At 48.4% G+C, this 72,089-nt stretch overlaps 1 protein-coding gene across 2 annotated transcripts; it reads right to left on the reverse strand.

Moving 5' to 3' along the window:
• Positions 1 to 6,878: 6,878 nt before the first annotated feature.
• slc6a17 (solute carrier family 6 member 17) lies at positions 6,879 to 53,764 on the reverse strand. 2 transcript variants are annotated; one of them, XM_068007878.1, is made up of 11 exons: positions 53,479 to 53,764; positions 45,162 to 45,319; positions 34,054 to 34,180; positions 32,891 to 33,072; positions 32,206 to 32,316; positions 30,482 to 30,723; positions 27,654 to 27,846; positions 16,647 to 16,830; positions 13,631 to 13,790; positions 11,243 to 11,405; positions 6,879 to 7,334 (listed from the first exon to the last, which is right to left on the reverse strand). In XM_068007878.1, the coding sequence occupies exons 1-11, from the start codon at positions 53,762 to 53,764 to the stop codon at positions 6,969 to 6,971; spliced, it is 2,172 nt and encodes a 723-aa protein (XP_067863979.1). In that variant the 3' UTR covers positions 6,879 to 6,968. The 2 variants fall into 2 exon arrangements, with proteins under 2 accessions (XP_067863979.1, XP_067863978.1); XM_068007877.1 differs by having other exon boundaries at positions 16,647 to 16,839.
• Between the last annotated feature and the right edge of the window lie 18,325 nt (positions 53,765 to 72,089).

The following is a 72,089-nucleotide window of genomic DNA, read 5'->3' on the forward strand; positions in this document are numbered from 1 at the left end:
TGACTGGTCACTAGTCACTGGTCACTGCTCACTGGTCAGTAGTCACTGGTCATTGCTCAGTGGTCAGTGGTGACTGGTCACTGTTGACTGCCATGGGCACTGGTCACTGTTTATAGGTTCCTTACCGGGGCAGATATTGTATCATATAGAAGGTAAATGTTGTTATAGAAAACACTTGGTCCGTGTGATCTCCTCGACTGGTTTCCATCGCCGAGAGGGTCGGAAAGGAATTTTCCGGAGTATTTTTTTTCCCATATTGGCCCTGGGTTTTCTCTTTTTTTGCCTCTCCTAGGAGATTACGTGGCTGCGGGCGGGAGCGGGGGGAGGGGGGGGGGAAGAGGGGTGGGGGGGAAGGGGGGAGGTCGGAGTGGGGTTGGGGGGAGGTCAAAGGGGAGGTGGGGGGAGGTCGGAGGGGATGGTGGGGGAGGAGGTTGGGTGGCAGGTATGAGGGGTGGGGGGAGGAGGTCGGGGGAGGAGGAGGTCGGGGGAGGGGTGAAGAAGTGTCTAGTTAGGATTGTCCAGCAATCATTGTGTGGGGTGAGGGCTTGATGGAGCAGCTGGTCTGTTCCTGCCTGTCAATTTCGTATACGAACATAGGAACATAGGAACAGGAGTAGGCCATTCAGCCCCTCGTGCCTGCTCCGCCATTTGATAAGATCATGGCTGATCTGTGATCTAACTCCATACACCTGCCTTTGGCCCATATCCCTTAATACCTTTGGTTGCCAAAAAGCTATCTATCTCAGATTTAAATTTAGCAATTGAGCTAGTATCAATTGCCGTTTGCAGAAGAGAGTTCCAAACTTCTACCACCCTTTGTGTGTAGAAATGTTTTCTAATCTCACTCCTGAAAGGTCTGGCTCTAATTTTTAGACTGTGCCCCCTACTCCTAGAATCCCCAACCAGCAGAAATAGTTTCTCTCTATCCACCCTATCTGTTCCCCTTAATATCTTATAAACTTCGATCAGATCACCCCTTAACCTTCTAAACTCCAGAGAATACAACCCCAATTTGTGTAATCTCTCCTCGTAACTTAACCCTTGAAGTCCGGGTATCATTCTAGTAAACCTACGCTGCACTCCCTCCAAGGCCAATATGTCCTTCCGAAGGTGCGGTGCCCAGAACTGCTCACAGTACTCCAGGTGCGGTCTAACCAGGGTTTTGTATAGCTGCAGCATAACTTCTGCCCCCTTGTACACTCGTCCTCGAGATATAAAGGCCAACATTCCATTTGCCTTCTTGATTATTTTCTGCACCTGTTCATGACACTTGAATGATCTATGTACCTGAACCCCTAAGTCCCTTTGGACATCCACTGTTTTTAACTTTTTACCATTTAGAAAGTACCCTGTTCTATCCTTTTTTGATCCAAAGTGGATGACCTCACATTTGTCTACATTGAATTCCATTTGCCACAGTTTTGCCCATTCATCTAATCTATCAATATCGCTTTGTAATTTTATGTTTTCATCTACACTGCTTACAATGCCACCAATCTTTGTGTCATCGGCAAACTCAGATATGAGACTTTCTATGCCTTCATCTAAGTCGTTAATAAATATTGTGAATGATTGAGGCCCCAAGACAGAACCCTGCGGGACTCCACTAGTCACATCCTGCCAATGTGAGTACCTTCCCATTATCCCTACTCTCTGTCGCCTTTCGCTCAGCCAACTTCTTAACCAAGTCCATACTTTTCCCTCGATTCCATGGGCTTCTATCTTAGCTAACAGTCTCTTATGTGGGACCTTATAAAATGCCTTCTGGAAGTCCATAGAAATAACATCCATTGACATTCCCCTGTCCACTACTTTAGTCACCTCTTCAAAAAATTCAATCAGGTTTGTCAGGCACGACCTACCTTTCACAAATCCATGCTGGCTCTCTCTGATTAACTGAAAATTCTCGAGGTGTTCAGTCACCCTATCCTTAATTATAGACTCCAGCATTTTCCCCACAACAGATGTTAGGCTAACTGGTCTATAATTCCCTGGTTTCCCTCTCTCTCCTTTCTTAAAAAGCGGAATGACATGTGCAATTTTCCAATCTAGAGGGACAATTCCTGAATCTAGAGAACTTTGAAAGATTATAGTTAGGGCATCTGCAATGTGCTCACCTACTTCCTTTAAAACCCTGGGATGGAGACCATCTGGTCCTGGGGATTTGTCACTCTTTAGTGCTATTGTCTCTGGTCAGTGATCACTGGTAAATAGTAAGTAGTAAGTGGTAAGTGGTCACTGGTCACTCTGAGTTCTTTCCCCAGTGGCCATTCCTGTTGTGTGAGCTATACAGTGAGGGTCGAGTATCCCACTGTCAGACCCACAGATGAGCCGGGTCCTGGCAGCTCTGAACCCACAAGTGTTCAGTGCCACCAGGAGTCACATTGTAGAAACAGGAAGCGGGAACTCTCTCTGACCCGAGGATTCTAAGGCCAATTGTGGTGCTTTTACCTGACTGAAATCAGCTGGTTAATCACAGACTGGGCATCTCAGTCCCTGTCGTTTACCACAGTCCTGTTAACCAGGGCCACTGAGTTTTACATCAGTGCCGTGTACCACCTGTAGATGCCCCCAGCATCAGACACTGAACAGTACAGTCATTAAATACCCACCAGACCCACCTCGGGACTGTAACATGGTACTGCAAGGAAGTTTCCCCTTTTCTCCCCACAGTTTCTAACTTTTAACAGATGCTAATAAGTTGTTTTAAGTGCAGGAAGCAGATTCAAAAGTAACTCTCAAAAGCAAATTGTATAAATACTTGAAAAGGAGAAATTTGCAGGGCTATTGGGGAAGAGCAGGGGAGTAGGGCTAATTGGATAGCTCTTTCAAAGAGCCGGCACAGGCACAATGGGCCGAATGGCCTCCTTCTGTGCAGTATGATTCTATCTCTGGATTCATTGCTGCACCTCTAGGAATAATAAAGTGCAATGAAGGGTAATATCTGATCTATCTGATTGTACAACTTTATATGAAGTCAACACTTTAAAGCTGAAATCTATATATCTCTGAAAACACCGGGATCCTCCCTACATTAAATCCAAAGAAATCGCAAAGGTATGTTTCCACTGTGCTTACCATCATGTGCTATACATTAACTGGGCTCCACAGAAAGTCTAGAATAATCCCCTCCCCCAAATAAACACACTCACATACACACTCACACACACACTCACACACACACTCACACACACACTACTTTACCTAAAGTACCAACAACAGACAGGAACTTTACTACTGATGTCTAATCCAATGTTAATCACTGAACACTGTACAAAGTGCAACGATTACTCCCTTCAGAAGCAGCTGTCAATAGTTGTAGATTTTACAAGCCTTAATACTGTAATTTGCAAACCAATACTGATTGGTCAGTGACAGGGAGAATAGCTGCCATCAACAAGCAAGTTAATCGTTAAATAGCATTGAGAAAGTTTTGCAAGTTGTGTGAGGGGGTGGTTTGTTGGCACTGCATGTCGATGCACCAAACACTGTGGCACAGACATGGGCATTAGTTTCTCTGCACTCAGCCACGGTCCCTCCGACTGGCACAGTCTGAACCCCCAGCAGTCCCCCTGGTGAAGGAAGGGATGAAACTCAATTGGAACATTTCTTTCGGAGATGATCTCAGGTCCTGTAACTTGAGATGGGAATGGATTCTGTGCTTGTCCCCATGATTGGAGATTAATGCCTAGTGTGCAAGAACCTAAAAGATTGAGGCCAAAAATGACTCACAAAATCTAGCCAAGGAGAATTACATCTTGTCCCCCCAATTTTCCTCACCTTCTCCTAAAGACTCTAACGCTTGTTCTGGTACATTCCTTTAGCACTTGCCCAAGGAGCCAATCTTCATGTGTCAGCCTAGACATTGAGTGACAGCGTGTTATTTGACTGTGGAGGACGTCACAGTTGTGTCTAATCAGCATGAGCAGGTGCAGGAGTCATTGGAAGCAATCAGGAGTGTCATCCCTGGCTATTTCCCTGCTCCCTGAGAGCTGTCATCCCAACTCTTACTGCGGTTGTCAGTTAATGAAGAGTGGACTAGGAATCCAACTTGCTCATTCTACGTTGCCTGGTGAATATTCCACCAATAAAGCTTCTACCCAAAGGCTATGGGGGACAGGGGAATTACATTCTTTGTAACAGAAAGTAAATTAATCTAGATTGTTCTACAGAGGAGAGGTGAATCAGAGGGCAGTGAATCGAGGCTGACTGATTCAGCTATAAGTCTCAGAAGAAACTCCTACTCTGTGGGGATTGGGGAAAATCGAGGCAAAGAGAACAGAATCAAATGGAAAACGTACAGGAAGCTTAGAAGCAGCTCCAGTTTTAGACTTTTGGACCCTCTGTTCCTGCGATAAAGGGATAAGAGTCTGAGGTTTTTCTGTTCATTCTCTTGGGCGTTGCTGGTAAGGCCAGCATTTATTGCCCGTCCCTAGTGGCCCTGAGGTGGTGATACAACTGAGTGGTTTGCTAGGCTCCTTCAGAGGGTAGTTGGTGTGGGACTGGAGTCACAAACAGGCCCAGACCAGGTAAAAACAGCAGGTTTCCTTCCCTAAAGGAAATTAGTGAAACAGTTGGGTTTCTACTACAATCTGACGGCTTCATGGTCACTTTTACTAACACCAGATCTTTAATAAAACTGAATTCAAATTCTCAAAATGCCCATGGTGGGATTTAAATTCACATTCTCTGGATTCCTAGTCCAGTAACAGAACCACTACACCAACACACCATTTCTGCCTTGACAGACATTCAGTGTTGGCCTCCCTTGGTAGCGCAGCTGTGACCCTGTGAACGGGCCATATTGGATCACCAGGCAGGAAGCAATGTGTGGAGAGAGTTTGACGAGGTTATTGGCCCAGTCTTGGGGAAGTGTATGGGCCAGATTGTCAGATCATCGTGGTAGCAATGGGGAATTACAGGGGCAAAAGGTCAGGTGCTCGGGGGGACAGTAATTATTATGGAAAATGCAATTTGTATCAAGTATTAGGAAAGATGTCAAGGCTTTAGAGAGGGTGCAGAAGAGATTTACTAGAATGGTACCAGGGATGAGGGACTTCAGTTATGTAGAGACACTGGAGAAGCTGGTGGTGTTCTCCTTAGAACAGAGAAGGTTAAGGGGAGATTTGATAGAGGTGTTCAAAATCATGAATGGTTTTGACAGAGTAAATAAGGAGAAACTGTTTCCAGTGGCAGAAGGGTCGGTAACCAGAGGTCACAGATTTAAGGTGATCGGCAAAAGAGCCAGAGGCAACATGAGGAAACATTTTTTTACGCAGCGAGTTGTTATGATCTGGAATGCGCTGCCTGAAAGGGCGGTGGAAGCAGATTCAATAATAACTTTCAAAAGGGAATTGGATAAATACTTGAAGGGAAAAAAATTACAGGGCTATGGGGAAATAGCAGGGGAATGGGATTAACTGGATAGCTCTTTCAAAGAGCAGGCACAATGGGCCAAATAGCCTCCTCCTGCGCTGTACCTACAGTGAGACTATGTCCTTACCAACGAGAGTTGTCTGAGACCCATTACAACCCATGAATGAATGTGCCAACCTGCTCCCTTCCTTTGTGCTTTGGTTGAGGGTCACTGCCTGTAGATCCAAGCATGATAGTCTGATATGTAGGAATGAATCCCCTAGAGTAGGGTACATTGTGCTTAGAGGGGACATGTCCCTCAAACCTTGTCTCACTTGCACAGAGATGGCATCAGTCCACACCATGTGCTAGCCCAGAGTTGATACAAGTCAATAAAAAGCCTGGTATCAGGGAAGCAAAAGGGCCATGAATACAGCCTCGATATTAGAACATGAAAACAAACAGAAGTTCAGAATGGATGCAACATCTGTATCAACACAGGGCCAACACATACAACATCTGTACTGACACAGAGCCAATACATGCAGATATCTGTACTGACAAAGGGCTAGTACATGCAACATCTGTACTAACACAGGGCTAGTACATGAAACATCTGTAGCGACAAAGGGCTCGGACATGCAACATCTGTACTGGCACAGGGCCAGTACATGCAACATCTGTACTGACAAAGGGCTAGTACATGTAACATCTGTACTGACACAGGGCCAGTATGTGCAACATCTGTACTGACACATGGCCAGTACATGCAATGTCTATGTTGATATAGGGGCAGTATATGAAATTTATGTGCAGATACAGGCCTAGTATATAAAGTATTGCACTAAATCAGGGCTAGTATACATGTGCTAATAAAGTGCAGTGTATATGATATTTGTGCTGATACAGGCCCAGTATGTGCATTTTCTGTGCAGTATTTACATTGTCGGTACTAATATGAAGCAGTATATTGGTATTTGTGCTGATTCAGGGGCAGGATATACAGCATTTATGCTGAATGAGGGCTAGGATACGTAATATGTGTTGATACAGGTTCTGTACATGCAGTGTAAGTGCAGATAAAAGGTCAGTATATACAGATACAAGGCTGGTATAGGTGTTATCTGTGCTGATACAGGATGGAATATGTGGTATTTGTGCTAATACGGGGTTGCATATGTGTTATCTGTGCTGATACAGGGGTGGTATATGCAGTGTCTGTGCTGATACAGGGGTGGTATATGCATGTCTGTGCTGATACAGGGTAGTATATGCAGTGTTTGTGCTGATATAGGGCCGGATCTAGTACAGTGCATTCCCATTGGTTGCATTGTACATGCAGTGCCTGTACCGATACAGCTCCAGTTTCAGACCCAGTGCCTGCACTGGTACAGCTGCAGTAATGGATGCCTCTATCATTCACCCATTCTCTTTATACAATTTGGATTGTTACCAGTAAAGATCAATGTCAAATTGACCTGATTTCAATCGATGGCTTTGCAAGTTATAGATTGTTTACCCCAATCAGAACCGTCGGTTAATCGTTGCACCTCTTACTGTTTCACTTTATATTACAACTGCATGTTGTGCCAACTCCTCTCTTCCAGTCCACCTTACAGTTCAGATTCCGGAGTGGCTGCTGATAGGTAGCCAATGCCATATCGCCCATTAGCAGCAGTCATTTCCATAGGCGAGGTGCTATCGGGCCCATTATAGGTGCGGTGCGAGGGCATTGGGGAAGGAGTCTCACTGGGGGCCTTGCTGAGGATGAAGCGGGTCTCATCATGGTCATCCAAGTTGGACATATCTTTCATCATTCGACCTCTTTTGTACGAAACTGATAAAGTGTTGGAGCCATCTGACACGAGGTGAAACTGACGGACAATGAAGACAATTGGAATGGGCAGGATTCCCACCACGATCAAAGTTATGGTCAATCCCAGGGCCCAGCTTGGGAATATCAGGAATTTCTCCATAGCCTGGACAAAAAAAAAGAATTCTCCATTACACCGACCAATGCAATTTGCAAACGAAAAGGCAATTGGGTTATCTCATTAATCTGGGCCAGGAGATGGCACATAAGTAACATAACTGACAGGTGATGACCCATAGACCTCGCTGACCTCCAACAGCTCACTGACCCCCAACAACTCGCTGACCCCTAGACCTCGCTGACCTCTGACAGCTCACTGACCCCCAACAACTCGCTGAACCCCAACAACTCGCTGACCCCTAGGCCTCACTGACCTCCGACAGCTCGCTGACCCCCAACAGATCGCTGACCCCAAGACCTCACTGACCTCCGACAGCTCGCTGACCCCCAACAGATCGCTGACCCCTAGAACTCACTGACCTCTGACAGCTCGCTGACCCCGAAACCTCGATGACCTCCGACAGCTTGTTGACCCCTCGACCTCGCTGACCTCCAGCAGCTTGCTGACCCCTAGACCTCGCTGACCCCAGACAGCTCGCTGACCCCTCGACCTCGCTGACACCTAGACCTCGCTGACCTCCAACAGCTTACTGACCCCTAGAGCTCACTGACCTCCGACAACTCGCTGACCCCTAGGCTTCACTGACCTCTGACACCTCACTGACCCCCGACAGCTAGATGACCCCTAGAGCTCGCGTACCCCCAACAGCTTGCTGACCCCTAGACCTCGCTGACCTCTGACAGCTTGCAGACCCCTAGACCTCACTGACCCCGAGACCTTGCTGACCCCTGGAAACCTCCTGCTGATTACCACCTATCGCCCTCCCTCAGCTGATGAATCAGTCCTCCTCCATATTGAACACCACGTGGAGGAAGCACTGAGGGGAGCAAAGGCACAAAATGTACTCTGGGTGGGGGACTTCAATGTACATCACCAACAGTTGCTCGGTAGCAACACTACTGACCGAGCTGGCCGAGTCCAGAAGGACATAACTGCCAGACTGGGCCTGCGGCAGGTGGTGAGCGAACCAACACGAGGGAAAAACTTACTTGACCTCGTCCTCAACAATCTACCTGTCGCAAATGCATCTGTCCATGACAGTATTGGTAGGAGTGACCACCGCACAGTCCTCATGGGGACCAAATCCCGTCTTCGCACTGAGGACACCATCCAACATGTTGTGTGGCACTACCACCGTGCTAAATGGGATAGATTCAGACCAGATCCAGCAGCTCAAAACTGGGCATCCATGAGGCGCTGTGGGCCATCAGCAGCAGCAGAATTGTATTCCAGCACAATCTGTAACCTCGTGGCCCGGCATATTCCTCATTCTCCCATTACCAACAAGCCAGGGGATCAACCCTGGTTCAATGAGGAGTGTAGAAGAGCATGCCAGGAGCAGCACCAGGCGTACCTAAAAATGAGGTGCCAACCTGGTGAAGCTACAACTCAGGACTACATGCATGCTAAACAGCAGAAGCAACATGCTATAGACAGAGCTAAGCGATTCCACAACCAACGGATCAGATCAAAGCTCTGCAGTCCTGCCACATCCAGTCATGAATAGTGGTGAACAATTAAACAACTAACGGGAGGAGGTGGCTCTGTAAACATCCCCATCCTCAATGATGGCGGAGTCCAGCATGTGAGTGCAAAAGACAAGGCTGAAGCGTTTGCAACCATCTTCAGCCAGAAGTGCCGAGTGGATGATCCATCTCGGCCTCCTCCCGATATCCCCACCATCACAGAAGCCAGTCTTCAGCCAATTCGATTCACTCCACGTGATATCAACAAACGGCTGAGTGCATTGGATACAGCAAAGGCTATGGGCCCTAACTACATCCCGACTGTAGTGCTGAAGACTTGTGCTCCAGAACTAGCTGCGCCTCTAGCCAAGCTGTTCCAGTACAGCTACAACACTGGCATCTACCCGACAATGTGGAAAATTGCCCATGTATGTCCTGTCCACAAAAAGCAGGACAAATCCAATCCGGCCAATTACCACCCCATCAGTCTACTCTCAATCATCAGCAAAGTGATGGAAGGTGTCGTCGCCAGTGCTATCAAGCGGCACTTACTCACTAATAACCTGCTCACCGATGCTCAGTTTGGGTTCCCCCAGGACCACTCGGCTCCAGACCTCATTACAGCCTTGGTCCAAACATGGACAAAAGAGCTGAATTCCAGAGGTGAGGTGAGAGTGACTGCCCTTGACATCAAGGCAGCATTTGACCGAGTGTGGCACCAAGGAGCCCTAGTAAAATTGAAGTCAATGGGAATCAGGGGGAAAACTCTTCAGTGGCTGAAGTCATAGCTAGCACAAAGGAAGATGGTAGTGGTTGTTGGAGGCCAATCATCTCAGCCCCAGGGCATTGCTGCAGGAGTTCCTCAGGGCAGTGTGCTAGGCCCAACCATCTTCAGCTGCTTCATCAATGACCTTCCCTCCATCATAAGATCAGAAATGGGGATGTTCGCTGATGATTGCACAGTGTTCAGTTCCATTCGCAACCCCTCAAATAATGAAGCAGTCCGAGCCCGCATGCAGCAAGACCTGGACAACAACCAGGCTTGGGCTCATAAGTGGCAAGTAACATTCGTGCCAGACAAGTGCCAGGCAATGACCATCTCCAACAAGAGAGAGTCTAACCACCTCCCCTTGACATTCAACGGCATTACCATTGCCGAATCCCCCACCATCAACATCCTGGGGGTCACCATTGACCAGAAACTTAACTGGACCAGCCATATAAATACTGTGGCTACAAGAGCAGGTCAGAGGCTGGGTATTCTGCGGCGAGTGACTCACCTCCTGACTCCCCAAAGCCTTTCCACCATCTACAAGGCACAAGTCAGGAGTGTGATGGAATACTCTCCACTTGCCTGGATGAGTGCAGCTCCAACAACACTCAAGAAGCTCGACACCATTCAGGACAAAGCAGCCCGCTTGATTGGCACCCCATCCACCACCCTAAACATTCACTCCCTTCACCACCGGCGCACAGTGGCTGCAGTGTGTACCATCCACAGGATGCACTGCAGCAACTCGCCAAGGCTTCTTCGACAGCACCTCCCAAACCTGCGACCTCTACCACCTAGAAGGACAAGAGCAGCAGGTACATGGGAACAACACCACCTGCACGTTCCCCTCCAAGTCACACACCATCCCAACTTGGAAATATATCGCTGTTCCTTCATCGTTGCTGGGTCAAAATCCTGGAACTCCCTTCCTAACAGCACTGTGGGAGAACCGTCACCACACGGACTGCAGCGGTTCAAGAAGGCGGCTCACCACCACCTTCTCAAGGGCAATTAGGGATGGGCAATAAATGCCGGCCTCGCCAGCGACACCCACATCCCATGAACGAATAATAAAAAATAACCTCCAGCAGTTCGCTGACCCCTAGACCTTGCTGACCTCTGACAGCTTGCTGACCCCTGGGCCTCGCTGACCTCCGACAGCTCGCTGACACCTAGACCTCGCTGACCTCCGACAGCTCACTGACCCCTAGAGCTCGCTGACCTCCGACAGCTCGCTGACCCCTAGACCTCGCTGACCTCCGACAGCTCACTGACCCCTAGAGCTCGCTGACCTCCGACAGCTCACTGACCCCTAGACCTCGCTGACCTCCGACAGCTCGCTGAACCCTCGACCTCGCTGACCTCCGACAGCTCGCTGAACCCTAGATCTCGCTGACCTCCGACAGCTCACTGAACCCTCGACCTCACTGACCTCCGACAGCTCGCTGAACCCTCGACCTCACTAACGTGATCCTCGACCCTTTCTTACCCACACATTCCGCCAGCTCTTTGGAAAGTTGATCACAAAGTCCATGCCTTCCCTCACCTGGAGTCTGTTCTGCAGATTTACTACACTGTGGAAAATAATCCCTTCTCATCTCAATTCTTGATTGAGACCCATCCATCTGATCGTCGTGTCCCCACTTGCTGCTTACCTCCTCCATTATCCAGGCACTGTATCCAGGAGGAGTGATGCCCATCTGGATAATACTGGTGACCATCAACACGGCCATCGCCAGTGGAGAGATGTACTTCCAGGTGTAATAGTAATATCGGTAAGGAGTAAAGCCCAGCATTTCTGTCAACTCCTGCATGAATCTGGAAAAGAGCATAAATACTTTGCTTTTACCCAGTGCACAACTCTCTCAATATTTAGGTCCCTGCATTTCTCCCTCTTCCACTGCTGATGCAGCAATTTGAATGTGCAAAATTTAACCATGTTCCCTCAACATCAGTTAAATGTTGCATCAATGTTGAAATTAAGTAACTGGCTGGATTCAAGTGTGCAGTCTGCAAGCTGGAAGTTGTGAGCTGCTGTATGTAAGTTTAGAAGGTCGAGGGATGATCTAATCGAGGTATTTAAAATGATAAAAGATTTGATAAGGTAGATACAGAGAAACTATATCATCTGGTGGGGGAATTCAGGAAAAGGAGGCATAATCTTAAAATTAGAGCAATGAAATCAGGAAGCATTTTTTCACACAAAGGGTAGAGGAAATTTGGAACTCTTCCCCCCCCCCCCCACAAAAAAATGCTGTTGAGGCTGGGGGTCAATTAAAATTTTCAGGACTGAGGTCGATAGATTTTTGTAGGTAAGGGTATCGAGGGATATGGAGCGAAGGTGGGCGGATGGAATTAATGTACAGATCAGCCATTGTCCAGCTAAATGGCGGAACAGGCTCGAGGGGATGAATGGCCTCCTCCTGTTCCTATGTAATCATATATCTCATTGGTTATTAAGAGCCTCAAATAGAATAAAGCAAGAACAAACATTGGTTTCACAAAGTCAACTTCAGTGAGGAAACGAGACAAGGGAGTCATTTCCTGTTCTTCCAGGTTGAACCACACAATGCTAGAAGCAAAGAACAATAGTTTACAGCACAGAAGGCCCAGCAGGTCTGTGCCGCTTCATTCCGAGAGCAATCCCAAACTAATCCCACTGCCCCACTCTCTCCCCATAGCCCTGTATCAATCCCAAACTAATCCCACTGCCCCACTCTCTCCCCATAGCCCTGTATCAATCCCAAACTAATCCCACTGCCCCACTCTCTCCCCATAGCCCTGTATCAATCCCAAACTAATCCCACTGCCCCACTCTCTCCCCATAGCCCTGTATCAATCCCAAACTAATCCCACTGCCCCACTCTCTCCCCATAGCCCTGTATCAATCCCAAACTAATCCCACTGCCCCACTCTCTCCCCATAGCCCTGTATTAATCCCAAACTAATCCCACTGCCCCACTCTCTCCCCATAGCCCTGTATTAATCCTGCACTAATCCCACTGTCCCACTCTCTCCCCATAGCCCTGTATCAATCCCAAACTAATCCCACTGCCCCACTCTCTCCCCATAGCCCTGTATCAATCCCAAACCATTCCCACTGCCCCACTCTCTCCCCATAGCCCTGTATCAATCCCAAACTAATCCCACTGCCATGCTATCTCCCCAGACTCCTGTATCTTCTCCCATTGGTCTCTGCCTCAACCAATGCCTATTTTTAAAAGGATTGATAAATCAAAATATTTCACCAAGTGGGTCAGACACTGGCCTTTGACCTCTGGGACTGGCTGGAGCACTGGGTCAGACACTGACCTTTCACCTCTGGGACTGGCTGGAGCACTGGGTCAGAAACTGACCTTTCACCTCCGAGTTGAAAAGCAGCCCAGTCTTATGGGATGAAGTATATATCTGATGGCTGTAACGGTGAAACAATCCCACTGTGCTTTGCAGTTCACACAAAATGCAATTCAAAAGTTACTGGATTTGCACAAACTCAGAAATGATAAAGTTCCTCACAACCAATCGATGGTGATCATCACCATTCTTACATTTATGGGTACAAGAAGCCATTATGTCTGAGCATAAAATCTAAACGGACACTCCCAGTGCAGTACTGAGGGAGTGCTGCACTGTCAGAGGTGCCGCCTTTTGGATGAGATGTTAAACCGAGGCTCTAGCTGCCCTCTCAGCTGGATGTTAAAGATTCCATGGCACTGTTTCGAAGAGGAGCCGGGGAGGTCTCTCTGGTTTCCTGGCCAATACTTATCCTTCCATCAACACTATCAAAAACAGATTATCTGGTCATTCATCTCACTGCTTGTGGGATTTCACGGTTTACAAATTGATTGTCACTGTGAGCTATAAACCAACAGTAACTGCTCTTCAAAAGTATTTCATTGGCCATGAGGCGATTTGGGACATCCCAAGGTCGAATAAGGCACTTTATAAATGCAAGTTTTTCATCAGCAGAAGGCCACACGCTATAATGTGCTCACATTGGTATTTTTCTTTTGTTCTCCATCCCATGAGAAGTACAAACTTACTTTTGCGTCCCATAAACCCACGCCACAGAGATATTTTCCAAAATTACCACGATTGTGAGGGGTAGTGTGGCCGAATAGTCGTCAAACATGGTGACAAAGTAGTTTCCGGAGCGTTGGACGAAGATGAGTCCCACAGTGAAAGCGAATATTGTGCAGCCAACTGTGGAAAAAGAGCAACTTAATCCAAGGAATCAAGAGTGAAGATTAAAATGGATCAGGAGTTCACCGCAGAATTAACAGGAACTGAAGAACTTTTAGGAATATGGAAAGGTCACTAGGTCCAACAAGACTGACCCTTTTTGATAAATTAACCCCCAGCTGCCATCTTCTCTCCCCGGAAATACATCCAAATGTGTCGTGAAACCTTTCATATGGTTCAGATGTGACATTAAACCGAGGCCCCTCCTGCCCTCTCAGGGGGACGTAAAAGATCACAGGGCACAACTTTGAAGAAGAGCAGGGGAGTTCTCCCCGGTGTCCTGGCCAATAGCTGTCCCTCAACCAACATCACTAAAACAGATTATCTGGTCATTATCACATTGCTGTTTGTGGGATCTTGCTGTGCGCAAATCGGCTGCTGCGTTTCCTACATTACAACAGTGACTCCACTTGGTTTCACTCCCCGTGTGCACAATGCCACGAGAAATCAACTAGTCGATATATGGGGGGGGGGCTTTTAATTCCGTCCACCCACGGAAACAGGTCAGTAGCGGAGTTAAAATTGAGGTGGTCAACCAACCGCCCATTTTAACTCGGGCCTTGTGCTGGAGGCCGAGTGCCCGAATCAGGCGGGAGCCTCATCAGTCAATGCAAACCGAGGTCCTACATCAGACATGGGACCTGATGGAACTGCGCGGGCCAGCTGGGCGGAGCCTGCACCATGGACACTCCCCTCACTAACACCCAGCAAGCCAGAGGAAGACGCACCAAAATGGTCAAGTCTAAAACTTTTGTAGTGGGGCCCAGGGGAGCAGGGGAACTCGCTCAGACTCCACAATAAACACATGGGTTAACTTCCACCCTGGGCTCCCGGCTCCCCACCCCACACCCCACACCCTCACACTGCCCTCCCCCACCCTGACACTGCTCCTCCCCTCCACCAACCCTCCACCCTCACCCACCCCCACACCCCCCTCCCCACCCTCCTCCCCCATCCTTTGTTATAAAATGTGTTCTTTCAGTTTGAGTTTCCTATTTCAGACATTGGGTGTTGGAGTTGGCCGCAGAGATAGGAGAAATTACATTCACTTCAACTTTCACATCACCACAATGAGAGAGAGAAATAACCATAACTGCATTCGGGAATCGCGTGCGTCAGAAGCTGGAATAGTTCGGGGCTGCAAAAGGACCTTTGTATCATGAAAATCCTCCCTCTAAAACCCCACGACTCACAAACTATTCCCCAGAGCTGTATCCTGAACTCCCCAACCATTAGATTTTCTACTATTCCAAATTTATACGTTCTGAAAGGTACTAAAATATATCTCATGATGCAGGGGAGGGCTGGTCAATGGGATTACACAGAATTACATCGAAATTACAAAACAGAAACAGGCCATTCGGCCCAACCAGTCCCTGTTGGTGTTTATCCTCCACACGAACAGTATCCTAATCCCAGGTGCCTGTTCCCAGTTCCCTTTATTCCCTTTTCCTTCACCAACCAATCTAACTTATTCTTAAATGTTGACATGGTCTCTACTTCAGTCACTAACTCCGGTAGTTCATTCCATAGGCTCACGGCCCTCAGCGTAAAAACGTTTCTCCCTGCCCTCTGCCTTAAATCTGTAATATTTAATATTACATCCACATCTCTCACTGAAAACTGTCTGAGTCTGGGCCAACATTACTTTGGGCAGACAGGAGCCGGGAGACGGGAAAGAAATAGGATCTAGAAGATGGGAGAGAGACAAGAGATGGGAAAAATGCCTGGTCGGGGGTGGGAGTGGGGGTGGGTTTAGCCGTACCCCAGCATGCAGTAATTCCCCAGGGGTCACTTGCAGTCCAGGCCTTGGCCGTTGAAACTACAGCCCCTCAATCCCCAAACCCGGACCTACTGTCCCACCGTCCACCCAATATACCACTACAAAAGGATGCTTGCTGGGGAGCAGGGTGCATTCCTGGGGTTAAGGTTGAAGCTGGAGTACAGGGAGATTTACTCTGCATCAATCACTCTCCCTCTGACTTGTGACTGCTCAACGCATAAACTGGGCGTCTGACATCCTCAACTTGTTGAGCACAAAAGGAGTTGGCATTCAGCCCATCAAGCCTCTGCCACTATTTTGGTTGCCATGCTGGCTCCATCTCTTTCATCCTAATTCCGTGTCCTTTCTCCATGTCCCGTAACATTCTCACTTTCTAATAAATACCTCATTCCCTGTTAAACACCTCAATTGGTTGTGTATCTCTGGCCCCTTGAGCAGAACATTCCTCAGTCTCACTGCACGCTGGATGGAGAGGACTTGCATTTATATAATACAGTAAAACAACTGAGAACAATTAGTCAGTTTATCTCTGATTTATACTTAACTCCAGTCTGGTTTTTGTTTCCCTTCTTCTGTGGGATGAAGAATGTCCCTGCTGGAGGGTAAGTATCAACATCAAGCAACTTAACAGGGAGTGTTTGATGGGACAGTGTAGAGGGAGCTTTACTCTGTATCTAACCCGTGCTGTACCTGCCCTGGGAGTGTTTGATGGGACAGTGTAGAGGGAGCTTTACTCTGTATCTAACCCGTGCTGTACCTGCCCTGAGAGTGTTTGATGGGACAGTGTGGAGGGAGCTTTACTCTGTATCTAACCCGTGCTGTACCTGCCCTGGGAGTGTCTGATGTTGATACTGCAGGACACTACAGGTCATCCCTCTCAATTTTTTGAGCACAAATATTCACCAAAATAAAGATATATATATATTTTAAAAACTGAATAAATCAAAATTCTAATTCTGGAACAGTGAATCTTTCCTCGGGCATGAAATGGACGATGTACCCGAAAGTACAGGGGCTTTGTGCTGAACCCTTACTTGTGAGGAATTCCTTGCGAACTTTAAATGTGTCGATGATTGGTGAGATAATCCCTTCCATAGTTCCCATCATGCTGCCCAATCCCAGGTTAATGAGCATCAGGAAGAAGAGCACGGACCAGAATGGGGAGGCTGGGAAATGAGTCATTGCTTCCGTGAATGCAATAAAGGCAAGTCCTGTACCCTGCACTGACTGGAAGAGATGAGAAAGATTGAGTTAATGGCACCATGGTGATAATCATTATTGGACAGGCTGCAGCGAGTTATCAATGGACACATTCACATCTGAGAGTTATGAATAAAATATTAAAAATATTATGTCTGCACACACAGCCTGTCAACATTTATAAATTCTTATGCATACATTTATAATGGAAACTGCCAATGTAAACATGTCACACTGTAATATGACCCGCCCACAAGTTGCGGCAGGCAGTATCACCTGGAAAACTGACTGCAAAAAAACACAGCACAAGTATGTGCATGTGAGGAGAATATCAGAGAGTAGGTCAAATATTATGGGATATGAGAGAGTAGGTAAGACAATGGGATAGGAGAGAGTAGGTGAGACACTGGGAAAGGAGAGAGTAGGTGAGACACTGGGATAGGAGAGAGTAGGTGAGACACTGGGATAGGAGAGAGTAGGTGAGACACTGGGATAGGAGAGAGTAGGTGAGACACTGTGGGATAGGAGAGAGTAGGTGAGACACTGGGATAGGAGAGAGTAGGTGAGACACTAAGATAGGAGAGAGTAGGTGAGACGCTGGGATAGGAGAGAGTAGGTGAGACAATGGGATAGGAGAGAGTAGGTGAGACAATGGGATAGGAGAGAGTAGGTGAGACGCTGGGATAGGAGAGAGTAGGTGAGACACTGGGATAGGAGAGAGTAGGTGAGACACTGGGATAGGAGAGAGTAGGTGAGACTCTGGGATAGGAGAGAGTAGGTGAGACACTGGGATAGGAGAGAGTAGGTGAGACACTGGGATAGGAGAGAGTAGGTGAGACACTGGGATAGGAGAGAGTAGGTGAGACACTGGGATAGGAGAGAGTAGGTGAGACACTAAGATAGGAGAGAGTAGGTGAGACGCTGGAATAGGAGAGAGTAGGTGAGACAATGGGATAGGAGAGAGTAGGTGAGACAATGGGATAGGAGAGAGTAGGTGAGACGCTGGGATAGGAGAGAGTAGGTGAGACACTGGGATAGGAGAGAGTAGGTGAGACACTGGGATAGGAGAGAGTAGGTGAGACTCTGGGATAGGAGAGAGTAGGTGAGACACTGGGATAGGAGAGAGTAGGTGAGACACTGGGATAGGAGAGAGTAGGTGAGACTCTGGGATAGGAGAGAGTAGGTGAGACACTGGGATAAGAGAAAGTAGGTGAGATACTGGGATAGGAGAGAGTAGGTAAGACACTGGGATAGGAGAGAGCAGGTGAGGCACTGGGATAGGAGAGAGTAGGTGAGACAGTGGGATAGGAGAGAGTAGGTGAGACACTGGGATAGGAGAGAGTAGGTGAGACACTGGGATAGGAGAGAGCAGGTGAGGCACTGGGATAGGAGAGAGTAGGTGAGACACTGGGATAGGAGAGAGTAGGTGAGACACTGGGATAGGAGAGAGTAGGTGAGACACTGGGATAGGAGAGAGTAGGTGAGGCACTGGGATAGGAGAGAGTAGGTGAGATACTGGGATAGGAGAGAGTAGGTGAGACACTGGGATAGGAGAGAGCAGGTGAGGCACTGGGATAGGAGAGAGTAGGTGAGACACTGGGATAGGAGAGAGTAGGTGAGACACTGGGATAGGAGAGAGTAGGTGAGACACTGGGATAGGAGAGAGTAGGTGAGACACTGGGATAGGAGAGAGTCGGTGAGACACTGGGATAGGAGAGAGTAGGTGAGACACTGGGATAGGAGAGAGTAGGTGAGACACTGGGATAGGAGAGAGTAGGGGAGACACTGGAATAGGAGAGAGTAGGTGAGACACAGGGATAGGAGAGAGTAGGTGAGACACTGTGGGATAGGAGAGAGTAGGTGAGACACTGGGATCGGAGAGAGTAGGTGAAACACTGGGATAGGAGAGAGCAGGTGAGGCACTGGGATAGGAGAGAGTAGGTGAGATACAGGGATAGGAGAGAGTAGGTGAGACACTGGGATAGGAGAGAGTAGGTGAGACACTGGGATAGGAGAGAGTAGGTGAGACACTGGGATAGGAGAGAGTAGGTGAGATACAGGGATAGGAGAGAGTAGGTGAGACACTGGGATAGGAGAGAGTAGGTGAGACACTGGGATAGGAGAGAGTAGGTGAGACACTGGGATAGGAGAGAGTAGGTGAGACACTGGGATAGGAGAGAGTAGGTGAGACACTGGGATAGGAGAGAGTCGGTGAGACACTGGGATAGGAGAGAGTAGGTGAGACACTGGGATAGGAGAGAGTAGGTGAGACACTGGGATAGGAGAGAGTAGGTGAGACACTGGGATAGGACAGAGTCGGTGAGACACTGGAATCGGAGAGAGTAGGTGAGGTACTGGGATAGGAGAGAGTAGTTGAGACACTGGGATAGGAGAGAGTAGGTGAGGTACTGGGATAGGAGAGAGTAGGTGAGACACTGGGATAGGAGAGAGTAGGTGAGACACTGGGATAGGAGAGAGTAGTTGAGACAGTGGAATAGGAGAGAGTCGGTGAGACATTGGGATAGGAGCGAGTAGGTGAGGTACTGGGATAGGAGAGAGTAGAGGAGACATTGGAATAGGAGAGAGTAGGTGAGGTACTGGGATAGGAGAGAGTAGGTGAGACAGTGGGATAGGAGAGAGTAGGTGAGACACTGGGATAGGAGAGAGTAGTTGAGACAGTGGAATAGGAGAGAGTCGGTGAGACATTGGGATAGGAGCGAGTAGGTGAGGTACTGGGATAGGAGAGAGTAGAGGAGACATTGGAATAGGAGAGAGTAGGTGAGGTACTGGGATAGGAGAGAGTAGGTGAGACAGTGGGATAGGAGAGAGTAGGTGAGACACTGGGATAGGAGAGAGTAGATGAGACAGTGGGATAGGAGAGAGTAGGTGAGGTACTGGGATAGGAGAGAGTAGATGAGACACTGGGATAAGAGAGAGTAGGTGAGACACTGGGATAGGAGAGAGTAGGTGAGGTTCTGGGATAGGAGAGAGTAGATGAGACACTGGTATAAGAGAGAGTAGGTGAGACACTGGGATAGGAGAGAGTAGGTGAGGTTCTGGGATAGGAGAGAGTAGATGAGACACTGGTATAAGAGAGAGTAGATGAGACACTGGGATAAGAGAGAGTAGGTGAGACACTGGGATAGGAGAGAGTAGGTGAGACAGTGGGATAGGAGAGAGTAGGTGAGGTTCTGGGATAGGAGAGAGTAGATGAGACACTGGTATAAGAGAGAGTAGGTGAGACACTGGGATAGGAGAGAGTAGGTGAGACACTGGGATAGGAGAGAGTAGGTGAGACAGTGGGATAGGAGAAAGTAGGTGAGACACTGGGATAGGAGAGAGTAGGTGAGACATTGGTATTTGAGAGAGTAGGTGAGATACTGGGATCGGAGAGAGTAGGTGAGACATTGGAATAGGAGAGAGTAGGTGAGACACTGGGATAGGAGAGAGTAGGTTAGACACTGTGATAGGAGAGAGTAGGTGAGACACTGGAATAGGAGAAAGTAGGTGAGACACTGGGATAGGAGAGAGTAGGTTAGACACTGGGATAGGAGAGAGTAGGTTAGACACTGGGATAGGAGAGAGTAGGTGAGGCACTGGGATAGGAGAAAGTAGGTGAGATACAGGGATAGGAGAGAGTAGGTGAGATACTGGGGATCGGAGAGAGTAGGTGAGACACTGGGATAGGAGAGAGTAGGTGAGATACTGGAATAGGAGAGAGTAGGTGAGATACTGGGGATAGGAGAGAGTAGGTGAGACACTGGAATAGGAGAAAGTAGGGGAGACACTGGGATAGGAGAGAGTCGGTGAGACACTGCGATAGGAGAGAGTAGGTGAGACACTGTGGGATAGGAGAGAGTAGGGGAGACACTGGGATAGGAGAGAGTAGGTGAGACACTGGGATAGGAGAGAGTAGGTGAGACACTGGGATCGGAGAGAGTAGGGGAGACACTGGGATAGGAGAGAGTAGGTGAGACACTGGGATAGGAGAGTGTGGGGGAGACAATGGGATAGGAGAGAGTCGGTGAGACACTGGGATAGGAGAGAGTAGGTGAAATACTATGGGATATGAGACAGTTGCTGAGACACTGGGATAGGAGAGAGTAGGTGAGGCACTGGGATAGGAGAAAGTAGGTGAGACACTGTGGGATAGGAGAGAGTAGGTGAGACACTGGGATAGGAGAGAGTAGGTGAAATACTATGGGATATGAGACAGTAGCTGAGACACTGGGATAGGAGAGAGTAGGTGAGACACTGGGATAGGAGAGAGTAGGTGAGACACTGGAATAGGAGAGAGTAGGTGAGACACTGGAATAGGTAGAGAGTCGGTGAGACACTGGGATAAGAGAGAATAGGTGAGATACTGGTATAAGAGAGAATAGGTGAGGCACTGGGATAGGAGAGACTAGGTGAGACACTGGGATAGGAGAGACTAGGTGAGACACTGGGATAGGAGAGAGTAGGTGAGACACTGGAATAGGTAGAGAGTCGGTGAGACACTGGGATAGGAGAGAGTAGGTGAGACACTGGAATAGGTAGAGAGTCGGTGAGACACTGGGATAAGAGAGAATAGGTGAGATACTGGTATAAGAGAGAATAGGTGAGGCACTGGGATAGGAGAGACTAGGTGAGACACTGGGATAGGACAGAGTAGGTGAGACACTGGGATAGGAGAGAGTAGTTGAGACAGTGGAATAGGAGAGTGTAGGTGAGGTACTGGGATAGGAGAGAGTAGGTGAGACGTTGGGATAGGAGAGAGTAGTTGAGACAGTGGAATAGGAGAGAGTCGGTGAGACATTGGGATAGGAGCGAGTAGGTGAGGTACTGGGATAGGAGAGAGTAGAGGAGACATTGGAATAGGAGAGAGTAGGTGAGGTACTGGGATAGGAGAGAGTAGGTGAGACAGTGGGATAGGAGAGAGTAGGTGAGACACTGGGATAGGAGAGAGTAGATGAGACAGTGGGATAGGAGAGAGTAGGTGAGGTACTGGGATAGGAGAGAGTAGATGAGACACTGGGATAAGAGAGAGTAGGTGAGACACTGGGATAGGAGAGAGTAGGTGAGACACTGGGATAGGAGAGAGTAGGTGAGACAGTGGGATAGGAGAGAGTAGGTGAGGTTCTGGGATAGGAGAGAGTAGATGAGACACTGGTATAAGAGAGAGTAGGTGAGACACTGGGATAGGAGAGAGTAGGTGAGGTTCTGGGATAGGAGAGAGTAGATGAGACACTGGTATAAGAGAGAGTAGGTGAGACACTGGGATAGGAGAGAGTAGGTGAGACACTAAGATAGGAGAGAGTAGATGAGACACTGGGATAAGAGAGAGTAGGTGAGACACTGGGATAGGAGAGAGTAGGTGAGACAGTGGGATAGGAGAGAGTAGGTGAGGTTCTGGGATAGGAGAGAGTAGATGAGACACTGGTATAAGAGAGAGTAGGTAAGACACTGGGATAGGAGAGAGTAGGTGAGACAGTGGGATAGGAGAAAGTAGGTGAGACACTGGGATAGGAGAGAGTAGGTGAGACATTGGTATTTGAGAGAGTAGGTGAGATACTGGGATCGGAGAGAGTAGGTGAGACATTGGAATAGGAGAGAGTAGGTGAGACAGTGGGATAGGAGAGAGTAGGTTAGACACTGTGATAGGAGAGAGTAGGTGAGACACTGGAATAGGAGAAAGTAGGTGAGACACTGGGATAGGAGAGAGTAGGTTAGACACTGGGATAGGAGAGAGTAGGTTAGACACTGGGGTAGGAGAGAGTAGGTGAGACACTGGGATAGGAGAAAGTAGGTGAGATACAGGGATAGGAGAGAGTAGGTGAGATACTGGGGATCGGAGAGAGTAGGTGAGACACTGGGATAGGAGAGAGTAGGTGAGATACAGGGATAGGAGAGAGTAGGTGAGATACAGGGATAGGAGAGAGTAGGTGAGATACTGGGGATAGGAGAGAGTAGGTGAGACACTGCGATAGGAGAGAGTAGGTGAGATACAGGGATAGGAGAGAGTAGGTGAGACACTGCGATAGGAGAGAGTAGGTGAGACACTGCGATAGGAGAGAGTAGGTGAGATACAGGGATAGGAGAGAGTAGGTGAGACACTGCGATAGGAGAGAGTAGGTGAGACACTGGGATAGGAGAGAGTAGGTGAGATACAGGGATAGGAGAGAGTAGGTGAGATACAGGGATAGGAGAGAGTAGGTGAGATACTGGAATAGGAGAGAGTAGGTGAGACACTGGGATAGGAGAGAGTAGGTGAGATATAGGGATAGGAGAGATTAGGTGAGACACTGGGATAGGAGAGAGTAGGTGAGACACTGGGATAGGAGAGAGTAGGTGAGACACTGGGATAGGAGAGAGTAGGTGAGATACAGGGATAGGAGAGAGTAGGTGAGACACTGCGATAGGAGAGAGTAGGTGAGATACTGGGGATAGGAGAGAGTAGGTGAGATACAGGGATAGGAGAGAGTAGGTGAGACACTGCGATAGGAGAGAGTAGGTGAGACACTGGGATAGGAGAGAGTAGGTGAGATACAGGGATAGGAGAGAGTAGGTGAGATACTGGGGATAGGAGAGAGTCGGTGAGACACTGTGATAGGAGAGAGTAGGTGAGACACTGGGATCGGAGAGAGTAGGGGAGACACTGGGATAGGAGAGAGTAGGTGAGACACTGGGATAGGAGAGAGTAGGTGAGACACTGGGATCGGAGAGAGTAGGGGAGACACTGGGATAGAAGAGAGTAGGTGAGACACTGTGGGATAGGAGAGAGTAGGTGAGACACTGTGGGATAGGAGAGAGTAGGTGAGACACTGGGATAGGAGAGAGTAGGTGAGACACTGGGATAGGAGAGAGTAGGTGAGACACTGGGATAGGAGAGAGTAGGTGAGACACTGGGATCGGAGAGAGTAGGGGAGACACTGGGATAGGAGAGAGTAGGTGAGACACTGGGATAGGAGAGTGTGGGGGAGACAATGGGATAGGAGAGAGTCGGTGAGACACTGGGATAGGAGAGAGTAGGTGAAATACTATGGGATATGAGACAGTTGCTGAGACACTGGGATAGGAGAGAGTAGGTGAGGCACTGGGATAGGAGAAAGTAGGTGAGACACTGTGGGATAGGAGAGAGTAGGTGAGACACTGGGATAGGAGAGAGTAGGTGAAATACTATGGGATATGAGACAGTAGCTGAGACACTGGGATAGGAGAGAGTAGGTGAGACACTGGGATAGGAGAGAGTAGGTGAGACACTGGAATAGGAGAGAGTAGGTGAGACACTGGAATAGGTAGAGAGTCGGTGAGACACTGGGATAAGAGAGAATAGGTGAGATACTGGTATAAGAGAGAATAGGTGAGGCACTGGGATAGGAGAGACTAGGTGAGACACTGGGATAGGAGAGACTAGGTGAGACACTGGGATAGGAGAGAGTAGGTGAGACACTGGAATAGGTAGAGAGTCGGTGAGACACTGGGATAGGAGAGAGTAGGTGAGACACTGGAATAGGTAGAGAGTCGGTGAGACACTGGGATAAGAGAGAATAGGTGAGATACTGGTATAAGAGAGAATAGGTGAGGCACTGGGATAGGAGAGACTAGGTGAGACACTGGGATAGGACAGAGTAGGTGAGACACTGGGATAGGAGAGAGTAGGTGAGACACTGGGATTGGAGAGAGTAGGTGAGACAGTGGGATAGGAGAGAGTAGAGGAGACACTGGGATATGAGAGAGTAGGTGAGACACTGTAACAGCAGAGAGTGGAGGAGACACTGGGATAGGAGAGAGTAGGTGAGACACTGGGATAGGAGAGAGTAGGTGAGACACTGGGATAGGAGAGAGTAGGTGAGACACTGGGATAGGAGAGAGCAGGTGAGACACTGGGATAGGAGAGAGTAGGTGAGACACTGGGATATGAGAGAGTAGGTGAGACACTGGGATAGGAGAGAGTAGGTGAGACAGTGGGATAGGAGAGAGTAGGTGAGACACTGGGATAAGAGAAAGTAGGTGAGATACTGGGAAAGGAGATAGTAGGTGAGACGCTGTGGGATAGGAGAGAATAGGTGAAATACTGTGGGATATGAGACAGTAGCTGAGACACTGGGATAGGAGAGAGTAGGTGAGGCACTGGGATAGGAGAGAGTAGGTGAAATACTATGGGATATGAGACAGTAGCTGAGACACTGGGATAGGAGAGAGTAGGTGAGACACTGGGATAGGAGAGAGTAGGTGAGACACTGGGATAGGAGAGAGTAGGGGAGACACTGAGATCGGAGAGAGTAGGGGAGACACTGGGATAGGAGAGAGTCGGTGAGACACTGGGATAGGAGAGAGTAGGGGAGACACTGGGATCGGAGAGAGTAGGGGAGACACTGGGATAGGAGAGAGTAGGTGAGACACTGCGATAGGAGAGATTAGGTGAGACAATGGGATAGGAGAGAGTAGGTGAGACACTGTGGGATAGGAGAGAATAGGGGAGACACTGGGATAGGAGGAAGTAGGTGAGACACAGGGATAGGAGAGAGTAGATGAGACACTGTGGATTATGACCCATCGTTTCAGCCTGTTCTTGCCCCATGGAATTTATCTCCTCCTATCTTGACTTTATTTTTCTCTCATTGTCCAGTCTCTTCCAACCTCCATCCATGACTCTTTCGACGCCCTCCTCCACTTTAACAGTTTCCAGTTCCCCGACCCTAACCGTCTCCTTTTCACCATGGAGGTCCAGTCCCCTCTACACCTCAATCCCCCACCAGGACAGCCTGTGGGCCCTCTGCTTCATCCTTGACCAGAGGCCCAACCAGACCCATCCACCACCACTCTCCTCCGCCTGGCTGAACTTGTTCTTTCATTGAACAACTTCTCCTTTGACTCCACTCACTTCCTCCAAATAAAAGGTGTCGCTTTGGGAACCCATATGTGGGATAAGTGGAACATTCCTTGTTCCAGTCCTACTCAGTCCCCTCCCTCACCTCTTTTTCCGCGGAGTACACTGATGATTGTGTCGGTGCCGTTACCTGCTCTCGCTCCGAACTGGAAAATTTCATCAACTTTGCTTCCAATTTCCACCCCACCCTCACCTTCACATGGTCCGTCTCCGACTCTTCCCTTCCCTTCCTCGACTTTTCTATCTCTATTTCTGGGGATGAGCTGACAACCAATATCTATTATAAGTCCACCGACTCCCACAGCTACCTTGATTACACTTCCTCCCACCCCATTTCCTGTAAGGACTCTATTCCCTTCTCCCAGTTTCTCCATCTCCGTCGCATCTGATCTGACGACACTACCTTCCTCACTAGTGCTTCCGATATATCTTCCTTTTTCCTCAACCGAGGATTCTCCTCCACTGTAGTTGACAGGGTCCTCGACCGTGTCCGTCCCATTTCCCACACTTCTGCCCTCACCCCTTCCCTTCCCTCTCAGAATCATGATTAGGTGCCTCTTGTCCCCACCAGCCTCCACATTCAACGTAGCATCCTCCGCCATTTCCGCCACCTCCAGCACGATCCCACCACCAAACATATCTTCCCCTCCCCTCCCCTTTCAGCATTCCAAAGGGGTTGCTCCCTCCGCGACACCCTGGTCCACTCTTCCATCACCCCCAACACCCACTCTCCTCCCCACGGCAACTTCCCATGTGAGCGCAGGAGATGCAACACCTGCCCTTTCACCTCCTCCCTTCCCACCGTCCAGGGCCCCAAACTCTTCTTCCAGGTGAAATAGCGATTTACTTGTACTTCTTTCAATTTACTATACTGTATCCGCTGCTCACAATACAGTCTCCTCTACACTGGGGAGACCAAACACAGATTGGGTGATTGCTTTGCTGAACACCTCTGCTCAGTCCGCAAGTGTGACCCTGACCTGCCGGTCGCTTGCCATTTTAATTCCCCGTCCCACTCCCACTCTGACCCCTCTGTCCTCGGTCTCTTATACTGTTCCAATGAAGCTCATTGTAAGCTCGAGGAACAGCACCTCATCTTTTGTTTAGGCACTTTACAACCTTCCGGACTCAACACTGATTTCAATAACTTCAGATCATAACCACTGCTCCCATTTTTCAGTCAGCTAGTGCTGGTAATGGTTCTGCATTGCATATCTGGCATTTAGTCGGTAAAGAACTAAAACGCAGTGGTTTTGAGATAGCTGCTGTTAAAGTATTGGGGAGTCTCCCTGCCTCATGCTGGAGGAGGTATCAGGAAACTGTATAAACCCTATCCCCTAACTTTGACCCTCCGTCCATTCAAATCTGATTGATGAAAAATCGCAGCTGGTTAATGCAGCTGAAATTGAGGCTCTTCACATTGCCTATTTCTTTAACACATTCACTGCTGAATCCCTCGGCCTCCCTCGGCCCCCCTTGGCCCCCCTCCAACCCCCTCGCTGCTGCTATTCCTGGGTTTGAAAGGCAGAGAGTGGTGACACTCTATTTAAATTCTAACACTGCCTGACCAGGTAATCCCCATTAGAGGCAAATGAAACACACGAGGTAAACTAATTATTCCTTTTCGTCAATGCAATGATTTGGTAACTTTTTCCACTTCTAAATTTACTATGACAATTTATTTTGATATTCTATTATTTAAAATTATAAACATATGAAAGATAAAGGCTCTGCTCACAGCTCATTAGAATCAGTGATATTTAGGGAAACAACAGAACTTTGTTTAAATCACACTTAACCTTAACCCTGCACATCAAACAAATTAAAATCACAAAATGAAAATAAGAAACAACCACGCAAATCGAAGATTAATTTTTCATTTGGCTTCACCCAATCATTCATCTTCATTTATCTCGTCTTTTCTTCTGTTTTTTTCAACATTTAGTTAAACAGAAGTCTGTACACTCACCTTATCCAGCTCATCCTCCAGTTGGCACGTGTCCAGTCCTAATTCGTTGAAATGATTTTCTTTCACTGTCTTTATGACACTGTACATCTCTGCGTAATCGGAGGTCGTGAGGTGTGAGAAGTTAATGTGTGGAGGAATCAAATCATGGCTCAGGACATTGGAATTCAGGTATCCAATAATCTTTTCAGAATTTCTGCCAACAGAAAAATGAGAAAGAAAGATCCAAATTATTCTTGTGCATCAATCAGAGAGCAGTGATGACATCAGGCCTCGCGAGTATTACCATCAGAAGATCAATAAAAAAAACCAACCTTCATATTACACCACGCTCCCAACACAGCCCATAACTTCAACCAATCAGATCCCAGCAGCCACGATGCCTTTGACCAATTAGAACAAATTCTGGGATCTATTTGATTTCTGGTTCTGGGTTCCGATGAGTTGAAGGCATCGGGAACCTGATTGGTGGAAGTTCTAAGATGTAATTGGTCGAAGGAACTCTATAAACTTCACACAGACACAAAACAATGAATAATATAACACGGAGATTGAATCTGTGCTCCAGGGTTATAATTTCATGGTGCCCAATGCGAAGAGGAATCTTCAACAATGGATTTACCCCCCAGGGACAACAGGAGTTGCCACTGGGCGCAATACTTGCATGAAGTGCCAACATAACCCATCACCACACACAAATCATCTCACAATTAAATCCATTATTAAACCTAAATTTAAAATTAAATAAAGTTAGCACACTGCCCCTTCATCTCTGGGATCTGGGTCCAAAACCACAACAACTGGAAGAGAAACTTCTCTCTGCTGTTTACAACTTCAACAAGGTGGAGTCATTCTGTGCCACTTCAACCCAGTTCTGAGTTTGCATGTGGTCACAGTGGAAAGATGCCCCTAATTCCATCATAACTGACATTACATTGGCACAGCTGGCTGGTGTGAGAACTGCAGTAATGTCATAGTGCCAAGGTTGGACATGAGGCAGATCTTTTTTTTATTTGTTCATGGGATGTGGGCTTTGCTGGCGAGGCCGGCATTTATTGCCCATCCCTAATTGCCCTTGAGAAGGTGGTGGTGAGCCGCCTTCTTGAACCGCTGCAGTCCGTGTGGTGACGGTTCTCCCACAGTGCTGTTAGGAAGGGAGTTCCAGGATTTTGACCCAGCGACGATGAAGGAACGGCGATATATTTCCAAGTCGGGATGGTGTGTGACTCGGAGGGGAACGTGCAGGTGGTGTTGTTCCCATGTGCCTGCTGCCCTTGTCCTTCTAGGTGGTAGAGGTTGTGGGTTTGGGAGGTGCTGTCGAAGAAGCCTTGGCGAGTTGCTGCAGTGCATCCTGTGGATGGTAAACACTGCAGCCACTGTGCGCCGGTGGTGAAGGGAGTGAATGTTTAGGGTGGTGGATGGGGTGCCAATCAAGCGGGCTGCTTTGTCCTGAATGGTGTCGAGCTTCTTGAGTGTTGTTGGAGCTGCACTCATCCAGGCAAGTGGAGAGTATTTCATCAAACTCCTGACTTGTGCCTTGTAGATGGTGGAAAGGCTTTGGGGAGTCAGGAGGTGAGTCACTCGCCGCAGAATACCCAGCCTCTGACCTGCTCTTGTAGCCACAGTATTTATGTGGCTGGTCCAGTTAAGTTTCTGGTCAATGGTGACCTCCAGGGTGTTGATGGTGGGGGATTCGGTGATGGTAATGCCGTTGAATGTCAAGGGGAGGTGGTTAGACTCTCTCTTGTTGGAGATGGTCATTGCCTGGCACTTGCCTGGCCCGAATGTTACTTGCCGCTTATCAGCCCAAGCCTCGATGTTGTTCAGGTCTTGCTGCATGCGGGCTGGGACTGCTTCATTATTTGAGGGGTTGTGAATGGAACTGAACACTGTGCAATCATCAGCGAACATCCCCATTTTTGACCTTATGATGGAGGGAAGGTCATTGATAAAGCAGCTGAAGATGGTTGGGCCTAGGACACTGCCCTGAGGAACTCCTGCAGCAATGTCCTGGGGCTGAGATGACTGGCCTCCAACAACCACTACCATCTTCCTTTGTGCTCGGTACAGAGTTGGGCAGAGTACAGAAAGCTTTACTGTGCATCTATCCTATTTGGGGAGAGTTTGAGGCTCATAACAGAGACCCAGAGTGGGTGCACATCTCCCAACCTGTCATGAATTACTTCAAGCAGCATAAAAGATGCACAAGAAAGGAATGAAAAATAGTTTCCTGAACATAAGAATTTTTAGGAACAGAAGATGCCACTCAGAACAAAGAGCCCAACTGTCATTGACTAACGTCAGTCCAACCTACACATCATGTCACTGTGGGGCAGGAATCCCACTGCTTGTGTTGTGTAACTTCACCACATCAATACATTTTGTGAAGATTTCTTCTCTTCAGTATTTGTAGTGAAATTATAAATACATTAAAGGAAACGCATTACAGTGCGGTGACGCACAGCAACAAGAGGAAATCAGGCCCTATAGTCAGTGCGCAGAAATAAAGCATCACTCCTACTGGCTTCTCAATGAAAGTGAACACTTCTTACCCCAGAGAGCTCGAAAAGAAAACCATTTGGGAAATCCCCTACACTTCACAATCTTCACATTGTGTTTCGGATGTTGTTTGGTGCAGTAACCCAAGGATTCTTAGCCCAAACCCCTCAATTACATCTCTGTCCCTAACCCTTTAAGGTGCTTTCTGGAATAAGCTGTTTAGATGTGTAATTCACACTAGATCACAGAAGCTGGTGGGCGTTATCTTTGTGCTGGATTCTGATGCTGTATTTCTGCACACAAACTATTCAGTAAAGTTCTGACAAACTTACGTTATGACACATTTCTCATTCATCACATTAGCTTTGAATCCCAGGACTGCAAACACGACAAGCGTTGCCAGAACAGAGGTGAAGAAATTAATGAAAGCGACAAGTGCAGCATCAAAGTGACAGTTATTGTCTTTCTTGTTGTAACTGGAGAACGCGATGACTCCACCAAACCCAAGACCTAGAGCAAAGAACACCTGAGTAGCAGCTTCCCTCCATACCTGGGAATCCATCATCTTCTCCAACTGTAAAAACAAATCAACAACGTACATAATGATCAGCTTAATGTAAAAACAAGTGAGACCAAACGGCTTAGTGGGCTAGGCCATGGGCTGAGCTATAAAGACCAAAGGTCCCAGGTGACCAGTTAACTGATCTCAGCAGGACAGCAGCTGGGACTCTACAATTGGCCAAAGCAGGAAAGGGAGAGAAAATCACAGGGTGCCTGCGTCTAATCTCCACCCATTGGTCCCTGCGGAAAAATGTGGGTGTTTGTCCCGGCCCGCATGGGGGTGACAGAATTCAGTCAATGCCCGTGAAACGAGCACGAACAGAATGGTCTGGGAGAGGACGGAGGCAAAAAGGAGAAACAATTCCAAAGAAAAAAAATATAAATCAGACAAGGCATTCAGTCCTTCTGGCTTGGTGCATCACCTAAATCCCACATTAGGATCCAATCCCAAAGCCTACACCCCTTCACTCATTACCACCAAAGAAATTAATCCAATTCCCCATTGAATGAATCAACCTCATTTACTGCACCTGAGCAATCAGTCAGCAATTCTGAGAATGGAAAGTAATTCTTTAAGTCAAACTTAGTTAAATTTACAAAACAATGAACTGAAAGGATTGCCCTCCCCCCCTCCACCTCCAATTGGAACTGCCATCCCCTCTCTGTCTGCCCCGTGCAAATAGCAGCAGGGCTTGTTGGGGGGGGTGGTAGGTCCTTGGTGGACTGCCCTTCTGTCAGCCCCCCTTCCCACTGCTTCCTGGGCCCCACCATGTGGAAGATGGCATTAGGCCTCAGGAAGTGGTGGGAAAGGCCACGTTCCCCAGTGGAGAGAGAGAGCTGAGTGGTGGCATCGTCTCCCTCCAGTTGGCCCCAAACACCCAGTTCAGCCCACACCCAGCCCACACCCAGCCCACACCCAGCATCACACCCAGCATCACACCCAGCCCTCGCCCCTCACCCAGCCCTCGCCCCTCACCCAGCCCTCGCCCCTCACCCAGCCCTCGCCCCTCACCCAGCCCTCGCCCCTCACCCAGCCCTCGCCCCTCACCCAGCCCTCGCCCAGCATCACACCCAGCCCTCGCCCCTCGCCCAGCCCTCGCCCAGCCCTCGCCCAGCATCACACCCAGCCCTCGCCCCTCGCCCAGCCCTCGCCCAGCATCACACCCAGCCCTCGCCCCTCACCCAGCCCTCGCCCAGCCCTCACCCAGCCCTTGCCCCTCGCCCAGCATCACACCCAGCCCTCGCCCCTCACCCACCCCTCGCCCAGCCCTCACCCAGCCCTCACCCAGCATCACACCCAGCCCTCGCCCAGCCCTCGCCCCTCACCCACCCCTCGCCCAGCCCTCGCCCAGCCCTCACCCAGCCCTTGACCAGCCCTCACCCAGCCCTTGCCCCTCGCCCAGCATCACACCCAGCCCTTGACCAGCCCTCACCCAGCCCTCACCAATTTACTTTCTAATGTGAATTGCAGACCCTAATGTATATGCTAAAGTACCTTAGGAGTGAACATGTGAAGAATTCCATCAATCGAACCTCTGAGGAGTAGACTTCGAACCAGGAAACAAATCAGAACGGCATATGGAAACAGAGAGCTGAAGTACATCACCTGAAAAAGGTGAAAACAAACCAATAGAATCATATCTAATGAGTTAAAAGAGCAATTACCATGACCACCAGACGCATCATCAAAACAACATTCATTAAAAACAAAGATCCACCAACACCTCCAGATTCAGAGCTTGACTCCTGTATACAGAGTAAAGCTCCCTCTCCACTGTCCCATCAAACACTCCCAGGGCAGGTACAGGGTTAGATACAGAGTAAAGCTCCCTCTACACTGTCCCATCAAATACTCCCAGGGCAGGTACAGGGTTAGATACAGAGTAAAGCTCCCTCTACACTGTCCCATCAAATACTCCCAGGGCAGGTACAGGGTTAGATACAGAGTAAAGCTCCCTCTACACTGTCCCATCAAACACTCCCAGGGCAGGTACAGGGTTAGATACAGAGTAAAGCTCCCTCTACACTGTCCCATCAAATACTCCCAGGGCAGGTACAGGGTTAGATACAGAGTAAAGCTCCCTCTACACTGTCCCATCAAACACTCCCAGGGCAGGTACAGGGTTAGATACAGAGTAAAGCTTCCTCTACACTGTCCGCATTCTAATTCAAGGGCTCACCTTCCCAGATGACTGGATGCCTTTGATCGTACACAATCCTACGATAAACCAGGCGGAAAATAGACACAGAACCATCTTCCAGTTCAGGCCTCCCCCTTCATTGATGTTGTTGGAGATGTTCAGAGTCTCTCTGTACCAGAAGTAGGTAGTAGCTGAACTCTTGTCACATTCTGGCTCCACTACTGGAATGAGAGACACATATTCACAATTAGTGCCATCACCAACTTTATTGAGTTAGAAAATAAGACTCAATTATTTTCAAGTGTCAGTGTGGCTCAGTTTGTACAGACACACACACACCCACCTATCAGTCAGAGGGTCCCTGTGGGAGGGACCCTGTCAGGGGGACCCTGATGGAAGGTCCCAGGTGGAGGGACCCTGTCGGGGACCCTGATGGAGGGTCCCAGGTGGAGGGACCCTGTCGGGGACCCTGATGGGGGGTCTGTGTGGGGAGGTCCCTGTCGGGGGGACTCTGTTGTCAGTAACACTTGTCTGACCGGCCCTTGAGGAGGATGTTATCATAACCCCACAAGAGGCAAAGAATCCAAAAGGTCAAAGGACACCCGCCCTCTGAGACCCTCTGACCTCTGCCCTATTCGTAAACAGGTTTTGCTTTTTAAATTCTCCCAAGGAACTTGAGTTGAGCAAATGGTCTTGAATCAAGGGACGAGGATGCAGCAGCTTCTCATCCTCACCCAGTGAGCAGGGAAAGGATGCAGTCTCAAAAATACAATCATCTCGGGAAGTCTTTCTTCAGAGCTTTGTACACAGGATCTGAGCCAGGAAGGGGGAAGGAGACACAATGAGAGGAACTTAATTTTCAGTCAGTAAAAACAAACTGGATGAGGTCCGACAACAATTCGTTGGGTCTGAATTCCACCAACTTAACACACTCTCATTTTGCTATCAGCATCGCTGGAAGCGGTCAGGAAACCAGAGCCCTGGTTGAATTTTTTTTCACTCATTGCTACCATGGGCACCGAGCCAAACTGTCTCATTCCTGCACCACCGGTCTAAGATCAAATAACTCCACGCAGAGCAGGGATCAAACCTGGAACCTCAGGCATTCAGAGGAGAGGTGAAAAGTGGGAGAGACAGAGAAAGGGGGACACAGAATTACTTTAAAGATAGGGAGCACCCCCTGAATGAAATGTCTTACTTACTGGTAATGGTCCCATTAGTGATCAGAGGGCACTCACTCCATGGGAGTGGGGACTGGAAAGATTTGAAAAAGTAAAAAATACTCCAACCAATGATGACATTGTAATAAAGCCCAACGAAGAAACAAACCTAGAGAGAGAACAGAGAGACCAGACTGAGAAACAGACATAGCAACAAGCAACAGTGGAGGATGTCGAGCTGTTAATGCTCAACAAACAGCACAGCCTCAAAGCTCCAACAGGTGAGCGTGTGACTGATAACCAACAATCGCGATCCAGGTCCGGATCTCAACTTGCACATATAATTAGAGGCTTCCCTTGGGAATGAGAGTCCACAATCAGATTATTTGTGAGGCAGTGGGGATGGGAAGGGGGAGGGGGAGGGGGAGGGGGAAGGGAGAGGTGAGGGAGAAGAGGAGGTAGGGAATGACTATTACAGCCATTCCTGCATCTGGCCAATTGCAGAACAGTAATGTGGTACCTGCTCCAGTTTACCAAGGAGTATGAATGTGAGGGGTTCACACAGCCCGGAGAGGGAACCATGGAAACAGGGGCACTGCAGCTTACAACCAAATAACCAGCTTCAGGATAGGTGCAAATTGAGAGGAGCTCAACTGGGGGGAGGAGAAAAATCGCCTGGGGGGAGGGGGAAATCACCTGGGGGGAGGGGGGAAATCACCTGGGGGGAGGGGGGAAATCACCTGGGGGGAGGGGGGAAATCACCTGGGGGGAGGGGGGAAATCACCTGGGGGGAGGGGGGAAATCACCTGGGGGGAGGGGGGAAATTGCATGGGGGGGGAATCACCTGGGGGGAGGGGGAAATCGCCTGGGGAGGGGGGAAATTGCATGGGGGGGGAATCACCTGGGGGGAGGGGGAAATCGCCTGGGGAGGGGGGGAAATCACCTGGGGAGGGGGGAAATTGCCTGGGGGGGAATCACCTGGGGGGAGGGGGAAATCACCTGGGGAGGGGGGGGAAATCGGTCCACAACAGCTCTTCATAATTCTCATTCTATATAAAGGTGGGACAATAAATCGTCTGCATTGCAATGAAGCATTTTCTCATTAGTGACTTAATCAGATCAAGTTGTTGGCAAAGGGAAAACCAGGGCTGGTGAGTGAAAGTTGCTCCTTTAACAAAACAGGCCATGTGCTGGTTAAAGAGGCGAGTGACTCACCTCCTGACTCCCCAAAGCCTTTCCACCATCTACAAGGCACAAGTCAGGAGTGTGATGGAATACTCTCCACTTGCCTGGATGAGTGCAGCTCCAACAACACTCAAGAAGCTCGACACCATCCAGGACAAAGCAGCCCACTTGATTGGCACCTCATCCACCACCCTAAACATTCACTCCCTTCACCACCGGCGCACTGTGGCTGCAGTGTGCACCATCCACAGGATGCACTGCAGCAACTCGCCAAGGCTTCTTCGACAGCACCTCCCAAACCCGCGACCTCTACCACCTAGAAGGACAAGAGCAGCAGGTACATGGGAACAACACCACCTGCACGTTCCCCTCCAAGTCACACACCATCCCGACTTGGAAATATATCGCCGTTCCTTCATTGTCGCTGGGTCAAAATCCTGGATCTCCCTTCCTAACAGCACTGTGGGAGAACCTTCACCACACGGACTGCAGCGGTTCAAGAAGGCGGCTCACCACCACCTTCTCAAGGGCAATTAGGGATGGGCAATAAATGCCGGCCTCGCCAGCGACACCCACATCCCATAAACGAATTTTTTTAAAGTACCTGTTAAAATTAACATTTTAGAAAATATACAGTAAGATGGTGACAAGAGGCACAAGTTTAAGATACTCGCAAAAAGAATAAAAGGGGATGTTAGAAAATATTCTTTAACAGAAGGTGGGGGGGTAGATGTAGAATTCCACAAACTAGTTGAAGCAGAGTCTGGAAATTCTTTTAAAATGAAATTAGATAGTTACTTGAAAAAGAGGAATATTAAAGGGTGTGGGGAGCGAGGGGGAGAGTGGGATTAGATTGGGTGGGATATTAAAGGGTACGGGGAGTGAGGGGGAGAGTGGGATTAGACTGGGTGGGATATTAAAGGGTACGGGGAGTGAGGGGGAGAGTGGGATTAGACTGGGTGGGATATTAAAGGGTATGGGGAGTGAGGGGGAGAGTGGGATTAGACTGGGTGGGATATTAAAGGGTACGGGGAGTGAGGGGAGAGTGGGATTAGACTGGGTGGGATATTAAAGGGTGTGGGGAGTGAGGGGGAGAGTGGGATTAGACTGGGTGGGATATTAAAGGGTGTGGGGAGCGAGGGGGAGAGTGGGATTATACTGGGTGGGATATTAAAGGGTACGGGGAGTGAGGGGAGAGTGGGATTAGACTGGGTGGGATATTAAAGGGTACGGGGAGTGAGGGGGAGAGGGGGATTAGACTGGGTGGGATATTAAAGGGTACGGGGAGTGAGGGGAGAGTGGGATTAGACTGGGTGGGATATTAAAGGGTGTGGGGAGTGAGGGGGAGAGTGGGATTAGACTGGGTGGGATATTAAAGGGTGTGGGGAGTGAGGGGGAGAGTGGGATTAGACTGGGTGGGATATTAAAGGGTACGGGGAGTGAGGGGAGAGTGGGATTAGACTGGGTGGGATATTAAAGGGTACGGGGAGTGAGGGGGAGAGGGGGATTAGACTGGGTGGGATATTAAAGGGTGTGGGGAGCGAGGGGGAGAGTGGGATTAGACTGGGTGGGATATTAAAGGGTACGGGGAGCGAGGGGGAGAGTGGGATTAGACTGGGTGGGATATTAAAGGGTGTGGGGAGCGAGGGGGAGAGTGGGATTAGACTGGGTGGGATATTAAAGGGTACGGGGAGTGAGGGGAGAGTGGGATTAGACTGGGTGGGATATTAAAGGGTGTGGGGAGTGAGGGGGAGAGTGGGATTAGACTGGGTGGGATATTAAAGGGTGTGGGGAGTGAGGGGGAGAGTGGGATTAGACTGGGTGGGATATTAAAGGGTACGGGGAGTGAGGGGAGAGTGGGATTAGACTGGGTGGGATATTAAAGGGTACGGGGAGTGAGGGGGAGAGGGGGATTAGACTGGGTGGGATATTAAAGGGTACGGGGAGCGAGGGGGAAAGTGGGATTAGACTGGGTGGGATATTAAAGGGTGTGGGGAGCGAGGGGGAGAGTGGGATTAGACTGGGTGGGATATTAAAGGGTACGGGGAGTGAGGGGAGAGTGGGATTAGACTGGGTGGGATATTAAAGGGTACGGGGAGTGAGGGGAGAGTGGGATTAGACTGGGTGGGATATTAAAGGGTACGGGGAGTGAGGGGGAGAGGGGGATTAGACTGGGTGGGATATTAAAGGGTGTGGGGAGCGAGCGGGAGAGTGGGATTAGACTGGGTGGGATATTAAAGGGTGTGGGGAGTGAGGGGGAGAGTGGGATTAGACTGGGTGGGATATTAAAGGGTACGGGGAGTGAGGGGAGAGTGGGATTAGACTGGGTGGGATATTAAAGGGTGTGGGGAGTGAGGGGGAGAGTGGGATTAGACTGGGTGGGATATTAAAGGGTACGGGGAGTGAGGGGGAGAGTGGGATTAGACTGGGTGGGATATTAAAGGGTACGGGGAGAGAGGGGGAGAGTGGGATTAGACTGGGTGGGATATTAAAGGGTACGGGGAGTGAGGGGAGAGTGGGATTAGACTGGGTGGGATATTAAAGGGTGTGGGGAGTGAGGGGGAGAGTGGGATTAGACTGGGTGGGATATTAAAGGGTGTGGGGAGTGAGGGGGAGAGTGGGATTAGACTGGGTGGGATATTAAAGGGTACGGGGAGTGAGGGGAGAGTGGGATTAGACTGGGTGGGATATTAAAGGGTGTGGGGAGTGAGGGGGAGAGTGGGATTAGACTGGGTGGGATATTAAAGGGTACGGGGAGCGAGGGGGAGAGTGGGATTAGACTGGGTGGGATATTAAAGGGTGTGGGGAGTGAGGGGGAGAGTGGGATTAGACTGGGTGGGATATTAAAGGGTACGGGGAGCGAGGGGGAGAGTGGGATTAGACTGGGTGGGATATTAAAGGGTACGGGGAGCGAGGGGGAGAGTGGGATTAGACTGGGTGGGATATTAAAGGGTATGGGGAGTGAGGGGGAGAGGGGGATTAGACTGGGTGGGATATTAAAGGGTATGGGGAGTGAGGGGGAGAGGGGGATTAGACTGGGTGGGATATTAAAGGGTACGGGGAGTGAGGGGGAGAGGGGGATTAGACTGGGTGGGATATTAAAGGGTACGGGGAGTGAGGGGGAGAGTGGGATTAGACTGGGTGGGATATTAAAGGGTACGGGGAGCGAGGGGGAGAGTGGGATTAGACTGGGTGGGATATTAAAGGGTACGGGGAGCGAGGGGGAGAGTGGGATTAGACTGGGTGGGATATTAAAGGGTACGGGGAGCGAGGGGGAGAGTGGGATTAGACTGGGTGGGATATTAAAGGGTACGGGGAGCGAGGGGGAGAGTGGGATTAGACTGGGTGGGATATTAAAGGGTACGGGGAGCGAGGGGGAGAGTGGGATTAGACTGGGTGGGATATTAAAGGGTGTGGGGAGTGAGATTAGACTGGGTGGGTTATTAAAGGGTACGGGGAGCGAGGGGGAGAGTGGGATTAGACTGGGTGGGATATTAAAGGCTATGGGGAGTGAGGGGGAGAGGGGGATTAGACTGGGTGGGATATTAAAGGGTACGGGGAGTGAGGGGAGAGTGGGATTAGACTGGGTGGGATATTAAAGGGTACGGGGAGTGAGGGGGAGAGTGGGATTAGACTGGGTGGGATATTAAAGGGTACGGGGAGCGAGGAGGAGAGTGGGATTAGACTGGGTGGGATATTAAAGGGTACGGGGAGCGAGGGGGAGAGTGGGATTAGACTGGGTGGGATATTAAAGGGTACGGGGAGTGAGGGGAGAGTGGGATTAGACTGGGTGGGATATTAAAGGGTACGGGGAGTGAGGGGGAGAGTGGGATTAGACTGGGTGGGATATTAAAGGGTACGGGGAGCGAGGGGGAGAGTGGGATTAGACTGGGTGGGATATTAAAGGGTGTGGGGAGCGAGGGGGAGAGTGGGATTAGACTGGGTGGGATATTAAAGGGTACGGGGAGCGAGGGGGAGAGTGGGATTAGACTGGGTGGGATATTAAAGGGTACGGGGAGTGAGGGGGAGAGTGGGATTAGACTGGGTGGGATATTAAAGGGTACGGGGAGCGAGGGGGAGAGTGGGATTAGACTGGGTGGGATATTAAAGGGTACGGGGAGCGAGGGGGAGAGTGGGATTAGACTGGGTGGGATATTAAAGGGTACGGGGAGCGAGGGGGAGAGTGGGATTAGACTGGGTGGGATATTAAAGGGTACGGGGAGTGAGGGGGAGAGTGGGATTAGACCAAATGGTCCGTGGGGAAACACAGTCTGGGAGATTGCTGAACTTAGCGAGTTGGTGCGAGTGATTCTACAATTGGCCCAATGTCCCTGGGTTGACCAGAGGTTCTCATTCCTGATTGGTCCCTAGGGACTCCCATGGGACACAATGTGACAGGATCAGGCTTAAGGGTGAGGGTGAGGCCCCCAATGGGCCAGCCTGCCGACAGTCACTCTTTGGATCCACGCATGAAAGGTTCTTTGTTATTGGTCTCCTTAAAATTGAGTTCTAGGAACCCAGTGACCATGCAAAGACTCCTGTTTTATTGTTTAGTCTGGTTTGTAGTCTGTAGACCAGTCACAGGACATGTGAATTCAAGGTGAAGAACAGTAACTTGGCAAAGCACAAGAAGGTGGCGAGCATCAGTAAAACCCTGGGCACGAGTCAGGAGAGGGGGGGAGTAAACTGGGATCCCAGCATGAGTTGATTGATAAAGAATTGATCAAGAGGAGGTATGAGAAAGGCTAGCTGTACTTAAAGTAGATAAGTCACCTGGTCCAGATTGGAGGCATCCTAGGTTGCTGAGGGAACTAAGATTGGAAATTGTGGAGGTACTGGCCATAATCTTCCAAACATCGTAGATACGGGGGGCGGTGCCAGAGGACTGGAGAATTGCAAATGTTACACCCTTGTTTAAAAAAGGGTGTAAGGATAAACCCAGAAACTACAGGCCAGTCAGTTTAACTTCGGTGATGGGGAAACTTTTAGAAACGATAATCCAGGACAGAATTAGCAGTCACTTGGACAAGTGTGAATCGATTAGGGAAAGCCAGCACGGATTTGTTAAAGGCAAATCGTGTTTAACTAACTTGATTGAGCTTTTTGATGTGGTAACAGAGATGGTCGATGAGGGCAATGTGGTTGATGTGGTGAATATGGACATTCAAAAGGCTTTTGATAAGGTGCCGCATAATAGCCTTGTCATCAACATTCAAGCCCATGGAATAAAGGGGGCAGTAGCAGCATGGATACAGAATTGGCTAAGGAACAGGAAACAGAGAGTAGTGGTGAACGGTTGTTTTTTGGATTGGAGGGAGGTGTACAGTGGTGTTCCCCAGGGGTCGGTGCTGGGACCACTGCTTTTCTTGATATATATTAATGACTTGGATTTGGGTGTACAGGGCACAATTTCAAAATTTGCAGATGACACAAAACTTGGAAGTGTAGTTAACAGTGAGGAGGATAGTAATAGATTTCAGGAGCATATAGAACATAAGAACGTAAAAACATAAGAAATAGGAGCAGGAGTAGGCCATACGGCCCCTCGAGCCTGCACCGCCATTCAATCAGATCATGGCTGATCTTCAACCTCAACTCCACTTTCCCGCCCGATCCCCATATCCCTTGATTGCCCTAGAATCCAAAAATCTATCCATCTTAGCCTTGAATATATTCAATGACTCAGCATCCACAGCCCTCTGGGGTAGAGAATTCCAAAGATTCACAACCCTCTGAGTGAAGAAATTCCTCCTCATCTCAGTCTTGAATGGCTGACCCCTTATCCTGAGACCATGTCCCCTAGTTCGAGACTCTTTAGCCAGGGGAAACAATCTCGCAGCATCTACTCTGTCAAGCCCACTAATAATCTTATATGTTGCAATGAGATCACCTCTCATTCTTCTAAACTCCAGGGAGAATAAGCCCATTCTACTCAACCTCTCCTGATAGGACAACCCTCTCATCCCAGGAATTAATCCAGTGAACCTTCGTTGTACCACTTCCGAGGTAAGTATATCCTTCCTTAGATAAGGAGACCAAATCAGTACGCAGTACTCCAAGTGAGGTCTCACTAAAGCCCTGTACAACTGTAGTAAAACTTCCTTACTCTTGTACTCCAACCCCCTTGCAATAAAGGTCAACATAAGACCATAAGAGATAGGAGCAGGAGTAGGCCATTCAGCCCCTCGAGCCTGCTCCGCCATTTAATGAGATCATGGCTGATCTGATTTTTACCTCAACTCCACTTTCCCGCCCTTTCCCCATATCCTTTGACTCCCTTGCGGATCAAAAATTTGTCTAACTCAGCCTTGAATGTATTCAATGACTCAGCCTCCACAGCTTTTTGGGGTAAAGAATTCCAAAGATTCACGACCCTCTGGGAGAAGAAATTCCTCCTCATTTCCGTCTTAAACAGGCAACCCCTTATTCTGAGACTATGCCCCCTAGTTTTATATTCCCCCATGAGGGGTAACATCCTCTCAGCATCTACCCTATCGAGTCCCCTCAGAATCTTGTATGTTTCAATAAGATCTCCTCTCATTATTCGAAACTCTAATGAGTATAGACCCAACCTGTTCAATCTTTCCTCATAAGACAACCCTTCCATACCCGGAATCAACCGAGTGAACCTTCTCTGAACTGCCTCCAATGCAAGTATGTCCTTCCTTAAATAAGGATACCAGAACTGTACGCAGTACTCCAGGTCTGGTCTCACCAGCACCCTGTACAGTTGTAGCATGACTTCCCTGCTTTTATACTCCATCCCCCTAGAAATAAAAGCCAATATTCCGTTTGCCTTCCAGATTACCTGCTGCACCTGTATGTTGACTTTTTGTGTTTCATGTACGAGGACACCCAGATCCCTCTGTACCGCAGCATTTTGTAATATTTCTCCATTCAAATAATATTTTTGCTTTTTTATTTTTCCTCCCAAAGTGGATGACTTCACATTTTCCCACATTATATTCCATCTGCCAAATTTTTGCCCATTCGCTTAACCTGTCAATATCCCTTTGCAGAAACTTTGTGACCTCATCGCAACTTGCTTTTCCACCTATCTTTGTATCATCAGCAAATTTGGCCACAAGACACTCTGTTCCTTCATCCAAGTCGTTGATATATATTGTAAATAGTTGAGGCCCCAGCACTGATCCCTGCGGCACCCCACTAGTTACAGATTGCCATTTTGAAAATGACCCTTTTATCCCGACTCTTTGTTTTCTGTTAGTTAGCCAATCCTCTATCCATGCCAGTATATTACCCCCAACACCATGAGCTCTTATCTTGTGCAGTAATCTTTTGCAAACATGCCATTTGCCTTCATAATTGCCTGTTGTCCCTGCATATTATTTTTTTGTGTTTCTTGTACGAGGACACCCAAATCTCTCTGAACACCAACACTTAATAGTTTCTCACCAGGCTGGTGGCATGGGTGAACACGTGGCAGATGAAATTTAACGCAGAAAAAGGCAAGGTGATACATTTCGGTTGGAAGAATGAGGAGAGGCAATATAAACTAAAGGGCACAACTCTAAAAGGGATACAGGAACAGAGAGATCTGGGGGTATATGTGCACAAATCATTGAAGATGGCAGGGCAGGTTGAGAAAGTGGTTAAAAAAGCATACGGGATCCTGGGCTTTATAAATAGAGGCATAGAGTAAAAAAGCAAGGAAGTCATGATGAACCTTTATAAAACACTGGTTTGGCCACAGCTGGAGTATTGTGTCCAGTTCTGGGCACCACACTTTAGGAAGGATGTGAAAGCCTTAGAGAGGGTACAGAAAAGATTTACTGGAATGATTCCGGGGATGAGGGACTTTAGTTACATAGATAGACTGGAGAAGATGGGTTATTCTCCTTGGAACAGATAAGGTTGAGAGGAGATTTGATAGAGGTGTTCAAAATCATGAAGGGCCTAGACAGAGTAGACAGAGAGAAACTGTTCCCATTGGCGGGAGGGTCAAGAACCAGAGGACACAGATTTAAGGTGATTGGAAAAAGAACCAAAGGTGACATGAGGAAAAACCTTTTTACACAGTGAGTGGTTAGGATCTGGAATGCACTGCTCGAGGGGGTGGTGGAGGCAGATTCAATCATGGCCTTCAAAAGGGAACTGGATAAGTACTTGAAAGGCAAAAATTTGCAGAGCTACGGGAATAGGGCAGGGAAGTGGGACTAGCTGGATTCCTCTTGCATAGAGCTGGGGCGGACTTGATGGGCCGAATGCCTCCTTCCGTGCTGTAACCTCTCTATGATTCTATGAGTCAGGACCTTCACAACTCAGCAATGATACTCATAATACAGCTTTAGAACCATAGAATCGTAGAATGATACTGCACAGAAGGAGGCTATTCGGCCCATCGTGTCTGTGCCGGCTCTTTGAAAGAGCTGTCCAATTAGCCCTACTCCCCTGCTCTTCCCCATAGCCCTGTAAATTTCTCCTTTTCAAGTATTTATCCAATTCCCTGTTGAAAATCACCATTGAATCTGCTTCCACCATCCTTTCAGGTAGTGCATTCCAGATTATAACAACTCACTGCGTAAAAAAAATCTCTTAATTTCTCCTGGATATTTTGCCAATTACCATAAATCTGTGTTCTCCGGATACCGACCCTTCTGTCACTCTCCATCAAACCCTAACCCTCATTACTTTGAATGCTTCGATTAAATCTCTCCTTAACCTTCTCTGATCTAAGGAGAACAACCCCACCTTCTCCAGTCTCTCCACATAACCGATGTCCCTCATCCCTGGTCCATTCCAGTAAATCTCCTCTGTACCTTCTCGAAGGCCTTAACATCCTTCCTGAAGTGTGGTGCCCAGAATTGGCCACAATACTCCAGCTGAGGCCTAACGAGTGTTTTATAGAGGTTTAGCATAACGTCCTTACTTTTGTAATCTATGGCCAGGATTTTGACCCGGAGCCGGGAAGGGGACAGGCAGGGGGGGTGGTCGAATCGCGGACGGGAAACCCGGAAGTAAGATGTCCTTACGGTTTTGAAGATTTTTTTTGTCGGTTTGCCGTCCGACTGGCCGGCCCGGTTGACAGGCTGGTCTCAGTCGGATGGGAGCAGAGCAAGAAAGAGGACGTGAAAAGGTAAGTCACCAGGCAAGTCTTAGATTGTATGGATGGGGAGGGCCAGGAGGAGGAATGGGAGGCATGGAGGCATCGATGGGCATGGGGGCACCGAGATAGGCATGGGGGCACCGATGGGCAAGGGAGTGCCGGGGGGGGGAGGTCAGTCATCGGGGGAGTCAGTCATGGGGGGAGGGATCGGGGGTCATCGCAGTCGTCCGCGATCTTGGGGGGGGGATCGGAGATCGAGCGAGGAGGTCCGTGATCGTTGGGAGGGGGGGGGGGGGGGGCCATGATCATTGGAGAGGGGAAATTGAAAAATTAGGGGGTCCACGATCGTTGTGGGGGGGGGATATCGGAGATCGGGGGGGTCTGTGATCGTTGGGGTTTCCATGATCATTATGGGGGGTTCGTGATCGTTGGGAGGGGGGTCCGCGATCACTGGGGGGTCACTGCAGGTAGGCTTGTTGGGCCTGGGGAAAGCACTCCTGCTCCTCCGGGACCACAAGCCGTGCCAGAAAGGCACTTACCTGCAGTTTCAGTCCTTCTCGCCTCCTCTCACGCTGCTTGAAGGAGAAGACCCAGGAATCCCGGCCCCCAGGGTTTGAAATTGCAAAACCTTTCAAAATGGAGGCCCGCAGCCTCCTTGGAAGGTTTTGGTGACCAACCCGCCTCCTGGGAGTGAGTTGGTTGCCCACCCCTCGTCCGCCTTGGTGAAAACCGGAAATGGACAGGTTGCAGGTGGGTTGGGGGGCGGGTCTGAAATTGTTGCAATTTTCAACGACCCCCACCCCCAACCCATCCATTTTTCACAGTTAAAATTCTACCCTATCCTCTATTTATAAAACCTTCCCAACTATAAACTACTAATTTCTGCAATGATACTCACAATACAACTTGCAAATCCAATGCCTCCCAGCTTGGGACAGATATAGTTCCAGACACCAATACTCCCACGCCGGATTCTCTGGCCCACTGCAAGTTCCAGGAAAAACAGAGGAATTCCGATGATGAGAAGCAGGATGAAATACGGAACAAGGTAAGCACCTGCAACCAAGACAGAGATTTAACATTCATTAAAATACATTTGACAGGATCACACTGTGTTGTAACAGCCAGGCTGAAGTGTTGCCAGATTGATGGGGGGTGTCCATGAATTCTCTGCTCTGTGCAATTTATTCTGTGTTTGAAATGGGAGATGCAGATGAGGTTAAACAGTTGCTGCCTCCAGGATTGCTTAGGTTTGGCTTCATCCCACTCCATCATTACAGGAACTGAGTTCAAAATGTTTCTTGCCATCTGGCCTCTCTCTTTCCTTAAGGCATTAACTGACGGCACCTCACCCAAATGCCCATTCCATTAGCCGAGTGTAAGCAGGCTATTTGACTGCCGCAGACATCACAGTCAATTCCAATCTGATCCAACATTTTCCAGCAGAGGTCCTCTGCTTTCTTTACAATCCTCTGTCTCAAGCCCCAGTCTTACGGTCTTGTATTTGAACTCACCTGCATCAGTTACACTTCCTCCTGTAATCTACAGATGTTTAAAACCTGACCCCCGCTCCCATTCCCCTAATCCTGCTCCCCCTCCCCAATCCCTCCCCAATCCATGCTCCTGCTCCCCCACTCCCGACACTGCTCCTGACCTCTGCTCCTGCTTCCCTGACACCTGCTCCCACTCCCCTAACCCCACTCCCCTAACCCCACTCCCCTAACCCCACTCCCCTGCTCCCACTCCCGAGCCTGTCTCATCTTCTCTGCTTCTCCACAATCCTTACCTAAGTTGCTTGATATGAAACCTGTCGAGAAACAGCATGATTTGAACAATTACTTCACGCAGCCGCAGCAATGGGCTTGGAAACATTTTTATTGGAAGGCAGTCAGCTCAGACCTGTCCAGTCCCAATTCACATCACAAATTCATTTCTCATTGACCCATAGGATGACCTTAAGCAAGCGTCTCAAAGTTGTGGCGAGCTGTCTGGGAAACGTCATTAATCTCCGAGTAATTGCTGCACCAGACTAGGCCATGAATTAGCAGCCAAGGACTGTAACACCGCATTGCTCAGAGTCCCAGACTCCCGTCTCCAGGGGTTCTCGTTAACAAATATTGCTTCAAAGTAGAAAGTCAGAACCTCCATTTCAATGCAGACAGCTATTAATGGCTGTGCTTCAGTGTACATAAAGAAATTGGATTTAATTCAAGGAATAGCAACTTGCATTTATATAACACCTTTAATGTAGAAAAATGTCCCAAAGTGCTTCAAAGTGCGTTAGCAGATAACCATGAACACTGAGCCAAAGAAGGAGCTGAAGGGTGAGGGGAAAGGGCTAAGAGGGCACAATGCAAGATGCCTCACTCCAGCAAACTCTGGCCCATTGCCTCTCTGGTGATCCCTGCCGAGCACCAACAGGTCATTAATAAATTTCCAAAATGTAAACTAAATAACTTTCAAAAGGGAATTACATATAGACGTGAAGAGAAAAAATTTGCAGGGCTACGGGGAAAGAGCAGGGGAGTGGGACTAATTGGACAGCTCTTTGATGGGCTGTATCATTCTATGACTATGATTCAAAATGCTAAATGCTTTCTTTTGGAACAGAAATGCCTTTCCCACCTCCTCCTGTGTCATGATGCGTGACTTCAGTTATTAAGGGTTTCAGTAAACTTGTGTCAGCAAAAGAAAAACATCTGCCCTCAGATACTGCCCCAGATGCTCCACACAGGACTAGAAAAGGGTAGGAATCCTCAATAGTCTAAGTATAACATCTCAAACTGCTTCCATCCCAACCACAACCAGCAGCGGACCTGTACCCACCAGTACTGTACCTCACTGTTACACAGTGACAGACCTGTCCCCACCAGTACTGTACCTCACTGTTATACAGTGACAGACCTGTACCCACCAGTACTGTACCTCAGTGTTACACAGTGACAGACCTGTCCCCACCGGTACTGTACCTCACTATTATACAGTGACAGACCTGTCCCCACCAGTACTGTACCTCACTATTATACAGTGACAGACCTGTACCCACCAGTACTGTACCCCAGTGTTATACAGTGACAGACCTGTACCCACCAGTACTGTACCTCACTGTTACACAGTGACAGACCTGTACCCACCAGTACTGTACCTCACTGTTACACAGTGACAGACCTGTCCCCACCAGTACTGTACCTCACTGTTACACAGTGACAGACCTGTCCCCACCAGTACTGTACCCCAGTATTATACAGTGACAGACCTGTACCCACCAGTACTGTACCTCACTGTTACACAGTGACAGACCTGTCCCCACCGGTACTGTACCTCACTATTATACAGTGACAGACCTGTCCCCACCAGTACTGTACCTCACTATTATACAGTGACAGACCTGTACCCACCAGTACTGTACCCCAGTGTTATACAGTGACAGACCTGTACCCACCAGTACTGTACCTCACTGTTACACAGTGACAGACCTGTCCCCACCAGTACTGTACCCCAGTGTTATACAGTGACAGACCTGTACCCACCAGTACTGTACCTCACTGTTACACAGTGACAGACCTGTCCCCACCGGTACTGTACCTCACTATTATACAGTGACAGACCTGTCCCCACCAGTACTGTACCTCACTGTTATACAGTGACAGACCTGTCCCCACCAGTACTGTACCCCAGTGTTATACAGTGACAGACCTGTACCCACCAGTACTGTACCTCACTGTTATACACTGACAGACCTGTACCCACCAGTACTGTACCTCACTGTTATACAGTGACAGACCTGTCCCCACCAGTACTGTACCCCAGTGTTACACAGTGACAGACCTGTCCCCACCAGTACTGTACCTCACTGTTACACAGTGACAGACCTGTCCCCACCAGTACTGTACCCCAGTGTTATACAGTGACAGACCTGTACCCACCAGTACTGTACCTCACTGTTACACAGTGACAGACCTGTCCCCACCAGTACTGTACCTCACTGTTATACAGTGACAGACCTGTCCCCACCAGTACTGTACCCCAGTGTTACACAGTGATAGACCTGTCCCCACCAGTACTGTACCTCACTGTTATACAGTGACAGACCTGTACCCACCAGTACTGTACCCCAGTGTTATACAGTGACAGACCTGTACCCACCAGTACTGTACCCCAGTGTTATACAGTGACAGACCTGTACCCACCAGTACTGTACCCCAGTGTTATACAGTGACAGACCTGTACCCACCAGTACTGTACCTCACTGTTATACACTGACAGATCTGTACCCACCAGTACTGTACCCCAGTGTTATACAGTGACAGACCTGTACCCCCCAGTACTGTACCCCAGTGTTATACAGTGACAGACCTGTACCCACCAGTACTGTACCCCAGTGTTATACAGTGACAGACCTGTACCCACCAGTACTGTACCCCAGTGTTATACAGTGACAGACCTGTACCCACCAGTACTGTACCCCAGTGTTATACACTGACAGACCTGTACCCACCAGTACTGTACCCCAGTGTTATACAGTGACAGACCTGTACCCCCCAGTACTGTACCCCAGTGTTATACAGTGACAGACCTGTACCCACCAGTACTGTACCCCAGTGTTATACAGTGACAGACCTGTACCCACCAGTACTGTACCCCAGTGTTATACAGTGACAGACCTGTACCCACCAGTACTGTACCCCAGTGTTATACAGTGACAGATCTGTACCCACCAGTACTGTACCCCAGTGTTATACACTGACAGACCTGTACCCACCAGTACTGTACCTCACTGTTACACAGTGACAGACCTGTATCCATCTGTACTGTGCCCCAGTGTTATACAGTGACAGACCTGCATGCACCAGTACTGCTCCCTCTGCACAACCCATGTTTGGATCAAAATCCTGGAACTCCCTTCCTAACAGCACTGTGGGAGAACCTTCACCACACGGACTGCAGCGGCTCAGGAAGGCGGCTCACCACCACCTTCTCAAGGGACAACTAGGGATGGGCAATAAATGCCGGCCTCGCCAGCGATGCCCACATCCCGTGAATGGATTTTTTAAAAGTTAAAATGTATAATTTTGTTTTTCTAACAGTATGTAAATTTCACACACCCGGATTGTACTTTGCTGACATCCCAGAGGGACCAGTGTGTCCACACCAAGCTGGAGGTAGAGCCCTGAGATACTGCCCATGGCTTAGTATTTTATCTTGTGTGAGGTTATGGAGATCGGTCATGCTGCTGATGTTTGATAATAGCCAGAGAAAGATTAATAATTGTGATTTCACTCTCTGAGTTTATTGGTGCCACTTATTCGCAGTCCCCGGATGTGTAAATCTGACCTGTGTTCAGAAGGTTACATTGGTCAGACTGAGCTATTTGAGAACAAAACCTTGGAAACATTTAAGAGAAAACATGACGCAGTGAGAGAGCCTGTTCTCTCTCTTTACGAACCAGTTTGATGGACCTCTCCTTCACATTTATTTTACTATCTTGTGATTTCTGGTTATGAGAGATTTCCCACCCCATGCTGGGACCTCCGAGCAGCCCCTCCCACATTAGCATTTCCCAGCAGGTATGGGGGGCTGTGTAATTTCCCAGTAGGGGTTCAGGGGCCTGTGTAATTTCCTAGGGACCTAGGGAATTTTGGAAGATCACAACCAATGCATCCACTATCTCTGCAGCCACCTCTTTTAGAACCCTAGGATGTAGGCCGTCAGGTCCAGGGGATTTGTCGGCTTTTAGTCCCATTAATTTCTCCAGTACTTTTTCTTTACTAATCTTAATTACTTTAAGTTCCTCACTCTCATTTGCTCCTTGGTTCCCCACTGTTTATGGTATGATTTTTGTGTCTTCTACTGTGAAGACAGATGCAAAAAATTTGTTTAACATCTGTGCCATTTCCTAATTCCCCATTATAATTTCTCCTGTCTCAGCCTCTAAGGGACCAACGTTTAGTTTCGCTACTCTCTTCCTTTTTACAAAATTGTAGAAACTCTTACAATCTGTTTTTATATTTCTTGCTATTTTACTCTCATATTCTATTTTCTCTCTCTTTATCAATTTTTTGGTCATTCTTTGCTGATTTCTAAAACTCTCCTAATCCTCAGGTTTCTTTCTATGATCTCAGGAATGAGAAGTTGTACTTATGGCCAAAGGTGTGAAAAATTCTGGCTTTTTTCTCTGGAACTGAAAAGGTAAAGGGGAGATCAAATGGAGCGTTTTAATATTGAGGAAGTGTTTCCATTGGTTGGTGAACCGGTAGCGAGTGGCACAGACTGAGGATTAGCAAATAAGAATAAAGAAGGAAGTTAGAAGATTTTTTTTCTTCACACGGACCATTATTAAAACAGGGAATATTTTACAAAAATGGCGATTGAGGCAGAGATTGCAACTTTAGTTAAAAGGGGAATGGGGTAAGTATAGAAAAGAAGAATAGAAAAGGATACGGGGAAAGAGCAGCATGTCGATCGCTCCAATTGATGGGTAGCACCAGAGATCATAGAATCATAGAAAGGTTACAGCATGGAAGAAGGCTATTCGGCCCATCGAGTCCGTGCCGGCTCTATGCAAGAGCAATCCAGCCAGTCCCACTTCCCCGCCCTATCCCCGTAGCCCTGCAATTTTTTTCCTTTCAAGTACTTATCCAGTTCTCCTTTGAAGGCCATGATTGAATCTGCCTCCACCACCCCCTCGGGCAGTGCATTCCAGATCATAACCACTCGCTGTGTAAAAAAGTTTTTCCTCATGTCACCTTTGGTTCTTTTGCCAATCACCTTAAATCTATGCCCTTTGGTTCTTGACCCTTCTGCTAATGGGAAAAGTTTCTCTCTATCTACTCTGTCTAGACCCTTCATGATTTTGAATACCTCGATCAAATCTCCTCGCAACCGTCTCTGTTCCAAGGAGAACAACCCCAGCTTCTCCAGTCAATCCACGTAACTAAAGTCCCTCATCCCTGGAATCATCATAGTAAATCTCTTCTGCACCCTCTCTAAGGCCTTCACATCTTTCCTAAAGTGCGGTGTCCAGAACTGGACACAATACTCCAGCTGTGGCCAAACCAGTGTTTTATAAAGGTTCACCATGACGTCCATACTTTTGTACTCTATGCCTCTATTTATAAAGCCCATGATCCTGTATGCTTTTTTAAACGCTTTCTCAACCTGCCCTGCCACCTTCAACCAGCCCTGCCACATATACCCCCAGATCTCCCTGTTCCTGTACCCCTTTTAGAATTGTGCCCTCTAGGTTATTTTGCCTCTCCTCATTCTTCCCACCGAAATGTATCACTTCGCATTTTTCTGCGTTAATTTCACTGCCACGTGTCCACCCATTCCACCAGCCTGTCTATGTCCTCTTGAAGTCTATCACCATCCTCCTCACTGTTCACTACCCTTCCAAGTTTTGTGTCATCTGCAAATTTTGAAATTATTCCCTGTACACCCAAGTCCAAGTCATTAATATTTATCAAGAAAAGCAGTGGTCCCAGCACCGACCCCTGGGGAACACCACTGTACACCTCCCTCCAGTCCAAAAAACAACCGTTCACCACTACTCTCTGTTTCCTGTCCCTTAGCCAATTCTGTATCCATGTTGCTACTGCCCCCTTTATTCCATGGGCCGCAATCTTGATGATAAGCCTACCATGTGGCACTTTATCAAATGTCTTTTGAGAATCCATATACACCACATCAACCGCATTGCCCTCATCGACCCTCTCTGTTACCTCATCAAAAAACTCTATCAGGTTAGTTAAACATGATTTGCCTTTAACAAATCCGTGCTGGCTTTCCCTAATCAATCCACACTCATCCAAGTGACTGTTAATTCTGCCCCAGATTATCATTTCTAAAAGTTTCCCCACCACTAAGGTTAAACTGACTGGCCTGTAGTTGCTGGGTTTATCCTTACACCCTTTTTTGAACAAGAGTGTAACGTTTGCAATTCTCCAGTCCTCTGGCACCACCCCCCTGTATCTATGGATGTTTGGAAGATTATGGCCAGAAACTCCGCAATTTTCACCCTTACTTCCCTCAGCAGCCTAGGATGCATCCCATCCGGACCAGGTGACTTATCTACTTTAAATACAGCTAGCCTTTCTAGTACCTCTTCTTTATCAATTTTTAGTCCATCCAGTATCTCAGCTATATCTTCCTTTACTGAGACTCTGGCAGCATCTTCATCCTTGGTAAAGACAGATGCAAAGTACTCATTTAGTACCTCGGCCATCCCCTCTGCCTCCATGAGTAGATTTCCTTTATGGTCCGTAATCGGCCAAAGATGAATGATATTCCGGCCTCTCTGCGCTGAAATTAAATACAGCCTACAACAGGAGCATACAAACAGATGAGTAATCGAGGAAATCAGCAGCATAAGCCTCTCTAAGGTATTTTTGCTGTATATCTAGTTGTGCACACATTGTATGCAAGCAATTTCTAGAAGGCTGGAAAATATTCAGAAACCCAACAGTGAGGAAATCAGTTACAGATTGCTAAATATATAAAAGCACATGATGAGACCGTAACCTACTTTAAGTAGGGTGGTGCCAGCTGCAATAGAAACCAACAGAGGAGCAGCAAAGTAGTTAACAACTCTCAATATAACAGTCTCTTGTCTAAAATGTCCTCCTCCTTTCATCCATTTTGTGTTGAAATCATCAAGTCAGATCTAACTCATTCTGTCCCAGGAACTCTAAACTGTGCAACTCCTCCCCTTTCTCAGCCTTTCTAAACTGTGCAACTCTTCCCCTTTCTCAGCCTTTCTTTCACACAAGGTCAGCCTGGATGATGATCATTCAGCCCATCTTACTCATCCATCCACAAAAGAACAATCTTTAGTCAGTCCTTCCATCAAAGCATCTCGCTGCCTCTTAAATTACTTCACAATCCTACGCAGAAGTCCATTCCAAAGTGGTCACTCTGGGTGAAAACACACAGTCCAAATTACTTCTGTCACCAGTTTGAACCAGTTTATCCTTAGCGTGAAGTGATGCTCTGGGTTTATCCGCTCTATACCATTTAACATCAGGCTGATATAAGGTCCTCTCTCGGTCACCTTCGCCTCCTGCAATCTACAGCTTTCTAAATCCCCGGTCTGGCATTACCACAGCTGCCATCTGGTTAGCTTTTTTGCGCCCAGCAAGGATTGACAGCTTTAATCGTCTTTAAAGAGGTCATTTTTTTAAATACTGCATGTATTTTTCTTTTCACCTTTTCCTTACCTCCACCGTTTTTCTGACACAAGTAGGGGAATCGCCAGACGTTGCCCAGGCCCACAGAGTAGCCGACCTGTGCCAGGATGTACTGCAGTTTATTGTTCCAGGCTGGCCTATCCTCGCCCTCCATGGCATTCTCTCCATCCTTGTCCTTTGCTGCTGGAGGTCCTGCTACGTTGAGGACACTGCGTTTGTAGTCGACTGGCTCCTCGCCAGCGAGCAGGTCGGCCACAGACTCCGTCACCGGATCATTGCTGTGCTCCCGCTGCGTAACCTTACTATTTTTCGGCATTGGTGAGACCTACAGGCAAAACTTCATAAATGACGGAGCAGAGGGAGAGGTTTTCAAGGTGTCGGAGATTCTGGAAAATTCTGGGCTCCCCTCTGTTGATCTAGTCGCCTGGACAATCCTAATTACAAAAATAATTACAGGTCAGTCAGATTCACCCAGGACTATTGACAATGAACCTCGAGAACACGGAGCTCACACAAGCTCACTCTCACACTCCCAAACACCATTCACTTATTCACACACACTCACACTCACACTCTGGAACCCCACACACTCACACTCACACTCACGAACCCCACACACTCACACTCCAGAACCCCACACACTCACACTCACACTCCAGAACCCCACACACTCACACTCCGGAACCCCACACACTCACACTCTGGAACCCCACACACTCACACTCACACTCCAGAACCCCACACACTCACACTCCGGAACCCCACACACTCACACTCCGGAACCCCACACACTCACACTCCGGAACCCCACACACTCACACTCCGGAACCCCACACACTCACACTCACACTCCAGAACCCCACACACTCACACTCCGGAACCCCACACACTCACACTCACACTCCAGAACCCCACACACTCACACTCCGGAACCCCACACACTCACACTCACACTCCAGAACCCCACACACTCACACTCCGGAACCCCACACACTCACACTCCAGAACCCCACACACTCACACTCCAGAACCCCACACACTCACACTCCAGAACCCCACACACTCACACTCCAGAACCCCACACACTCACACTCCAGAACCCCACACACTCACACTCCAGAACCCCACACACTCACACTCCAGAACCCCACACACTCACACTCCAGAACCCCACACACTCACACTCCAGAACCCCACACACTCACACTCCAGAACCCCACACACTCACACTCCAGAACCCCACACACTCACACTCCGGAACCCCACACACTCACACTCCGGAACCCCACACACTCACACTCCAGAACCCCACACACTCACACTCCAGAACCCCACACACTCACACTCCAGAACCCCACACACTCACACTCCAGAACCCCACACACTCACACTCCAGAACCCCACACACTCACACTCCAGAACCCCACACACTCACACTCCAGAACCCCACACACTCACACTCACACTCCAGAACCCCACACAATCACACTCTGGAACCCCACACACTCATACTCTGGAACACCACACACTCATACTCACACTCCGGAATCCCACACACTCACACTCACACCGGACCATCACACACTCACACTCACACTCCGGACCACCATACACTCATACTCACACTCCGGAATCCCACACACTCACACTCACATTCCAGATCCCCACACACACACTCATTCCACATCACACAATAACACTCCAGAACCCTGCACACTCACATTCACACCAGAACCCCACACATTCACACTCACACTCCAGAACCCTGCACACTCACATTCACACCAGAACCCCACACATTCACACTCACACTCCAGAACCCCGCACACTCACACTTTGCTATAAAAACCCAGCCATGTCTGAGTAACGGGCGCTAGGGGAGTAGTGGGATGGGGAGTAGTGGGATGGGGAGTATTGGGATGGGGAGTAGTGGGATGGGGAGTAGTGGGATGGGGAGTAGTGGGATGGGGAGTAGTGGGATGGGGAGTAGTGGGATGGGGAGTAGTGGGATGGGGAGTATTGGGATGGGGAGTAGTGGGATGGGGAGTAGTGGGATGGGGAGTATTGGGATGGGGAGTATTGGGATGGGGAGTAGTGGGATGGGGAGTATTGGGATGGGGAGTATTGGGATGGGGAGTAGTGGGATGGGGAGTAGTGGGATGGGGAGTCGTGGGATGGGGAGTAGTGGGATGGGGAGCAGTGGGATGGGGAGTATTGGGATGGGGAGTAGTGGGATGGGGAGTAGTGGGATGGGGAGTATTGGGATGGGGAGTATTGGGATGGGGAGTAGTGGGATGGGGAGTATTGGGATGGGGAGTATTGGGATGGGGAGTAGTGGGATGGGGAGTAGTGGGATGGGGAGTCGTGGGATGGGGAGTAGTGGGATGGGGAGCAGTGGGATGGGGAGCAGTGGAATGGGGAGTAGTGGGATGGGGAGTCGTGGGATGGGCAGGGATGGGCTTTGAGGCCCTATTCTTTCCTCCTGCCCTTAATATGTGTACATTGCAAAGCAGCAGAACCAGCTGGTGCTCAGACGGAGACTGAGGTCGGATCAGAGACTCTGAACCACCAAACATTAAAAACCTCTACCAGAAAAATTGCTTCAAAGTTCGTGGAGTCACTGTGATCAACTTACATTTAATATTCTCAACACAGCCTGAGGTGAAACACCAGTGAATGTCATTGCTGCATAATGTGGTGACTGAAGTGACTTTACCATCTGCGGGGGTGTTTCTAATAGAAAAGGGATTTAAATGTCTCTGACTAAACAAATACTTTGAGAGCAGTTCCCCATCTCTGCCTGATAATATTAAATACTTTTAGTGTCAGAGTCAAACGTCGGAAGCTTTACATCAATCAACTAAAACCTCTGAATCCTTCAGCTCTGCCATATAAACATAAAGGGATCTTTTTGCATCGTATCTCCCAGTAATTTCCAGCATGCGTCTACGCCTTAACATCTGACAAAATAAAATTTCAAAAATGGTAGAGGTGAGCTCAATATCACCTACATTTTCTCAAAGCCAATCTCCCCAGTCCACCTGAATTATTCACCGTTCTACCCTGTTTATATTCATCTCCTAATCTAATCCTTTTACCCTCAATTATCTGTCATTCATTCCCTCACTCTGAGTATTTACTAATCCATTTAGGTAGTTCAGGGTGTCCAGGATTTTGCCTTCATGGGCCCTACAGGCAGGGGTAAATCTTACCAATGTGAGCACCCAACATGCAGCCATTCCCACTGGGAGCTTGCAGAATTTCCTAGATTCTGGAAGGGTCCCATCAGATTGGAAAATAGCAAATGTAACTCCTCTATTCAAGAAAGGGAGGAGACAGAAAGCAGGAAACTACAGGCCAGTTAGCTTAACATCTGTCATAGGAAAAATGCTGGAATCTATTATTAAGGAGGTTATAGCAGGGCACTTAGAAAATCTCAATGCAATCAGGCAGAGTCAACACGGCTTTGTGAAAGGGAAATCGTGTTTGACTAATTTATTAGAGTTCTTTGAGGAAGTGACAAGCAACATGGATAAAGGGGATCCTGTGGATGTGGTGTACTTGGATTTCCAGAAGGCTTTTGACAAGGTATCACATCAAAGGTTACTACACAAAATAAGAGCTCATGGTGTAGGGGGTAACATATTAGCATGGATAAAGGATTGGTTAGCTAACAGGAAACAGAGAGTAGGCATAAATGGGTCATTTTCAGGTTGGCAAGATGTAACGAGTGGAGTGCCACAGGGATCAGTGCTGGGCCCTCAACTATTTACAATCTATATCAATGACTTGGATGAAGGGACCGAATGCATGGTTGCTAAACTTGCTGATGGCACAGAGGTAGGTAGGAAAGTAAGTTGTGAAGAGGACATAAGGAGTCTACAAAGGGATATAGATAGGTTAAATGAGTGGGCAAAAACTTGGCAGATGGAATATAATGTGGGAAAATGTGAACTTGTCCACTTTGGCAGGAGGAATAGAAAAGCAGTATATTATTTAAATGGAGAGAGATTGCAGAACTCTGAGGTACAGAGGGATCTGGGTGTCCGAGTACACGAATCACAAAAAGTTAGTATGCAGGTACAGCAAGTGATTAGGAAGGCAAATGGAATGTTGTCATTTATTGCAAGGGGAATAGAATATAAAAGTAGAGATGTTTTGCTACAGTTGTACAGGGCATTGGTGAGGCCACATCTAGAATACTGTGTGCAGTTTTGGTCTCCTTATTTAAGAAAGGACATAATTGCTTTGGAGGCGATTCAGAGAAGGTTCACTCGACTGATTCCTGGGATGAGGGGGTTATCTTATGAGGAAAGGTTGGACAAGTTGGGCCTGAATACACTGGAGTTTAGAAGAATGAGAGGTGATCTTATTGAAACATATAAGATCCTGAGGGGACTAGAAGGGATAGATGCTGAGGGGATGTTTCCCCTTGTGGGAGAGATTAGAACTAGGGGCCACAGTTTAAAAATAAGGGGTCTCCCATTTAAGACGGAGATGAGGAGAAATTTTTTCTCTCAGAGGGTGGTGAGTCTGTGGAACTCCCTTCCCCAGAGAGCGGTGGAGGCAGGGTCACTGAATATTTTTAAGGCTGAGTTAGATAGATTCCTGATTAACAAGGGAGTCAAAGGTTATAGTAGGTAGATGGGAAAGTAGGGTTGAGGTCACAATCAGATCAGCCATGATCTTAACAAATGGCAGAGCAGGCTTGAGGGGCCGAATGGCCTACTCCTGCTCTTAATTCGTATGTTCGTATGTTCGTATCAGGAATAAGGAGCTACATTCCCCAGAGTTTTGCAAGGACAGGAAACTGTGGAACACAGTCGCGATTTCTCAATATACACTCCCAGCGGACAAGGCTCCACACCAGGAGCTCACATTCTTAAAAATTACCCAATAAAGTTCCAATCCATGTTTCCGTTGATTTGCAGAAATCTCAGGTTGCTGATACTGACAGATCTCGATGTCCTGATTTAGGATTTATTCACCAATGAGATAACAGCACTAAAGACAGCACTTTCGAAACCTTTGGGCCCCTACATTTCAAACAGCACAAACCAGTAAGAAATAAACTCAAATGGGGCGATTTTCACATGGGAGAAGTGGGGGCAGTAGTCCCACCACCCCGTTAATGCCAACAACCAGCGCAGTGGGATTTTTACAGGGGTCTAGAGCTGGACTGTCAAAGAGCCTGCCTGAAACAAGGGGTCAGCCTCATTTTCATAATAATTGAGGTCTCAAGGACAGATTGGGCCCGACTGCATTTTAAGGGACACATGGGCAGAACTTGCAACTTATGGTTCCTGGGCTCCAGGGGTCGGATTTCTAGGGTCTGGGGGCTGAATGTGGGCCTGGGCCAAAGGTTGGATACCCCCGATTCATCTATCCTCTATCTTCTTCCCTCTACGCTCTACCCTCTACCCTCTATCCTCTACCCTCTACCCTCTATCTTCTCTATCAGCTCAATGTTCCAGGGTACAGATGCTATAGGAAAGATAGAGCAGGAGGTAAGAGAGGAGGGGGAGTTGCGTTCTTGATTAGGGAGAACATCACGGCAGTAGTGAGAGGGGATATATCCGAGGGTTCGCCCACTGAGTCTATATGGGTAGAACTGAAAAATAAGAAGGGAGAGATCACTTTGATAGGATTGTACTACAGACCCCCAAATAGTCAACCGGAAATTGAGGAGCAAATATGTAAGGAGATTACAGACAGCTGCAAGAAAAATAGGGTGGTAATAGTAGGGGACTTTAACTTTCCCAACATTGACTGGGACAGCCATAGCATTAGGGGCTTGGATGGAGAGAAATTTGTTGAGTGTATTCAGGAGGAATTTCTCATTCAGTATGTGGATGGCCCGGCGAGAGAGGGGGCAAAACTTGACCTCCTCTTGGGAAATAAGGAAGGGCAGGTGACAGAAGTGTTAGTGAGGGATCACTTTGGGACCAGTGATCATAATTCCATTAGTTTTAAGATAGCTATGGAGAAGGATAGGTCTGGCCCAAAAGTTAAAATTCTAAATTGGGGAAAGGCCAATTTTGATGGTATTAGACAGGAACTTTCAGAAGTTGATTGGGAGAGTCTGTTGGCAGGCAAAGGGACGTATGGTAAGTGGGAGGCTTTCAAAAGTGTGTTAACCAGGGTTCAGGGTAAGCACATTCCTTATAAAGTGAAGGGCAAGGCTGGTAGAAGTAGGGAACCTTGGATGACTCGGGAGATTGAGGCCCTAGTCAAAAAGAAGGAGGCATATGACATGCATAGACAGCTGGGATCAAGTGGATCCCTTGAAGAGTATAGAGATTGCCGGAGTAGAGTTAAGAGAGAAATCAGGAGGGCAAAAAGGGGACATGAGATTGCTTTGGCAGATAAGGCAAAGGAGAATCCAAAGAGCTTCTACAAAAACATAAAGGGCAAAAGAGTAACTAGGGAGAGAGTAGGGCCTCTTAAGGATCAACAAGGTCATCTATGTGCGGAACCACAAGAGATGGGTGAGATCCTGAATCAATATTTCACATCGGTATTTACGGTTGAGAAAGGCATGGATGTTAGGGAACTTGGGGAAATAAATAGTGATGTCTTGAGGAGTGTACATATTACAGAGATGGAGGTGCTGGAAGTCTTAACGCGCATCAAGGTAGATAAATCTCCGGGACCTGATGAAATGTATCCCAGGACATTATGGGAGGTTAGGGAGGAAATTGCGGGTCCCCTAGCAGAGATTTTTGAATCATCGACAGCTACAGGTGAGGTGCCTGAAGATTGGAGGGTAGCAAATGTTGTGCCTTTGTTTAAGAAGGGCGGCAGGGAAAAGCCTGGGAACTACAGACCGGTGAGCCTGACATCTGTAGTGGGTAAGTTGTTAGAGGGTATTCTGAGAGACAGGATCTACAGGCATTTGGAGAGGCAGGGACTGATTAGGAACAGTCAGCATGGTTTTGTGAGAGGAAAATCATGTTGTACGAATTTGATTGAGTTTTTTGAAGGGGTAACCAAGAAGATAGATGAGGGCTGTGCAGTAGACGTGGTCTACATGGACTTTAGCAAAGCCTTTGACAAGGTACCGCATGGTAGGTTGTTACATAAGGTTAAATCTCACGGGATCCAAGGTGAGGTAGCCAATTGGATACAAAATTGGCTTGACGACAGAAGACAGAGGGTGGTTGTAGAGGGTTGTTTTTCAGACTGGAGGCCTGTGACCAGCGGTGTGCCTCAGGGATCGGTGCTGGGTCCGCTGTTATTTGTTATTTATATTAATGATTTGGATGAGAATTTAGGAGGAATGGTGGCATTGTGGACAGTGAAGAAGGTTATCGAGGATTGCAACGGGATCTTGATAAATTGGGCCAGTGGGCCGATGAATGGCAGATGGAGTTTAATTTAGATAAATGTGAGGTGATGCATTTTGGTAGATCGAATCGGACCAGGACCTACTCCGTTAATGGTAGGGCGTTGGGGAGAGTTATAGAACAAAGAGATCTAGGAGTACAGGTTCATAGCTCCTTGAAAGTGGAGTCACAGGTGGATAGGGTGGTGAAAAGGCATTCGGCATGCTTGGTTTCATTGGTCAGAACATTGAATACAGGAGTTGGGATGTCTTGTTGAAGTTGTACAAGACATTAGTAAGGCCACACTTGGAATACTGTGTACAGTTCTGGTCACCCTATTATAGAAAGGATATTATTAAGCTGGAAAGAGTGCAGAAAAGATTTACTAGGATGCTACCGGGACTTGATGGTTTAACTTACAGGGAGAGGTTAGATAGACTGGGACTTTTTTCCCTGGAGAGTAGGAGGTTAAGGGGTGATCTTATAGAAGTCTATAAAATAATGAGGGGCATAGATAAGGTAGATTGTCAAAATCTTTTCCCAAAGGTCGGGGAGTCTATAACGAGGGGGCATAGATTTAAGGTGAGAGGGGAGAGATACAAAAGGGTCCAGAGGGGCAATTTTTTCACTCAAAGGGTGGTGAGTGTCTGGAACGAGCTGCCAGAGGCAGTAGTAGAGGCGGGTACAATTTTGTCTTTTAAAAAGCATTTGGACAGTTACATGGGTAAGATGGGTATAGAGGGATATGGGCCAAGTGCAGGCAATTGGGACTAGCTTAGTGGTATAAACTGGGCGACATGGACATGTTGGGCTGAAGGGCCTGTTTCCATGTTGTAAACTTCTATGATTCTATGATTCTATACCTCCTAGGTTATTCGGCTGTTGTTCGGGAGTTGTTGCTGGTCTGGACCTGCATCTAATGCTCTAATGTGGTTGAGCTCAGGAATGGCCGGACAACCAGCTCACTCCAGAATGCACACACCTGCCATCAAACAGGTGACAATTACGCAACCAATCATTGTGGCGTGATTGACATGACAGACAGATGACTAGATAGATGATGAGTTGATAGATGGGTGGATAGATAGATGGTCAGACAGACAGCATTAAGTCACACTCAACTATCTGAATCATCAGTTTGAGGATGGGGAGCCACGATGAAGATCAGAAAATACTTTCAACCTCTCACCCAGTCCAGCCATCGAACTGAATTATAAAATAGGGGAAAACAAACCAATCCCACACTCACAGTGGGGAGTGACCCTTGAGGATGATGGGGTCGAACACTGTAGTGGTGATTATCTGACCAGCACTCGCTTCAAACATGAATCCCTGTTGGGGCTGTAGGACCAGTGAATTTACACATTTATTCATTCCCATTCCTCGGAATTCTTGATCGATGTACAATGCAGATATTTGGAACAAAGTTTGTTGGTTAATTGGATGAATACTTATCTGAATTAACGTTTTGGCATAAATGAAAGTCAGCACGGATTTGTTAAAGGAAAATCGCTTTTGACAAACTTGATTGAGTTCTTTGATGAAGTAACAGAGAGGGTTGATGAGGGGAGTGTAGTTGATGTTGTGTATATGGACTTTCAAAAGGCATTTGATAAAGTGCCACATAACAGACTTGTTCGCAAAATTAAAGCCCATGGGATTAAAGGGACAGTGGCAGCGTGGATATAAAATTGGCTAAAGGACAGAAAGCAGAGAGTAGTGGTGAACGGTTATTTTTCAGACTGGAGGGAAGTTTACAGTGATGTTCCCCAGGGGTCTGTATTAGGACCACTGCTCTTTTTGATATATATTAATGACCTGGACTTGGGTATAGAGGGTATAATTTCAAAGTTTGCAGATGAAAAGAAACTCAGAAATATAGTAAACAATGTGGAGGATAGTAACAGACTTCAGGAGGACACAGACAGACTTGTGAAATGGGCAGACACATGGCAGATGAAATTTGACGCAGATTACTGTGATGTGATGCATTTTGGCAGGAAGAATGAGGAGGCAATATAAACTAAATGGTACAATTTTAAAGTGGATGCAGGAACAGAGAGACCTGGGGGTGCATATACACAAATCTTTGAAGGTGGCAGGACAAGTTGAGAAGGCTGTTAAAAAAGCATATGGGATCATGGGCCTTACTAATAGAAGCAAAGAGTACAAAAGCAAGGAAGTTATGTTAAACCTTTATAAAACACAGATTAGGCCTCAGCTGGAGTTTTTTTTTATTCGTCCATGGGATGTGAGCGTCGCTGGCAAGGCCGGCATTTATTGCCCATCCCTAATTGCCCTCGAGAAGGTGGTGGTGAGCCGCCTTCTTGAACCGCTGCAGTCCGTGTGGTGAAGGTTCTCCCACAGTGCTGTTAGGAAGGGAGTTCCAGGATTTTGACCCAGCAACGATGAAGGAACGGCGATATATTTCCAAGTCGGGATGGTGTGTGACTTGGAGGGGAACGTGCAGGTGGTGTTGTTCCCATGTACCTGCTGCCCTTGTCCTTCTAGGTGGTAGTGGTCGCGGGTTTGGGAGGTGCTGTCGATAAAGCCTTGACGAGTTGCTGCAGCGCATCCAGATTATGTTCAATTCTGGGCACCACACTTTAGGAAGGATGTCAAGGCCTTAGAGAGGGTGCAGAAGAGATTTACTAGAATGGTACCAGGGATGAGGGACTTCAGTTATGCGGACACACTGGAAAAGCTGGGCTTGTCCTCCTTAGAACAGAGAAGGTTAAGGTGAGATTTGATAGATGTGTTCAAAATCATGAATGGTTTTGACAGAGTAAATAAGGAGAAGCTGTTTCCAGTAGCAGAAGGATCAGTAACCAGAGGACACAGATTTAAGGTGATTGGCAAAAGAGCCAGAGGCGGCATGATGAAACATTTTTTCATGCAGCGAGTTGTTATGATCTGGAATGCGCTGCCTGAAAGGGTGGTGGAAGCTGATTCAATAATAACTTTCAAAAGGCATTCGTTAAGGCGCCACACGAAAGGTTGTTACACAAGATAAGGGCTCATGGGATTGGGGGTAATATATTAGCTTAGATTGAGGATTGGTTAATGGACAGAAAACAGAGAATAGGAATAAACGGGTCATTTTCAGGTTGGCAGGTTGTAACTAGTGGGGTCCTGCAAGGATTGGTGCTTGGGCCTCAGCTATTTACAATCTATATTAATGACTTAGATGAAGAGACCGAGTGTAATGTATCCAAGTTTGCTGCCGATACAAAGCTAGGTGAGAAAGTAAGGTGTGAGGAGGACACAAAGGGCTGAATTTTAAAAGGGCGGCAGGATGGCAGCGGGAGGGTGGGGGATGGGTCAATGCGCACGCGGCTAACCCGGATAATAAAAACTTACCTTTCCCCACGCGATCGTGAGTTAATTGGTAGCCACTAATCTTGTTTCCAGGTTTGCCATCCGAAAACTGCGCAGTGGGCAGACTGCGCACCCACATGACCTGCTGTCAGCTGGAGTGTCTGGCTTTAAAGGATCATTGCACCAATGGATTTTGCTGGTGCAAAGAACAAGGAGGCCCAATGAAGCAGCACAGGGGCAAGGCTGCTCCAAGATTTAACGATGCCTCACTTCAGCTGCTACTGGCCGGGGTGAGGAGGAAGAAGGAGCTATTTTACCCGGCCGACAGGAGGTAGCTCCCTGCCTCTGCCACCAAGGAGGCCTGGCTCGAGGTGGCAGAGGAGGTCACCAGCAGCAGCAACATCTCCCGCACCTGGATCCAGTGCAGGAAGAGTTTCAATGACCTAACTAGGTCAGCAAAAGTGAGTACACTTACTGATTCTCCTGCATTCCGTGATCCACATCACCCCTCCAAACTCATTCTGCACTGCCAAGACTACTCCATCACATCACCCCTCACATCCACTAAGGCTCATCCTCAACTTACCTTCACTTCTTCAGCACTTCCTCACCTCCCAATTTGTGACCCCACCCCTACACTCACCCCAATCCTCATCCAATGTGATGTCTCTGTCTCATACTCAACCTCTGATGCATCTCTTTCACGGTCAGCCTCATCCAAACCAATGCATTCATCGGCTGACCACTTCACCATCACTCACTCGCACATCAGTACTTTCTCCCCTTCTAGAAGAGAGCGCAAAATGCACGGGAGAGGGCGAGGACTGGAGCGGGGTCACAACAAATAGTGGTCCTCACAGACGCGAAGGAGGAGACCCTGCAGATCAGCCGCACCCTCAAGTGCCTGTCCGTTGGGACGCTGAGACTGGCATCCCACAAATGTCTGGTGACACAATTTTAACATTTCACCCACAATATGAATTGATGTTAACAATGATTGTCGTGTTCAACACCTCAGTATGCTCATCACAACATGACACATCTGTGATGATGCTTAATATTGCCTTCTGTTCTCTTACAGGCCCTTCAACGATCGCAGTGACGGCAAAGGAACTCCAGGCCTCTGAGGGGGCACCGTCACATCTTAGCGAGCCATCCACCAGCACAGATACTCACACTCCAGTGCATCCTAGTAGTCAGTTAGTTGGGTTGACACCTGGTGAGTCACCACACACAATGAGTACAAGCAGACAATGATGGCAGGGGCAGTTGTGGAGAGTCCGTGTTGGTGGGAGCACTCCTCTCCAGGCTCTGCTCAGCCGGACGCAAATGCTGAACCCCGGGGCCATCCTTTAAAAGGAGAATGATCGAGGGACAGCAGCCCATTTGCGAGGTACTGGAACAAGTGCCACGCACACTCTCCACAATAGCGCAGAGGATAGAGGAGTCCAACTCCTGTATGAGTGGAATGGTGACACAGGTACGTGCGGGAATCTCTGAGATAGTGTCACAGGGACGTGCGGGAATCTCTGAGATAGTGTCACAGGGACGTGAGGGTATCTCTGAGATAGTGTCACAGGTACGTGCGGGAATCTCTGAGATAGTGTCACAGGGACGTGAGGGTATCTCTGAGATAGTGTCACAGGGACGTGAGGGTATCTCTGAGATAGTGTCACAGGGACGTGAGGGTATCTCTGAGATAGTGTCACAGGGACGTGAGGGTATCTCTGAGATAGTGTCACAGGGACGTGAGGGTATCTCTGAGATAGTGTCACAGGGACGTGCGGGAATCTCTGAGATAGTGTCACAGGGACGTGAGGGTATCTCTGAGATAGTGTCACAGGGACGTGAGGGTATCTCTGAGATAGTGTCACAGTGATGTGAGCAACTGTCTGAGATAGTGCCGCACATAACTGCGGAAATATCTGAAGCAGTGCCACAGGTAATTGCAGGAATATCTGCGACGGAGAGAAGGCTAGCCTCCGTTGAGCTTCGAGCACAGCTCACAGATGAGTCCATTCAGGCCCTGACAACGGCTGTTCGGACTAAGGGTGAACAACATTCTGCCGTCTTAAACAGGCGGACAGATACATTAGCACTGGCCTTACAAGGCTTCACGCATGTCCTCCAAACTGTTGTCCAGCAGGGTGGGAGGAGTGGTGTGGGCCTGGTCCAGGAGAGGGATGATGGCAAAAGGGGACATGGAAGTGGGGACACCACTCAAAGTGCTCCCATGTCTCACCCGTTGCCCCCTCTCAACCAGTACCTGCAATGTTGCCTCCTCTCCAGGTGGCCGAGTCTGCCCCTGCACAGGCACAGATTGAGCAGTCTTTGGAAGGGCCCTCACGGGCACCGAAACCCAGAGGGCACAGGCCGAAAGCATCTAAGCAGTCATGGCATGAACATGAGCAACCTGCCACTACCTCTGCTGCAGCCACAGGGGATGCACCACGTAGAAGCGGTAGGAAGAGGAAGCCTAAGGTTTTGTGATCACGAAGGGGATGCACAAGGGTGTCTGACAGACTGTCATATTTTTCATTTATATTTGGTTTCTGTTAAAGTCACATTAAATGTTATTCTCACCACTACTGCCACGTCTTGCCCATTCTTGACTGGCTTTTGTGATAGGGCCCTTTCATGAGCTTCATCATGAACGGCGACACTTGATGCCGCCCATTGGGTGTGTGTGTAGTTGCCGGGCTGTTTTGTGCAAGGAGTTGTGGGGGGTGGGGGCTGGTGTAGGCACTGGTCTTCCCAGGTGATCTGAGGACTGGACTCTTCTCACTTTCTGATCTTACGAGAACCGTTCACATATGAGTGACTCCCTGGCCTCACGAGCAGCCAGGTGAGCCGCTGCTCTGCCCATGGGTTCGTCCTCCTCCTCTTCCTCTTCCTCCTCCACCTGCTCCTGCTCCTACTCCTCCTTAATGTGGATGGTGGATGAGGGGATGGGGCCCCCTCAACTGTACCCCTCTCTGTAGCGCCATGTTGTGCAGGACACAACACACGACTATAATGCGACCCACTCTCACTGGTGCCTATTGAAGCATTACCTCAGAACAATCGAGGCACCAAAATCGCATCTTCAGCAACCCTATTGCATGTTCAATTGTAGACCTGGTGGCGATGTGGCTGTCGTTGTATCGATGCTCGCTGATGGGGTTCCTCGGAGGTGTCATGAGCCACGAGTGCAGGGGGTATCCCTTGTCCCCGAGGAGCCAGCCGTTAAGGGTGTTCGGTGTGTGGAAGAGGCCTAGGATGTTGGATTCCCTCAGAATGAACTAATCGTGGCAGCTGCCAGGGAATCTGGCGCACAGGTGAAGGAATCTCTTGCAGTGCTCACAAACGAGCTCAGCGTTGATGGAGTGATAGCCCTTTCTGTTGATGAACAATCCTTGGCTCATGTGCTCGGATTGCTATATGGGTGCAATCTATTGCACCCTGCACCCATGGGAAGCCAGCCACAGAGTGGAATCCCACTGCCCTCTCCGTCTGGCTGAGGTCGTCCATGGGGAAGTTGACGTATTGCGAGGCCCTGCGAAACAAGCCGTCGGTGTCCCGCCTTATGCATTTGTGTGCAGACGACTGAGAGACCCCGGCGATGTCCCCAGTAGCACCCTGGAATGATCTGGAGGCGAAGGAGTTGTGGTGACTTTAACAGCGATGGGTAATGAGATGCCGCCGGGCCCCGCTGAGAGCAGCTCAGCGCATGAAGGAGGCTGCAGATGTCTGCAGAGTCCACCTGGCAGCTCACTCTAAGCCTCCGAATACACTACTCCTCAGAGAGGTCAAGGAAGCTGAGCCTCGGCCAGTATCCCTCTGACGAGGGTAGAGCCTCCTGCGACGTTGCTCCCTCAGTTGTTCCCCTCTGTGCTCTTATGCAGGTGCCTGTGGCACAGCACTGTGTTGTGGAGCTCCAAGTGATGGAAGTGCACACCGTGCCTGGTGAGGATGGTGATGTTCCTCGTCCTCAGATATAATGGTGAATGCAGCCATCGCACTCTGCCCCCACCATCCTTATGGTGTCAGTTTGAGGGGGTATGAAAATTTGGTGAATATGCTTAAACAGAACAATTCTGAGTGGAAACCAAGAATTTTCAGTCTAAACACAAAGATCTCCCAGCCAAAAGTTTGTTTGAGAGAACTGAGTGCCCTGCTGCAATAACTCACCTTTTATCCCCATCTGTCAAACAGGGATTTCAATGTCCAAATGGCTGCCTGCTGAAACACGACTCCTTCACCTTGGTGTGTTCCAGAGGTCACGGGAAACACGCTGAAGCAAAGTTAAAATCCTTTCCCCGCCTCAATCAACATAAAATTAACTACTTTATCAAGTTCAACTCCCTTAATTACTGGTTTTAAATATCAGCCCACGGGCTTTAATTGATGGCGGGATTTCCGGCTTCCTGAAGCACGGGCCCAGATGCATCTGGGTCAAACGCGGAAGTCGGAGGGTTGGAGCTGGGATTCGTTCCCACTCCGGATTTCTCCGATTTTCTTTGCTCCCCCGCACCCGGACTTGGCTTTTAAAATTGAGCCCAAAGAATCTGCAAAGGGATATAGACAGGTTAAGTGAGTGGGCAAGAAGGTGGCAGATGGAGTATAATGTGGGGAAATGTGAGGTTATTCACTTCGGTAGGAAGAATAGAAAAACAGAATATTTTTTAAATGGTGAGAAACTATTAAATGTTGGTGTTCAGGGAAATTTGGGCGTCCTTGTAAAAACACAGAAAGTTAACATGCAGGTACAGCAAGCAATTAGGAAGGCAAATGGTATGTTGGCCTTTATTGCAAGGGGGTTGGAGTACAAGAGTAAGGAAGTCTTGCTGCAATTGTACAGGGCTTTGGTGAGACCTCACCTGGAGTACTGTGTACAGATTTGGTCTCCTTAACTAAGGAAGGATATATTTGCCTTAGAGGCAGTGCAACAAAGGTTCACTAAATTGATTTCTGGGATGAGAGGGTTGTCCTTTGAGGAGAGATTGAATAAAATGGTCCTATATTCTCTGGAGTTTAGAAGAATGAGAGGTGTCCTCATTGAAATGTATAAAATTCTTAGAGGGCATGACAGGGTAGCTGGAGTGTCTAGAACTAAGGGGCAGTCTCAGGATAAGGGGTCAGCCATTTAAGACTGAGATGAGGAGAAATTTCTTCACTCAGAGGATTGTGAATCTTTGGAGTTCTCTACCACAGAGGGCTGTGGATGCTCAGTCCTTGAGTATGTTCAAGGCTGAGATCGATAGATTTCTGGACTCTAAGGGAATCAAGGTATAAGGGGATTGGGCGGGAAAGTGGAGTTGAGGTCGAAGATCAGCCATGATCTTATTGAATGGCGGAGCAGGCTCAAGGAGCCATATGGCCTACTCCTGCTCCTATTTCTTATGTTCTTTCATAAGGGAATTAAATAAATACTTGAAGGGAAAAAATTTACAGGGCTCTGGGGAAAGAGCAGGGGAATGGGACTAATTGGAAAGCTCTTTTAAAGAGCCGGCACAGGGACGATGGGCCAAATGGCCTCCTACTATGCTGTACCTACCATGATACTATGATAAAAAAGCTTTTAAAGTTGAGAAACCGGGTTGAAAAGACAAGTCTCAGAATACAAGGCACCACCAAGTTAGAAAAGAGCAGAAGAGTGGGTCAGTCAAGACATTTTCAGTGACATCAAGCTGGGGTTTTAAAAGCCTGTAGGTTTTGTGATAACCAAAGACTGGGGGAGGTGAAGAGATGGTGCAATAAATCTTGGAGAGGTAGAGAGGGGTTAGAAGGGGTGATGGTGCAATGAGTCAAGGACATAGAGAGAAGGTGGAATGCACATTCAGGCTCAGTATGTAGGTGAGTATATGGGGATGGATGTGTGTATGGGGATATGTGACAGTTTGGCTCAGTATGGAGGTGTGTATATGGGGATGGATGTGTGTATGGGAATATGTGACAGTTTGGCTCAGTATGTAGCACCTTGTTGTGCAGTCAGGAGGCTCAGGATTGAAGCCCTGGACATCAGCGTGTAATCTAGGCTAACACGAAAATGCCGTACAGAGGGAGGTCTGTATTGTCAGAGTTGCCATCTTCTGGATGAGACCTTAAATTGAGGTCCTGTCTACCTGTTCAAATCGACATAAAAGATCCCATGAAACTCTTCAAAGAGCAGGGAGTTCACCTAATTAACATTCTTGCCTCACGTAACATGATAAAATAACAAACTAACTTTTTTTTTTATTCGTTCATGGGATGTGGGCGTCGCTGGCGAGGCCGGCATTTATTGCCCATCCCTAATTGCCCTTGAGAAGGTGGTGGTGAGCCGCCTTCTTGAACCGCTGCAGTCCGTGTGGTGACGGTTCTCCCACAGTGCTGTTAGGAAGGGAGTTCCAGGATTTTGACCCAGCGACAATGAAGGAACGGCGATATATTTCCAAGTCGGGATGGTGTGTGACTTGGAGGGGAACGTGCAGGTGGTGTTGTTCCCATGCGCCTGCTGCCCTTGTCCTTCTAGGTGGTAGAGGTCGCGGGTTTGGGAGGTGCTGTCGAAGAAGCCTTGGCGAGTTGCTGCAGTGCATCCTGTGGATGGTGCACACTGCAGCCACAGTGCGCCGGTGGTGAAGGGAGCGAATGTTTAGGGTGGTGGATGGGGTGCCAATCAAGCGGGCTGCTTTATCTTGGATGGTGTCGAGCTTCTTGAGTGTTGTTGGAGCTGCACTCATCCAGGCAAGTGGAGAGTATTCCATCACACTCCTGACTTGTGCCTTGTAGATGGTGGAAAGGCTTTGGGGAGTCAGGAGGTGAGTCACTCGCCGCAGAATACCCAGCCTCTGACCTGCTCTCGTAGCCACAGTATTTATATGGATGGTCCAGTTAAGTTTCTGGTCAATGGTGACCCCCAGGATGTTGATGGTGGGGGATTCGGCGATGGTAATGCCGTTGAATGTCAAGGGGAGGTGGTTAGACTCTCTCTTGTTGGAGATGGTCATTGCCTGGCACTTATCTGGCGCGAATGTTACTTGCCACTTATCAGCCCAAGCCTGGATGTTGTCCAGGTCTTGCTGCATGCGGGCTCGGACTGCTTCATTATCTGAGGGGTTGCGAATGGAACTGAACACTGTGCAGTCATCAGCGAACATCCCCATTTCTGACCTTATGATGGAGGGAAGGTCATTGATGAAGCAGCTGAAGATGGTTGGGCCTAGGACACTGCCCTGAGGAACTCCTGCAGCAATGCCCTGGGGCTGAGATGCTTGGCCTCCAACAACCACTACCATCTTCCTTTGTGCTACGTATGACTCCAGCCACTGGAGAGTTTTCCCCCTGATTCCCATTGACTTCAATTTTACTAGGGCTCCTTGGTGCCACACTCGGTCAAATGCTGCCTTGATGTCAAGGGCAGTCACTCTCACCTCACCTCTGGAATTCAGCTCTTTTGTCCATGTTTGGACCAAGGCTGTAATGAGGTCTGGAGCCGAGTGGTCCTGGCGGAACCCAAACTGAGCATCGGTGAGCAGGTTATTGGTGAGTAAGTGCCGCTTGATAGCAATGTCGACGACACCTTCCATCACTTTGCTGATGATTGAGAGTAGACTGATGGGGCGGTAATTGGCCGGATTGGATTTGTCCTGCTTTTTGTGGACAGGACATACCTGGGCAATTTTCCACATTGTCGGGTGGATGCCAGTGTTGTAGCTGTACTGGAACAGCTTGGCTAGAGGCGCAGCTAGTTCTGGAGCACAAGGCTTCAGCACTACAGCTGGGATGTTGTCGGGGACCATAGCCTTTGCTGTATCCAGTGCACTCAGCCGTTTCTTGATATCACGTGGAGTGAATCGAATTGGCCGAAGACTGGCTTCCGTGATGGTGGGGATATCGGGAGGAGGCTGAGATGGATTATCCACTCGGCACTTCTGGCTTAAGATGGTTGCAAACGCTTCAGCCTTGTCTTTTGCACTCACGTGCTGGACTCCGCCATCATTGAGAATGGGGATGTTTGCAGAGCCTCCTCCTCCCGTT

Source organism: Heptranchias perlo, chromosome 27, assembly GCF_035084215.1.
Source record: "Heptranchias perlo isolate sHepPer1 chromosome 27, sHepPer1.hap1, whole genome shotgun sequence".
Classification (NCBI taxonomy): Eukaryota; Metazoa; Chordata; class Chondrichthyes; order Hexanchiformes; family Hexanchidae; genus Heptranchias; species Heptranchias perlo.

What these genes read in the sequence shown, in the direction of transcription:
- slc6a17 (XM_068007877.1), bottom strand. Translation starts at nt 53,764, where the DNA reads ATGCCGAAAAATAGTAAGGTTACGCAGCGGGAGCACAGCAATGATCCG. An exon ending in GTGTCAGAAAAACGGTGGAG is followed by an intron (nt 45,320 to 53,478) that starts GTAAGGAAAAGG and finishes TCTTGGTTGCAG; the next exon opens with GTGCTTACCTTGTTCCGTAT. An exon ending in GCATCCAGTCATCTGGGAAG is followed by an intron (nt 32,317 to 32,890) that starts GTGAGCCCTTGA and finishes CACCTTTTTCAG; the next exon opens with GTGATGTACTTCAGCTCTCT.